General features: G+C 35.8%; 2 protein-coding genes and 1 long non-coding RNA gene across 3 annotated transcripts; 2 read left to right on the plus strand and 1 right to left on the minus strand.

The window, feature by feature from the left end:
* Positions 1-22,618: 22,618 nt before the first annotated feature.
* On the plus strand, positions 22,619-26,107 carry LOC122293273. Its single transcript, XR_006237226.1, has 4 exons — positions 22,619-22,820; positions 23,667-23,796; positions 24,453-24,609; positions 25,381-26,107. It is a non-coding gene; the product is annotated as an uncharacterized LOC122293273 (long non-coding RNA).
* Positions 26,108-27,280: 1,173 nt separating this feature from the next.
* On the plus strand, positions 27,281-31,979 carry LOC122293759. The gene is made up of 5 exons (XM_043102243.1): positions 27,281-27,421; positions 29,237-29,313; positions 30,845-30,907; positions 30,995-31,077; positions 31,423-31,979. Exons 1-5 carry the CDS (start codon positions 27,281-27,283, stop codon positions 31,836-31,838), a joined length of 780 nt encoding a protein of 259 aa, XP_042958177.1. The 3' UTR covers positions 31,839-31,979.
* A 33,388-nt stretch (positions 31,980-65,367) lies between these two features.
* On the minus strand, positions 65,368-66,693 carry LOC122293761. Its single transcript, XM_043102244.1, has one exon. It carries the CDS (start codon positions 66,691-66,693, stop codon positions 65,368-65,370), a length of 1,326 nt encoding a protein of 441 aa, XP_042958178.1.
* Positions 66,694-67,804: the final 1,111 nt, after the last annotated feature.

Raw genomic sequence — 67,804 nt, forward strand, 5'->3', positions numbered from 1 at the left:
GAATGGCTTCGACAAGACTAAGAAATTATCCCTGCCCCTCAACTCCCTACATATCACAAACTAGAACCCATCCCTAGGCAACCATGTGCATTTTTCCTTTCCTGGAACAAAAGATGAAGTAGGTGCTTTTTGTATCAAAGTGAAATAAGAATGGCTTCGACAATACTAAGAAATTATCACTGCCCCTCAACTTTGCTCAAGAATGGAGGAACCAAGCCTTTTATGAAATCTGCAGCGATAAAGCCCATAATAACCTCCCCCTTCTCTCTTACCAAAGAACATCGTTTGTGAAGTGCACACACAGTATAATTTAGCAGAGTTCCTGGATTGTACCAAATCCAGGTCAAGTCTACAACAAAGAATTGCTACTTTTAAACCATCTAAAAGTTCTGTAGATTCAGATTGATGTAATCCTTTCTTAAATTCGCTAGCATATGGGTTTACTGCTACCATAAAATTAATTAATGAAATCAAGGGGAAGTCTTTCCAACTCAGACCAATAGTGAAACAGAAAAGGTTTTCCACAAGCAGAACCTAAAAGACATATAAGACCAGTTCAGAGAAGAGGAACAGAAATGACAGTCCACTGAAATTCAGCAGTAGGAAAGATGTCACAAACTAGACTTTCTCTGTATTGAGTCAACTATAGAAAGGAACTCGGATGCAATGAATCTATGCAAAGCTGAGAAGCGATAGTACACAATTCTCATGTTAACTTAAAACTTCCTTGGTCACTTATAAAACCAGAGTTTCACCTAGTAAGTAGCCAACATAGAATGTAGCACTCGTGACTACCTTATTAGCCTACCCACTCTACGTGGGTTAATTCATATTCTCAATACATGAATGTGGCCTAGTGTTGGAAAGGTGACAGAGAAGTGTGGAACCGAGAATCTGCATGGGACATTTCACATGGCAGTAGAAAGATCACGTGGTTGGGAATAAGTCCTGGCTAGAAGTATTTTATTTTAGAAGTCGTTATTGCAATCATTTATCTTTAAGTTCTTTTAATTTTACATGTATTTTTATCCTTTCGGATAAACACTAGTACTTGAGAATTATTCTTTGTAGTTATCATTTCGTTAAGCCAGCAGTATTCTATATAAGATTACATGCTATCACATAAAAAGCAGTAAGTTTTATCCTTGACACTAGGTGTTTTGAGGCCTAGGTTTCCTCCAAAACCTACCGATTACCTTCCCTTTTTCACCCTAATTCTCTCCACCATAGGGAATGAGAGGAAAAAGGATCCCCTTTCATTCCCTGCCCAAAGGCCAATAACTAGATCGATCACAAGGGTGTGCAACAACAAGGATAGTGAATTTCGAGAGCAAGAAACAATAGGAGTTTTGAGGATTGTGAACAGCCTCTCAAGCAGCTCAAAACTTTATTACTTTAAAATATATGTTTTCCTCAGACAGCCTCTAACCTACTGGAGGTTTGCAACAGGGAGATCCACTATCCCCATTCCTCTTCATTCTGGGCACTGAAGTTCCATCCAGGCTGATCCTAAGACAAGAGAAACCATTCCATTCATGGAATCAAAATCAGTCAGTCAGCTTCTCCTAACTCTACTTTACTCTTTGCAGATGATTTAATTCATTTTAGCAGGGAAAACAGAGCTGAAGCGGAAACCCTCAAAGAATGTTTACAAACATGCTGCTCCTGGTCGGGCCAAGCCTTAAAGGAAAGGAAGTCAGCAACTTCTTTTAGCAAGAATGCACCCCAGGATCAGAAAAGAGAGATAAGAGCAAGTCTTAACCTCCACAACTTGGCTCAGACAGGGAACATCTAGGACTCCCCATGTTTTTTCTGCAAGTCTAAAACGTCATCATTCAGATAGATAAAAGAAAAAATTGTTCAAAAAAATATCTGGCTTAAAGGCAAAAATCCTATCTCAAGATGGCCCAATTTCATGACTTTCCTTTATCTGCTTTTAATCCTACATTAGTGACTCTCTTGTTATACATCTTGCAAACTAGGCTGCATCTTTTGTGTTGATTGAGAATTTATATTACTTACAAACAAATGGAAAACCCAATACTCTTTGGATGCCTGAAATGAAACCAAGAATGAGGTTAAGCAAACCTGAGCCAAGAATATATATAGCAAGCTCAGATCATAAGCAACTTAAGATTTTTATTCTCTCAGATATGTGAGATGCTGCAGACCAGCACAGATGCTGCACGGAAGAACCCTCAGCAACACGTAACATTTCAACTTAACTGTTCCATGAATATAAGCCCGTGGCCATCTCTCAAAGATCATAAAGTACATTTTACGAGCATTTGATCCCTGAAATAAACTCATATAAAAAATGAGGAAAAATTAGATAACACTACTTAAAAGTTCATGGGTAACCTACACTATCAGTTGGGATACATATATAATTTACTAATCTCCCTAGATTGCCAAAACTGCAAATTCTTATGGACGTTATGCAAACTGAAAAGCGCATGCTCTAAAATATCTTCCTAAACACCATAAACTCTAGATGGCTTCCTCAAAAAATTTAACCAATAGTTTAATTTTTTTCCCAAAAAGAAAAATTATTTTTATCAAACGTGGCATGCTTTGTAAGCAAGCGAATCCATTTTCTGAGTAAATAAGTTATATCACATTGTTGAAGAGCTAAAGACAACAGTTTCACAAATTTTACCTTCAGTCAAAATGCCGCCCACGTAAAGACAGTTCAGCATTTCATAGGAATCAAAATAAAAATTCCAACTATTTCTTCTTTTTTTATATATATATATATAAAAAAAAAAAAAAAAAAAAAAAAGGAAGAAACAAAGGGCACATAGAACACTCATCACACACTGGAAGAAAAGAAATCTCGAAGGCGCTGACGATTAAAATTGAAACCCATCAGTACCTTACATAATCATTCTTAACACAGAAGTTTAAGCATGAGTTAAATACATACAACCACTGAAAGGGTACAACAATTCAATTATTAAAACCTGACACAAAATTGACAGAGAATGAACACTTACAGCAATTAACCGTAAAAGAAAATTCAAAACAAGAACTTTACGAAAAGGAAGCGTATATAGCGAGAAGTATTGAACTCAATTTAGTAGAGTTTTTCATTACCCCTGGAAACAGGATAAAATGCCAACTCCGAAATACTTTTCATCCACTTCTTGGCAACCAAACAAGATATGTGCAAAACATAAATGTAAAACAAGTGGGAAAAATAATGAACAGATAGCATACAAATAAGAGTCTAGCAAGTCAGAAGGCAAAGGGAGGGGAAGACATTCTCTGCGCCTCCGGAACCAGGCACGAGTTGCTTGGCCTCAGAGATATGAGATTTTCCCGAGAAAATTAGAGGCCGAAGTGGGCAAGAAACCTACCACTCGGTTCGGTAGCTAGCTGGAATAGAATGAGAACAGCTTTTTGAAGTTGTTCGATTCATCGTTCTCCACAGGTACGACCTCCATGAGCTGTGGTAACTTCGCCGCTTTCAATCACCGCGCGCAAGAAAGAACAGAGAATACCCACCCAATCAATGATCCCATATATGCGTTTACAAATGGGTGTGTTGCGTGCGTGCGTGCGTACAAAGAAAAAAAGAACTTTTTCATCTTTAAAGATGATTAGTTATGAGCTTCGTTTTCCATGATCAAAAGAAAAAGGAAGAAAATGCAACGGGAGATCAAAATCACTTTCACAAAGCTCAAAAAAACTCACAGAAAGTTCTCTTTCTAGACGTATAAGAATCCTCTTAGTTCCTCAAATACCAAAAAAGATTCATTCAAATATTTTTCCATATTTCACCACTTTCACAAATATAAGTAGATATTATCTCAAAAATATTTTTTTACCCAAATATGTTAGTTTTAGAGATTGTATATTAGACTCCAAATATAAGTAAAAAGTAATGTTATACGGTTATAAAGTCTGTAAATATAATATTATTATTTTAAAAAAGAGTTAGATTTATTATTAAAAAATTAATTTTTTTTATATAAAATTTATATTTATTTATTTTTAAATAATTATATAACTCTTGTATACTCATATCTGTAAATATCATTTATAAATAAAATAAAAAGATTCAAAATTGGAAAGCATCAAAATTTACTGACCCGAAGTAAACATCAATCAGTCTATACAAAGCTACTAAAAGGAATTAACTAAAATACACTTACAATTATGGAAAGCTCATGCGGGTTCTTTATTTTTGGACGCACCACCTCCATAATTTTGACATGACACGAATTAACTTTATACATTTCTTAACAAATGAAAACCCCTATATTTTACCAAGAGCTTCATGGCCTATGGTATATGATTCATTCACTTTCAATGATTATTTTTAATGATTATATTTTTTGTTTTTGTGAAATTCTTTTGTAAACTTAGTACTTAATTTTTTATTTTATTTTTATAAAGGGTTTGAGAAAATTTCTTCTGTCTCTAACTTTTCGTTTGTTTTCACAGTCATTTTCAACTCATTTTATTTAATCATTATAATTTTTCTAAATTTTCATGAAAGAAAAAACAATTCAATTTTTACAATTCTTAAAACAAAAATAATATTAAAAACATATATTCTAACAATACTTTATTCAATTTTTTACTTTAATCTCAATTCATCTCATTTGTAAAAATAAACGTAGCTTAATTTTGGAGAAAATCAGAAAACACTCATTTATATGTATATATATATATATAGAAAAATACTCCTTGGTTAAAAACAAAGACATAATGGTTTACCAGTTGTGGATAAAACACTCACCTAGTAAAAAAAAAAACACATAATTTATCTCAAAATCTAATGAAAAATGAATGACATTTTTATAAAACAATGTTAAAAGCAAGGTGTAAGATACACTATTTTACAAAGATTCTTCCTAGTAATAAACATAGTTGGAAGAAAAGGACATATCTTCTTTTTTGGTTAAAAATAATTAACAGAATCTCCATCAACAAAATCTTCATAAGTGGAATCTCCATCAAGTGAACCTCCACCAAATGAATCTCCACAAACAAAAACTAACACTAACAATGCAGGAAGGAGCAAAGCAAAAAGAAAGCTAAGGAAATAAGGGGTCGGCAGGTTCAAGTAGTAGGAGCAAAAGGAACGAAACTAAGGAAATAAGAACGACAAGAACTGATGGAACACAACTAAGGGAAATGGGAAAGGAAATGAAGGTTAAAGGAAATTAGAAGAATAAAGAGACAACAAGAAGGCTCGGCTGGATAGAACCCCACCTAAAGATTGACAAGTGGGAATACTAATAGCTCGACAGAATGAGACGAAACAAATGAAAAATAGGCTAATAAAATTCCCATCGAAAAGGTCTGATAGGAATTAGCGGGATAATTATGAGGGAATTTTCCCCCGACCCATGGGATTTCTCAGGCCCAATCCATTGGGGGGACCCACTAGGAGAAAGAGATTAATGAGAGAGAGAGAGAGAGAGAGAGAGAGAGAGAGAGAGAGAGAGAGAGAGAGAGAGAGAGAGAGAGAGAGAGAGAGAGAGAGAGAGAGAGAGAGAGAGAGAGAGAGAGAGAGAGACAAGGGCAGGAGTGCAATGTAAGTAGAGGAAAAATCGATGATTTAACATAAAGCAATGTATAACATGTCAGGAGAGAAGTGACTTAAAATAAAGGGAGAGGAGATAAAAGGGGGGAGATCTACGGATTCAGGGACTTTTGGCGACGGTTTGAAAGACTTCATCTTCTTCAACTCAACCAGGGAAAAGATCTAGTGAGAGGAGAAAAACTAGAGGAAAGAGCTGATATCTTCATTGTATAGTGATGATAAGAGGCTATGATAGACTGTAAACAAACTTATTATAGTAAATTTTTCCCTCCTCAAGCTCCCATGGACGAAGGCATAGTATCGAACCACATAAATCTGTGTGTCATTTCTCTTTATTTTATCTGCATTAAAATACAGTTCACCACCATGGATGCATACACCGACACCATACAGCAGCACCGGATTACTGTCGGGGGCCCAACTCAAAAGATCCGAGTTGTTGAAACCAGGCCTAAAGGCATGTGAAACACAACATTAACACTATTACTATTTATTATTTTCATTATTAATGTTCACATTTTACTATTTTGTATTACTATTCACTACTATTTAATATTTTATTTTATTTATTTTTTTCATTAATTTTTAATTAATATTCACAAAATATCTGACATCACCTTACTATTCAAATGTAATCTTATTTGTGCAACTATCACTCAACTTGAAATAGCATATTTTGTGCATGTGCTTGTGGATAAACTCAGACAATGACATTTATGTCTTCTTTATAGCAGTAATATTGTCAATAAAAGTAATTAAGACAATCAATTAGGGATGTAATTAGTTCGGTTCAATCCAATTTTGAATAAAATCTAGGATCGAATCGGTACGTACCGTTTTTATATTTTTAAAAATTGATTAAGCACCTGTACGTCCGGTTTTACCGGTTCCGGTCCGGTCCGATCCGGTTTTCCAGTTTTAATATATTAAGTATATTAGTATTACTAATGCATTTATCAAAAGAAATATAGAGAATTTATTAGGTAGTAAAATGTATTTAATATATATTTTATATTTAAAATATATGATCAAATAAATATTTATGTTTAAGATTAAAATGTTATGTTATAAATTATAATATATCATTTCATACATAATTATATATATTATATATAATATTAAAAATTAATAAAATATAAAATCAATTCTGGACCAGATTTGACCGGTTTTTAAAATGAAATAACCGATTATAAACCGAATCGGTTGAAAATCGGACCGATCGGTCCAGATCGATTTTTTGATTTGTCGGTTTATTCTTACATCCCTACAATCAATCAAGAATAGTCTAGCCCCACCAACGAGTCCATCTTATTTTGTTGAATTATAAGTAAAATTATTATACGTCTCAAGATAATAAGTAAAATTATTCATTTAAAAAAAAAAAAAAAAAAAAAGGGAGCGTTGGCTATACAATGTATACATACCAAGGTCAGTCGTTGAAACCCAAAGTAAAAAGTCTTCGATGGGGCCGGATGGGGGAGGCCCGAGGGCGTAGTTGACTTGTTGGTTGTATTCGAAGAGTCTGATTGGAATAAAACCGCGTGAATACCTTCCAAATTTAGACACTGTAATTTTGTATTTCCCAAGTAACGTTGGATGAGAATTTTTTATTTTAGATAAAAGTTTAAAATATTATTTTTTAATATTATTATTATTTTAAAATTTAAATTATTTATTATATTTTATATAAAAATTTAAAAAAATTATAATAATAGAATAAAATGAGATGAAAATTTTACGTTTTATCTTATTGTCAAACTTAAGGATGTAAGTGCATACATAATAAAAAAAGATACTTCGTATTCCTATTTCCTACTCCTGAGTGTTTGAGTGTTGAAAATACCTTAACACTTTTTAATATATTTCATTATTATTTATTATTTTATTATTATTTTTTATCTATTTTTTATTACTATTTATTATTTTTTAATACTATTTAATATTATATTATTATTTTTTACTTACTTTTTTATTACTATTCAGATTATACCTTACTATTCAGATTATACCTTAATACCTTAAAAAAAGGTAGCCGATTTCATTAGCTTACGCATCCTAACTGTCGGTAGAAGAATTGTTTGTTTAGCCCGTTTTGGAAACGACACATTTTACATATTCTGGCTGGTCCTTATCTGACATGGAAAAAATGGCCATTGATCTTATTCAACTCACCAACTTAAGTAGAAAAATAAATGAGGATGAAGAAAATTATGATGAAGAGGGTTGAATGATCATGTATCAGTATTGTTGTTTGTAGTAGTTACTTATCCCAAATAGATTGGCAGTTGTTAGTTTTAGATAAGGTAATAATACATTTATTACTCTCTTATTATCTCTCTACTACTTTATAGTAGATTTGAAATTTTTGTTTTTTTATAATTTTCTTTCGGGTCTTTTTTCAACATCTCTAATCATTAAGAAAAAATTAAAAATATATATATAACTTTATTAATAGTCCTGGTGCGTTGAGTTTGGTGGTTAGGTGTTGAGTTTCAATGCCTATAACGAGTAAATTAGATAAAGATAACGAAATAATATTATTATATTAAACCCATGGATTCAAAAGATGCAGACCAATTTATTGAACTAGTTCATTTGATTGATTCAAACCCATTCTTTATATAAAATAGGTTCCTTTTTCTTTTTGTTGGATTTTGCTTATGAAATATTAATTTTGAAATAATATGATAGAAATAAACATATCTTTAACTTTTTCATACTCATATGAATGCTAGAAAAATTAAATGATAAAATATGGATTTTTTTATTTAATTAAAATGTATTTATAGTTTTAGATATGTAAGTCTTAAACACTTCTTTTAAAAAGGTGGATAAATCTAAAGAGCACTGCTACATCGTCCGAAGATATAGCCTGAGAAGTCACCGAACATGGCAAAAAAAAATTTTAAAATTTTTTTCATTCACTTTTTTATATTATTAAATATTTTTTAAAAAATATAAAAATTCACAACATCATTAAAAAATATTTTCTTAATCATTAAGTAAAAAAAATAAAGATTCGGGAGAAATCATCGGAAGCACTATTAGGGTGAAATAGCATTTTTCTAAATCTAAAATCTATCTAAAAAAATTATTTTTTAATAATTAATTTTACTTTTTCTTTTCTTTTTTTAATTTTTTATTAAAAAAGAGTGCACATTAAAATTATATCTATCATTATTTAAGAAAAGCAGAGATTTTTTCTTTTTGGAAACATATAGGAAATATTACGATCCGTCTTTGATAATTGATTGATTTCTGACATAAGTTAATCTGTTGTGGAGAGAGAGAGAGAGAGAGAGAGAGAGAGAGAGAGAGAGAGAGAGAGAGAGAGAGAGAGAGAGGAGAGGGGGGAGGCGGGCGGGCGGGCGGTTGTGTAGTAGGTACGAGGGAAGCGGGGAGGAAGGCAAACGAGCAGAAAAATTTAATATTATATTTTTCTATTTTCTGTCCTCCCTTCGAATTTGGCGTCAGAACTTAGAACGTGTCCAAACTTTTGGGGTCAAAGTCCTTCTGGCCAGGGATCCAATGCCTTAAAACCACAGATTTTATTATTATTATTATTATTACTATTCCGATCAGACTTTTTCTTCGAAGACACGACCCACCTTAACATCTTCGAGACCCTTAACGTGACAACTTTGACAAGTGAAGCTAATTGCATGGTTTCACTTCTAATAATAATTAGGATCCGTTTAAATGCTAAATTGAATTGCAATGAGTTAAGTTTTTTTTATAAATAATAATAAGTTAAGATAATAAAATAAATTTTTTTGATAATATCTAAAGATGTGTTTTTTCTTAAGTATCAAGCCTAAAAATGAATAAAGAAAACTGGCTCGATGAATTTAAGTGAAAGATGCTAAGATGAATTTAGATATATTTATAAAAAGTTGAAAAAGACTCTGGGTCTCGTGTATAAAAAAATATTGAATTAAACATAATTATAGGTCTTAGGTGGAAAGAGACTTTAAGTTGAGATGAATTTAATAATGTGAGAATTTTAATATTTGGATGTTATAACTTAGACTTAACTTAAAATTAGATAGTTCAGATTTCAAACGGGTAGGGGTGAAAACCGATCATTCGGTTTCGGTTTTGGACCAAAACTGAAACTGAACCGATATATTTAAAAGAGGAGAAATCTCGACCGAAATCGGCTGTTTAAAGGGGAGAAAACCGTCTACATCGGTTTCGGCGTCACTCCGGTTGGTTCGTCGACGTCTTCGGTGGCGACGGGGCTTATTTTCAGGCGATGATGCCGCACTGCTAACTGGGTGAGAGAGGACGCCGAGAGCCGAGAGGTGCGAGTCGCGACACTGCGATTTGAGAGTGAGAGAGAGAGAGGCCCTCTGACCTGCCATGCTGCGCCGTGAGAGAGAGAGAGAGAGAGAGAGAGAGAGAGAGAGAGAGAGAGAGAGAGAGAGAGAGAGAGAGAAGAAGGAGAAGAAAATCGAGGAAGAAGATGGAGTTTAGTTTAAACCCTAAAATGAAACTGCACCGTTTGGCTTAAGCCAAACGACACCGTTTCATTAATTTTTTTTTTTAACTGCAGATCTTAAACGACGCCGTTTCACTTAAGTGAAACGGCGTCGTTTAAGTAAGATATAAATCAAAATAATAAACCTTATTAAGTCGGCCGGTTCAGCGGTTTGAACCAGGGTCAAACCGCTGCCGAACCGATATTGGTTGGTTTTGAAGAATATCTGCCGTCCGCCGACCGGTTCATCGGCGGTTCCGGTCGGTTCCTGACGCGGCTGGTCGGTTCCCGTCGGAGGCGGCCGGTGGCGTCGGTTCCTGTACACCCCTACAAACGGGGCCTTAATTATTTACTTATGGATATGATTTTGTTATAACCATATATGCGTGAATAAACGAGTACTCATTGATTGTGGAAGTGGAACCATATTCCCTTTGTTATCTTTTTGTTAATAAAGGAAAATACTATAATCATAAAAGAATTACATAAAAATAATTATACAAACTGACATGGCATGATATAGTTCGTCAGATTATAAAACTATTTTTATTATAAAGTAGATCTAACGAATTATAAAATTACTTGATATAATTGATCAGATGAAATCATACCAATTCGTAAGATTATTTTATATAATTTTTTTTTATAAATGTATCAGCACTCTTTCCATCAGTTACGTCCATAAAGAAATCCCATATTATTGTAAATTCAAACAAATCAGGAGGCACAATTTTGAGTTTTGATGTTGTAAATTCCAGGCAAATGCCACTTATTATAGTGATATATCGTTTAGCAAAGCATTTATTGATAGTTAAATAAAGATGATAAAGGCCGCTCATATGTTCTTATAATCTATAGATAGTTAAATACCATTCTTCTCTATGCACCTATGCAATAACACAGTTCCTGTAAAACAGAGAGAGGATGCATTTTTTCGTAGATTTGAGATATGTAATATTGGTCGTTGATCTTTGTAACAGGAGATGTCCTATTGCCGAATCCGTTTAAAAATAGATGAAATGGAATCTCATAAAACTTAAAAAAAAAAAATGTCAACTTTGTTTATATAGAAGAGAAAAGCTTCTGACCGGTTGGGCTGATAACCCATTAAAATCAACCCGCCAATACACTTCTGCCACGTATGCATTTCATCTTTACGATGGTGTGACCGCATCTCACCTGATATGGGTTTTTGGGTGGGCAACAACCAGACCGATAGCTGTGAGGAAAAAGAGCGTTGGGGTTGCTCTGGTGGTGAGACTCATGGCGGCGTTGCTGTGAGAAGTGCGACGGGGCTAGGCGAAAATGCACAAAAAAAAAAAAAAATCAGAAAAATACTCTCTTCTTCAAAAGCAACGAGAGAGAGATGGGAAAAAAAAAAAACTTGCTTAAGGGGTGGTTAGGCGGAAATCAGTGGCTGGTGGTGGTGGTTCTCACCGTTGGGGCTGCTCTGGTGGGGAGGTTCACGGTGGCATTGCCGTGAGAAGTGCGACGCGGCTGGGCGTGAGTTTTGATGGAGGAACCGAAGGGCCCAAACGGTGGCCAATCGACTTGGTGGTGTTGTTCACCGCGCGACAGCCGTGCTTGGGTCGGTGTGACGGCGGCGAGGGGTTGTCGCAGCTAAGGTGTTTATGAGGGGGTTGCGTTGGTCGTGCAGGACACGATGGAGCAAAACAAAACAAAAGGGCAAACGACGATGCAGATAAAGGAGGGTGAGAGTCGGCGTTGTGCTGAGATGGGATGCGTCCGAGACAAGTGCTATGCGAGAAGGGGAGAAGGGCTTGCAGACGGAAAGACGAAAATGGGGTTAACGAATTGATGATTCCCTGTGGTTGACCCCATTTGTCTAACACTGATTTTTCTTACGTGGCATTACATGAATGGAGGGTTGTTTTTATCTAATTTACAGCCCGACCGGCGTGAAGCGCCTTTGTATATAGAATGCATGTGCCATTTGGATGCCCTGTATAAAAATTTTCAGTTGAAACTGTTGGAGGCTTGAGAACCTCCAGACAGTTTAGTCCCTCTCTCTACTTGATGGTAAGGGAGAAGAGATTCGAGATTGTTCTTTTAATAAAGATAAGAATGCGTATTGAAAAGGCTACTAGTGTTAAGAGAAAATTGAATATGGAGGGATGTGTAGTTGTTGAACCTAGGGGGTTGAGTGGTGGATTGATTGGTTTATGGAAAATAAAAGATCAGGTTGAGTTGCTGAATTATTCTCAATGACATATCAACCTATGGGTTTAGGGAAGTAATGGGGAGGAGGATTGGCTGCTTGGTTTTATGGGAACCTAAAGCTAGTAAAAGGGGGAAATCCTGGGAACTTCTAAAGGAGTTAAAGCTTCATGATGGCGTGGTGTATTGTTGTGGGGTAGGAGGGAAAGAGGTGAGGATGACACAATTTAGAGAGATTTCGGAATGGTTGGACCGTATGAGTGGTGGACAGGAAATAAATTTTGACTTCCACCAAAGAAAGACTTTGTCGGTATAATTTATAAAATTTTCATTTATCTTTAAAACAAGCTAATAATCCTAGCCTTCCGATCGTTGCCTGATATCGCTAACAAGCATTTATTGTTAATTTGGTGAGGGTGAAGCGGACACTTCTGCACTTTCCCGTCGAGGATATTGTCAGAGCAGTCGCATTGTTTCCTCGTGTCAATTTTTAAAATATGTAATTTTTTAAAATTTTCAAAATATATAACTTTTTAGTTTTTAATTAATTATTTAACAATTAAAATCTGAAAAAAATATGTAACTTTTTAGTTTTTAATTAATTATTTAACAATTAAAATCTACATTAGATTAATTATTACATTCTCAATAATAAAAAAAAAATTATTTTTTATTATTTATATTTCTTTCATTAATTTTTATTATCTTCAATAACCTCCAATAGTCATTTTCATTTTCATTTTCATTTTCACAATTCAATAATCTATAATATGATAATCTCATATATATATATAGATGGTGAAATCTCATATGTAAATAAAAATCTCATATATATAATCCATTAAAATCTCATATCTATAATAAAAAAATCTCAAATGTGGGATAAAAAATAATAAAATATTAGTTTAAAGAAGCTACAATTCTTTTCATATATAGAATGTGAGATAGATTTACTGTAACTAATATTTCATATAAAAGTGTTTAACTAATTCAATGTGGACTTAATTTTATCAATATTCTAATTTACTGGAACCATATTCCATTTGTTATCATTTTGTTAACAAAGAAAAATACTCTTAACTATATAGGAATTACCTAAAAACAATCATACAAACAATCAGATCAGTCCTCATATATTAAATTCTATATATTAAATTCTATTTGCATTTCTCATATATTAAAGGGCTTTGCTAGATACAGTCGGAAAATGCAGTCAGCGTGTAGTCGACTGTACGGAATGAATAAAAAAAAATTATAAAAAAATTATTTTATATTGAGGGAGACCTACATGAATAAAAAAAATTTATAAAAATAATTTTTTTTCATGTAGGTCTCGTATTAATTCACTTTTTTTTCCACGACTGCACGCCGACTGTATTTTCCGACTGCAAAAAATATTTCTCTATATTAAATTCTATCTGCAGTCTCCATATATTAAATTCTATAGTATATTAATATCTATATACTACATATTTAATAAGAAAAAAATTAAAAAAAAAAAAGCAAAAAAATGATGCAAAGTGTACGAGGGTCCAAAGCTTTTAAGCGTAACAAAGATTCAAAGACCGCTCTTGCGTCACCACATGCTCTATAAATACTCGATGGAGTCCGTCTTCTCTCTGCACCTATGCAATAACACAATTTCTGCCGATCAAGAGAGGATGCGTTTTTTCGTGGATCTGAGATATGTCTTCCTCCCAACCATTGGCCTGGCCCTGAGGTTTCTAATATCCCAAGACAAGTCTCGGCCTCTGTTAATTAGAGAGCCGCCCACTTGGGGCAAACACTCTCAAGTGCTCTCACTATTTCACCTAACATTCCACTAACACATGTTGTGTAGGGGGCTATAAATAGCCCCCCCCTCTTTGATGCAAAATACACGGAAGAAGCAAGAAAAACTCTCTCTCTCTCTTGTGCTCTCTTAAAGAGTATTTAGGCTGTGGATTGTTAAAGCGTTACTCTAGTTTTATACTACGTGGTACGCTTTACTACCAAGTGAGAACTCTTGTCAATCTGGAAGAAACTTGTGGAGCAACTTTACGAGCTGGCTTTGAGGTACTTTCCGCTGTGCATTTCTAACAATTGGTATCAGAGACATTTAGTAATTGCTTCCAGTTTCTTTCATGTAAACTGTGTTTTTTTTTTTATTTGCGCATATGTGATGCTGCATTTTTTTTAAAAAAAAATATATATATATATATATATATATGGCCGAAGCCGCTACAGTGGTGCAGCGCGCACCACCTGAGCCTGGTGGTGCAGCGCGCACCGTAGGGTGCTGCGCGGCACCACTACAGTGGTGCTGCGCGCACCACGGTGCCGCAAGCACCCATGGAGCCCACGGTGCATGGTGCACCGTGGAGGCACCCAGTGGTGCTGCGAGCACTGCCTGGGTGCTGAGCAGCACCGTGCGCGCACCTGTGGAGGCACCAGCCGCTCCACCTCGGTGCTGGGCGCACCAGTGAGGTGCTGCCAGCACCGGCTCGATGCTGCGCACCGTGAGGTGCTGCGCGCACCAGAGCAGCGCCGGCTCGGTGCTGCTGCGCACCATGAGGTGCTGCGCGCACCAGAGCAGCGCCGGCTCGGTGCTGCGCTCACCGTGGTGCTGCCAGCACCAACGTGGTGCTGCGCGCACCAGTGAGGTGCTGCGCGCACCACCCAGGTGCTGCAAGCACCTCCCTAGGTGCTGCGGCAGCACCCAGCCTCCTCCGGAGGTTCTTTCCGGCGATCGGGGGCGCCGGTGATGTCCAGAAGCAGCAGCTGGGATTTTTTTTTCGGCGTTACTGTTCACGTGAACAGTAACTCGCGGGAGGAAGAAGATGACTTGAGTCATCTATCCTCTATGGGCCGGGCTGGGCTTGGGCCCTTTGGGCCATTTTTGGTTTTGGGTTTAAACAGAATAAAAAAAAAGGGGCTGGGCTTTTTAAGCCCAGTATTTTTTTCTGTGTTTTTTTTTAAACCCGAAAATATAATAATTATAAAAAAAAAAAAAAAAAAAAAAAAAATTTTTTTTTGCATGATTCAATATATGTTTAGATATATTGTTATATTACATGTGATCCTTTATTTAATTATGAGATTAAATGTGATAACATGTGAATATTTGTTTTCATGCTATTTTTTTTCCATAATGTTATATTACATGTGATCTTTTATTTAATTTTGAGATTAAATGTGATAACATGTATGTGTGTATTGAACATGTGGAAATATGATTATTTTATCATCTATGAAAGCTGGGTTTGAGACTTGAATGTTTGGACATTAGTCTCTATTTCTTTCAGTGATAAAATAGAAAATCCCATTGAGTAGTCTTAGTTAGAATTGTCAGTGTGAATGATAGGCTGAAAGAATTGCAGTGACCCCAGTAAGAACTGTAAATGCACTGTATAGCCAAAAGACCATGGTGACCCCAGTAAGAACTGTAAATGCACTGATGGAACAAGAAAAATGGACTGTAATGGTCTCATATGAACCATCTTTGTAGACTGGCCCAACAGGTTGCCATGATCTGAGTAGCTGTCCTTGTAGACTGGCCCAAAAGGTTACTGCAGATTTTAGTAAGTTGTGTCTTTACATGTGACTAGGTCTAAATGACTACTTAAGATAGTGGGAGTATGGTTGAGATTTATGATGATAAATTCTCCCATATTCGTTTTTTAAAATTTGCACGGGAATTGGGCTAGAAGTCTAATAATTGGATATTGTGGCACAAGAGATGATTCTAAAGCTTAGCGATTTTTCGATCTTGCGACATGTCTAAATTATTCTTTTTCTAACTTGAAAGGACGCGGCAGATTTCTAAGGTGTGTGAGTAATATCCCGTCTTTGCGCATTGTAGTGAAATGGCATCCAAGAGTATTGTTGTCGATTTAAACAAAGGGGAGAAATTAGATGGGGAAAACTATGACATATGGCATCGCAAGATCCAGTATGTCTTAGATGAGCAAGAGGTCTTGGAGGCCTTATCTCACACTCTTACTAAGCCCGAGGAAGGGAACTCGGAACAACACAAGATAGATCAACAAGCCTATACCCAATGGGCTAAGAAAAGTCGGTGCGCGCGCATAATTATGTTAAGCAGCATGCACAATGATCTAATGTGTGAGTTCGAGGTCTATGACACTGCCCAAAGCATGTGGGATGCTTTGAAATTGAAGTTTGGTGGAACTTCAGCCACTAGGTTGCGTGGATTAACCATGAGGTTTGACTCCTATAAGATGCGCTCTGACCACACGATGAAGCAGCATCTTAGGGATATGTCAACTATGATCCGCGAACTTAGGTCGGCAGGAAACAACCTGACAGATGAACAGCAAGTGCAGGCAGTGATAAGATCACTACCGAATTCTTGGGACAATATGAGCCAGAACCTGACGCATAACGAGAATATCAAAGACTTTGATGATGTCTCGCGTCACTTGGAATTGGAGGCTGAGCGCCTAGAGGCTGCTAAGCCCAATCATACGGCCTATGTGGCTAATGCTGGTTCGCGCAAGGCATCAAGGCCTAAGCGCAAGAAGTCCAAGAATGGAGTAGCTGTTGGACATATTAAAAAGGTGTCAGGGACTTCTCAGCGCACCAAAAGGGGCAAGCGCGGGAAAAACAAGTCAAAATTAGAGTGTTTCAACTGCGGAAAGATTGGCCACTTCGCTCGTGATTGCACTGAGCCGAAGAAGGTACACTCTGACTTTTCTCGCATTGTTTTTGTAACAAGCCATGTGATGGTTGCTGAATCCTATCCTTTGTGGACTGTTGATTCAGGAGCGACCGAGCACATAGCGCGAGATAGAGTCGGATTTGTGGAGTATCGCCGGATTCCAACTGGGAGCCGTGATATCAAGGTGGGGAATGGAGCTAGCGTGGAGGTACTGGGACTTGGTACCTACAAGCTGGACTTGCGGGGTGGCCGCACTCTTTTCCTCCACAATGTGCTATATGCTCCCGAGATCCGACGAAACTTACTTTCAGTTGTTACTCTATTGAAACTTGGTTTTCGAATTGTATTTGAAAACAATTTTGTTTCCTTTCATTTGGGGCATGTGTTTTATGGCAAAGCTTTTCTTCGAGACGGTTTTATGATATTGGATTTGGTTTATTCTAATATAAATGAATCCATTGCTTTTCTTTCTTCATCAATTGATAATTTGGATTCATACACATGGCATGCTAGGCTTGGCCATATAGGGCAAGATAGAATGACTCGATTAGCTAGAGAAGGCTTGATGGGCAATCTCGCTAAAGTCATCTTGCCCACGTGTGAACATTGTCTAATGGGAAAAGCTAAGAGAAAACCGTTTGGAAAAGCTACAAGGGCATCTTTTCCACTGCAATTAGTCCACTCAGACATCTGTGGTCCAATGAGTGTGAGGGCAAGACACGGAGGTGTCTACTTCATCACCTTTATAGATGATTTTTCACGTTACGGTCATGTCTACTTAATCTCCCATAAGTCTGAAGCATTGGAATGTTTTAGGCGATATCTAAGAATGGTCGAGAATCAGTTAGATAAGAGTTTAAAAACTCTAAGAACTGACCGAGGACGAGAATATCTCTCTGAGCATTTTAAAAGGCTCTGTGATGAAAAAGGAATCAAAAGACAGTTAACGATGCCAAGTACGCCACAGCAAAATGGCGTGGCGGAAAGGAGAAATCGAACACTGCTTGAGATGGTTAGGTCAATGATGGCGCAAGCAAACCTACCAATTTCTTTTTGGGGGGATGCACTTTTGACTGCTGCCTACATTCTTAACCGAGTGCCCTCCAAATCAGTAACTTCCACCCCATATGAACTATGGACCGGCGAGAAACCCATTTTGAGTAGCTTGCGGCCATGGGGTTCAACGGGTTTTGTTCATGATCTTTCTCATAAGTATGGGAAATTAGGCCCTAGAGGGAAGAAGTGTATCTTTATAAGGTACTCGGAACACTCTAAAGGGTATGTGTTAATAGGTGAACAAACTGATGGAAGTGTAACTGAGATTGAATCACGAGATGTGGACTTCATTGAGAATGAATTTCTAAGTAGAGGTGAGGTTGATAGGAGTTTGGAACTTCATGAGATTGTGGAACAAGAGGAAAGTGCTCCAAGGAATTTAGTTGAGAATGAGGAAGAAATTCTTCGAGCTCCTACAAATGATAAAAGAATCTTAAATCCGAGTGGGAGCACACCGCTTGTCAATCAATCACAACAACCTCAGCCGCGTAGAAGCACACGTGAAAGTATTCCCCGTCGTCGTTTTGAGATTGAAGGGGAAGCTTTTATGGTAGCTCCGCATGATGATGATGAGCCTAGGTCAATTCATGAGGCTCTCTCATCTTCTACTAAAGATGAGTGGATGAAAGCTTTTAATGATGAAATTGAGTCTATGAAGACAAACCAGGTCTGGGATCTGGTTGATCTACCGAGAGGGCGTAAGACTATTGGGAACAAATGGGTTCTAAAAGTCAAACGCAAGTCGGATGGATCAATAGATAAGTACAAAGCTCGCTTAGTGGCGAAAGGATATACCCAGCAAGAGGGTATAGACTATGAGGAAACTTTTTCACCAGTGGTGAGGTTTGCTTCAATTCGCCTGATTCTAGCTATAGTAGCAAACATGGATTTGGAACTCTACCAAATGGATGTTAAGACAGCATTTCTCAATGGAGAACTAGATGAGGAGATCTATATGGATCAACCAACGGGTTTTGTGGTCAAAGGTCAAGAGCGCAAAGTGTGCAAGCTCAAACGATCTATATATGGCCTAAAACAATCATCTAGGCAATGGTACCTCAGATTCCATCGAGCCGTTCTTTCGAATGGGTTTACGATGATCACAGAGGACCATTGTGTCTATGTCAAAAGGTCCAAGAAGAGTTTCATTATGTTGTCATTATACGTTGACGACATACTACTAGCTGGAAATGATAAAGGGTTGATAGTCGCCACAAAAGAGTGGTTATCCTTCAATTTTGAGATGAAGGATATGGGTAAAGCAGAATACATTCTGGGAGTTAAGATCTACAGAGATCGCTCAAAGAGACTTTTGTGTTTGTCCCAACAGACTTAAATAAATAAAGTCCTCGAGCGTTTCCTAATGAATGAATGTAAACCCATTGACATCCCTGTTGCAAAAAGCGAGAACTTATCTAAAGAGTTATGTCCTAAGACTCAAATAGAAAAGGAAAAGATGGCCCGTGTCCCTTATGCTAATGCTGTGGGTAGTCTGATGTATGCAATGATGTGTACTCGACCTGACATATGCTATGCAGTTGGCTTAGTGAGTAGATTCCAATCTAACCCCGGACTGGCTCACTGGAAAGCAGTCAAGAGAATTATGCGATATCTCAAGGGAACTGCAGATTATGTGCTGTGCTATCAAGGTTCAGATTTGCAGCTAAAAGGTTACAGCGATGCCGACTGGGGCAGTGACCTAGATGAGCGCAAATCAACCACTGGGTATGTCTTTCTGCTCAATAATGGCGCCATTACATGGAGCAGCAAGAAACAACCTTGTATAGCTTTATCCACTATGGAGGCAGAATACATAGCTTGTTCTGCAGCAGTTCAAGAAGCTGTTTGGTTACGAAGATTCCTCAAGCATTTAGACATTGGCACGGATTATTCGGATTCGGTGACAATATTCTGCGATAGCACGGCTGCTCTCGCATATGCTAAGGACTCTAAGTACCATGGAAGAACCAAACACATAGATATCAGATATCACTACATCAGAGACATGGTAGCGCAAAAGGAAGTGGTTCTGAAACATCTCTCTACGAGTCGCATGGTTGCTGATCCCTTAACAAAGCCTATAGCAAGAGATGTCTTTGAGGCTCATGTTAGGAATCTAGGACTGCGTAGATTGTAAAATGTTTTTTTGTGTTTCAAATGACATTGAGATGTAACCTTTCCTTTGGGATATTAATACAATATGATTCAGTAAATTGTCTTTATCGTATTGTCTTCACATACAAGATATGTCAACAGGCTTAGATCGGCTCACTCACACGAGCGATCGCCTCTAGCGCTTGAGAAGCGAGTAGAGATGAGACATTGTGTTCTAAGATACTTGTCCAAATGGATAAGTTAGTTGACACAAAGATATGTCGTTTTAGCGGGAGCTAAAATAAGGTCCAATGAGAGGACTATGCATGGGTTACCCCACAACCTATGTAGCCTGTGGTTAGCCAGATGTGAGATCCTCTTTGACGCCTTGGAGGCGGGCAAATGGAGGAACTCAGGTTAGACGCTTGAGAAGCGGCTAGACTAAGATCTGTACGGTGTTGATATAGACATATGCTCTTTGAGAAAGAGAAATCCACCGTAGCATGTGTTTCATACTACATGTGCTTGTTCGACCAAATGAGTAAGTGAGTAAATTGTTCCCCTCTTTCTCACTGTGTGAGTCTCATTTCATTTTTGTGTCCTTTACTTTTGACTATGTCACAAGATGGAGGTTATGATGTCTGCTACTTTGGCATGTTGTCTATGGCCATGATCAATACGGTCTAAAGAGGCATTGCTGGGAAAGCGGTTTGACCAAAGTTGAATGATATGAGTGCAAAGGGAAGATTCTTTGATATCGCATCTTCAATAGTGTTTGCTGACGTCAACTATGACGCTACATATTGGTAGCGACTAAGGTTGTGAACATATTGAAATGATTTAGAGAGTCGAGCATTGTTCTGAGTTTTTCTAAAACTCAAGAGGGTTTCGAAAATGCTTGAACTGATGCGATCAAATGAGTCTAGGACATAACCAAACATTTTGGGGATGTTGCTATGCTAGTCTTCTCTGGGAGAGATTTAGTGTATGTACTCCCACCTTTCTATAGATTTGCTTGGTGGTCGCACGGCCTATTTACTTGTATGAATAAGATTGAGAACATTAGAGAGATGCTGACCTAGGGTCATGCCCACTGTGTGCGAGTGGGAGATGTTAATTAGAGAGCCGCCCACTTGGGGCAAACACTCTCAAGTGCTCTCACTATTTCACCTAACATTCCACTAACACATGTTGTGTAGGGGGCTATAAATAGCCCCCCCCCTCTTTGATGCAAAATACACGGAAGAAGCAAGAAAAACTCTCTCTCTCTCTTGTGCTCTCTTAAAGAGTATTTAGGCTGTGGATTGTTAAAGCGTTACTCTAGTTTTATACTACGTGGTACGCTTTACTACCAAGTGAGAACTCTTGTCAATCTGGAAGAAACTTGTGGAGCAACTTTACGAGCTGGCTTTGAGGTACTTTCCGCTGTGCATTTCTAACAGCCTCAAAATGACAACCTCGTACTTGAATTCCTTGGCTTTCCCATGTTTCTCCTGACACTCCTGATCATCATCGGTGTCATCCTCTTCTGCCTTGTGACCTCGGTCAAGTTCGATCTAACAATGGAGAGTCTCAGGTTGCAGACGGGGGATATGTCCGGTCCATTGGCTATTTTACTGCTGGCCTCTCTAATTTTGCCACTCTCACTCTTCTGGTTTGCCTATTTGATGCTCTTGATCTTGTCGCCCTGTTCTGGGCTCATTTTTAATTAGCTCGACCACTTTGTAAAGTGGCTTTGTCGCTCTTTGGGAGCCACTTTCTTTTGCATTATCCGGCACCAAGAAGAACCAGAACTACCCCAACCTCAAGCTGGGATTCCAGTGACTGAAGTAGAAGGGACGAATAATGTTTAGGAAAGAACTGAAGTCAACGCATTACTTCTTTTTATTCAAGTAGTTGTTTTAAAGAGTGCTTCTACTTGTAGTCGAGATTGGGGAGTATGCAGTTTGGAATCATATAAATCATTAGGCCATCAGACAAAATTATGGAGGTTGATCGTCTAAAAATAAAGAACACGTGTAAGCTTTCTTTAATTGTAAGATTTTCTAAGTTGAGTCCTTTTAGCGGCTTTGTTTAGACTGATTGATGTTTATTGGGGGTTCAGTAAATTTTGATGCTTTCCATTTTACTTTATATATATTGGCCATTTAGTACAAAACAATTATCTGATTAATTGAGTTATTTTTTTAAACAATTATCTGATGCAACCAAGTCATGTGTCCTGCAATGCAATATACAATCACTAAAACTAACATCTTTGGATAAAAAAATATTTTTCAGATAACATCTACTTATACTATATCGACTATATATAAAAGTGGGAATCGGCTCGACTAATTTTTTTTTCTAATTTTGCCCTTAGTTTTATTCCAAAATTACAATCCGTTTGCCTCTATTTTTGTTTTGCCGACAAATATTTTAGTCTTTTTACCTTCCTTTTCTTTTAAACCAACGAGAATGGCAACTCATCCATTTTTATTCATTCTCATTACCCCCCTGAAACTCACTCTCTCACACCTCTCTCTCTTTCCGATTCTCTCTCTGAACACCCCCACCCCCCCCCCCCCCCCACCCTCTCGTCTGATCACTCTCTCTCTCTCTCTCTCTCTCTCTCTCTCTCTCTCTCGGGTTTTTTTTTTTTTTGAGGAAAGAGAATAAAAAAGACAAACACAGGAAGCAGAGACAAGGAGAAATGTCGGAAGCAAAAGACCCTGCGATCAAGCTCTTGGGGAAGACGATCCCGGTGCCCTGAGATCTCAAACAACAGAGTTGGAGAAGAGCGAGCGGCTGGCAAGGTTAGGGATACAGTTAGCTGCTTTTGATTCTGAGAGCGACCCATTAGTTGTTGTTGATGAGCTTTTGAATGGGTTTGGGTTTTATTTTATCTATATTATTTTTTGCATCGGCATTCAAAGGAGATTTTTGGACATGTTATTTGAGTGGGGCGCATATTATGATTGGTTTGCTTGAGGTAGTTTAGGTAAATTTTGATCGGTTTGGAGATTGCTGGTCTACTATTTGTATGGATTAGTATAATTCACGAAGTGATTTCTGCTGAACTACGTTTGGTCTTCAGGTTCTGGATTTTGGATATTGGCTTCTTACAAGATTTGATCTATGCTTTTATTTCTTTTGTCGAAGGCATCAGATTTGAAATTTTTGGTTTTTCGCTCCAACAAAAATTCTTGGATTTTTTTTTTCTTAATATTTATTTTAGCAACATAGTGTCAAAGGTTTATACAATTTTTTTATTTTGATCGTTTTCTCTGGTTAAAATCTGGACGTGAAAAATGCTATTTCCAACTGACATCCTAAATTTTGCAAAAAGTTTCCAATTCTAAGATTCTGTAGTCTAAATTTTACTTCCGAGTACCTCGAAAGGGAAGGGTACTCTCCGTACTCTCATTTAAGAAGACACAAAGATACACATGCACGAAAGTGGAAAAGATGGGCCTGACATAATCTCGGAAATTGTTATTTTTTTTAATTCCAAGAGATGATTGCAGATGGACCCGATATTAAAATTCATGGCGTACAGTTCCTGCTCTGTTTCTTCTTTAGTTTGCCATATTGGTATAGTTTCAACAAATGGTGTCACTTGACCCACACTTATCTTTTATCTGCATTTGCTTAAATTTCAGTGGCTAGAAACCATCCTTTCCACTGCCTTGAGAAAAAAAATATGGTGAAGAAAGACAACTCAGTTCAAAAGTGGGTCTTCAGAGTTCCCAACCCATTACTCTTTGTACTGGAACCTTTTCTGATCCTGTGGTAACTTCTCACTTCTGTTTCTCTAAAATTAGTTGGTTTTTTTTCACCTTTAACTGTTTTTTTGTTCTATAGTTGACTTAATACAAAGAAAGTCTAGTTTGTGATATCTTTCCTACTGAATTTCAGTAAACTGTCATTTCTGTTCCTCTCTAAACTGGTGTTATATGTCTTTTAGGTTCTGCTTGTGGAAAACCTTTTCTATTTCACTACTGGTCTGAGTTGGAAAGACTTCCGCTTGATTTCATTAATTAATTTTATGGTAGCAGTAAACCCACATGCAGGCAAATTTAATCAAGGATTACATCAATCTGAATCTATAGAACTTTTAGACGGTTTAAAAGTAGCAATTGTATGTTGTAGACTTGAGATGGATTTGGTACAATCCAGGAACTCTGCTAAATTATACTTGTGTGTGCACTTCACAAAAGATATTCTTTGGTAAGAGAGAAGGGGGAGGGTATTATGGACTTTATCGCTGCAGATTTACTTTTTTTGTTTAGTTTGATCATGCCACTTTTTGCTGACAAGTGGCCTTGGACTTGGTCCTCTAATATATTATACTCACGATTGCTTTGCTGTTTCACTTTTTATGAATTTTTATTCCTTATTTTTCTTCATTTTTGATGCTTCAGTAATTGAGTATGTGCTGTCTGTAGATTGTGTTACGCATTGGCATTCCTCCAATCCGGTGGATTTTTGTACCTGATTATTTTTTCTGGTTTAATATAATTCTTTTATGGGCTCGTATTAAGAAGATTATGCAAGCTGATGAGGATGTTGGGAAGATTTCCATGGCTGTGTCTCTTCTAGTCTGTGAGTAATTTGTTCAACTCTTAGCACTTTTTTTCCGATTATATATTTCTTATTTCTAATTATTTTTTTAATTAGTCAGTAGTTCACAGATCTTTTTTCACCTTCAACATTTATCTTTTTCTTTGGGCTTTTATTCTTCATTTCGTGAAAATATGTTCTGGTTTTCTTATTGTATATGATATTTATGACCTGTTGTCGTGTAATATGCAGCTAAAGCTTTGTAGCTATTTCTGCAAGATCTATGTGATCGCCCATATGAAATAAAAGTAGAAGAGAGGAGCAAAGACCTTGAATTCTTTGCATTTGTGAGCGAAATTAATTAACATTTAGTTTGTAAATATCTTCTTTGGGACAGGAATGATTTAAGTTTTTACGGTTCATTGAGTACCAAACTCTGTCCCAATCTTTCAAATACTACTCCTGCACCTCTATGCTTTTACTTCTTATTATTTGAGACGGGCCTTTTTTACGTTGTTTTTAGAATGATATGGTGGTTTGTACTGTTCCAAATACCTAGAGAGAAAATAGTTTTAGATAGGATTTAACTTCAAACTGGATGTGGTGAATAAGGGGGTTTTACACCTTCCAATCACATTTCAACACGTATGCATTTCAAGTGAGGTAGAATGGAACTGCACATAGGAAAGCAAATCGCATTCAATCCCTCGTTGCTGCTCTTTCTCCCTCCCCCCCCCCCCCCCCCTTGATTGGAGACGCCATGGAAAATATTGCAGATGACTAGGTCGTGCACTGACATTTTTTTATCGACAGACACGATCAAGTCATCATCCTCCTGAAGAACCACAGCAGTTGCTGGTACTACAACAGCGAGAAGAACAGCTGCAAGGGAATGAAGACTTTGATCAGGAACTGGAACGGCTACCATCAGAACCATACTGTCAAGGGCATCTGTAGGAGCTTCATAAAAGCTTGGTTCCTCCATTCTTGAGCAAAATTGATGGGCAGGGATAATTTCTTAGTATTGTCAAAGCCATTCTTATTTCACTTTGATACAAAAAGCACCTACTTCTACTTTTGTTCCAGGAAAGGAAGAATGTACATGGTTGCCTAGGGATGGGTTCTAGTTTGTGATATGGAGGGGAGAGAGCAGCGACCCCCCCTCCCACGCGGGTTCTAGTGTGTGGTTGAGATTTGAGATTTACTTCCGTGTGGGGTTCCACAACTGCAAGGGGATGAAGACTTTGATCATGAACTGGAACGGCTACTATCAGAACCATAATGTCAAGGGCATCTGTAGGAGATTCATAAAAGCTTGGTTCCTCCATGAGCAAAGTTGAGGGGCAGGGATAATTTCTTAGGATTGTCCAAACCATTCTTAGGATGGTTTCAATCTGCTTTCTTCCGCTTTTTCATTCGTTTTTTGGTATTTTTTTTTTTAATAAATAGCGACTGACGTGATGCCATGTCAGCCGACTCCATCCCATTTACATTTACCGACTGTGTATAGAACTATTGATTTGATGCTCTTGATCTTGTTGCCTTGTTCTGGGCTCATTTTTAATCAGCTCAACCACTTTGTAAAGTGGGTTTGTCGCTCTTTGGGAGCCACCTTCTTTTGCATTATCCGGCACCAAGAAGAACCAGAACTACACCAACCTCAAGTTGGGATTCGAGTGACTGAAGTTGAAAACTTGAAGGGATGCATAATGTTTTGGAAAGAACTGAAGCCAACGCATTAATTCTTTTTATTTAAGTAGTTGTTTTAAAGAGTGCTTCTAGTAGTGGAGATTGTGGACTTTTTTTTTTTTAATTTTTTAACAAGGGAGTAGGGGATTTGGAATCATATAAATCATATACCAAAGGCTATCAGACAAAATTATGGAGGTTGTGCATCTAAAAATAAAGAACACGTGTAAGCTTTCCTTAATTGTAAGCTTTTCTAAGTTAATTCCTTTTAGCAGCTTTGTTTAGACTGATTGAGGTTTATTGGCGGTTCAGTAAATTTTGATGCTTTCCATTTTACTTTATATATGGACTGCATAATGCCTTGTTCATTTTTATTAAACATCTCATCTTATCTCATTTAATTATTATAATTTTTAAAATTTATATATAAAATAAAATAAACAACTCAATCTTTTCAAATTCTAATATAAAAATAATATTAAAATACGATATTATAATAATATTTTATTTAATTTTTAACTTTAGTCTCAATTTATCTCATTTTTAAAAACAAACGAGGACAAAATAATTTTCTGATTAATTGTAGTTTAGACTTTAGAGGCAATATATTTGAGTTATTTTCTTTTTAAAATTTGAAAAAAAAAAAAAAAAGGGTGCAACCAGGCCATGTGTCCTGCAATGCAATATACAATCACTAAAACTAACATCTTTGGATAAAAAAATATGCAATATACTTCTAGGACCTATTCCCAACCAGGTGATCTATCTACTGCCATGTGAAATGTCCCATGCAGATTCTCGGTTCCTCACTTCTCTTTGTCACCTTCCCAACACTAGGCCACATTTTCATGTTACACCTATGGTCATATATTGAGAGTATGAATTAACCCATGTAGAGTGGGTAGGCTAATAAAGGTAGTCATGAGTGCTAAATTCTATGTTGGCTACTTACTAGGTGAAACTGGGTTTCATAAGTGACCAAGGAAGTTTTAAATTGACTAGTCTTTTTGGGATTATAGCATAAATGTGGCTGGCGCTTTCCCCAGGTCGTCGCATATTTGCATCAGAGTCATGTTTTGATTTGGAACCTGTGTTATGGGCCTACTGTGCTTTGGCCGCGGTGGTCATATCTGCATTATACCCCCAAAAGACTACTCAGTTTGAAGTGTTTCTAGAATCACATATATAGCCCAGTTTTTTTTTTTTAAACACTTATATAGCCCAGTTTCACTAGGTAAATAACCAATGTGGGACTTCACACTTATAACTAACTTTATAACCTATCTCCACTATGTGGGCTAATCGTATTTCCTATATGGGGCTGGGATGTTACAAGACAACACCAATCACACCCACACTGTCTCTTTCTTAGATTACCCAGGGTTAGTTTCAAGTACTGGATGATAGGCCACCATCCAGTGCTAGGTGGTAATGTGGTATCATACGTCATGTATGTTTTATGGTACTTTTTCCACAACTAAAAAATATTCTTTTGTTGGTAGATAACAATATTGAAAAGAAAAAAAAAACATTAAATTCAGTCTTGTGTACTTGGGCCATACCTTCTTTTCTTATGAACAAAACTTCTTTATTATCTGTGATAAAGAAAAAAAAAACATTAAATTCAAGGTCAAGCTTAGAAGTGACAAAAACCCAGCTAGAGTATATTATTCAATATTCTACGTATTTAGAAGAGTATTGTTGGATTAGCAAGCCATTTGTTTGTGTCCAGAATTCTTTTTGGCTGGTGTTATGGGCATTCTCCTTAAAACACATCACCATAAAAAAACTTACCAAAATGGAAAGGAAAAAAAAAAAAAAACCTCTATGAAAAATATGACAAACACATCATTATTGTATGCGGGTATAAATGTAGTTGATTTTTTCTGTCAACGAATAATGAGCCTTCACATATACCACTCAAATTACATCAAACTGAAAATTGATCTTTTTTCATCACTTTTGGAGCTGGCTTCTCATTTGTGCTCTCCATATATAGCCCAACCACCCTTTTGATTTTGGGAAAATAGAAGAAGATCAATATATGTTTTTATGAATACTACAAATTCACTCTTTTTTAATATTATCTTTGTTTTATATATATATTTTTTGTTAATGAGATAGATACAATAGATTAGTAGCTTCCGAGCATTGCATTTGTTCTTGATTTCATGGCCATGACATATTTATAGATTTTTAGGTTCTTACGGCATGCCAACATGAGAAATTTCTGGACTAACATGAGAACTGTGTACTATCGCTTCTCTGCTTTGCATAGATTCATTGCATCCGAGTTCCTTTCTATAGTTGACTTAATACAAAGAAAGTCTAGTTTGTGATATCTTTCCTACTGAATTTCAGTGGACTGTCATTTCTGTTCCTCGTCTGAACTGGTCTTTTATGTCTTTTAGGTTCTGCTTGTGGAAAACCTTTTCTGTTTCACTATTGGTCTGAGTTGGAAAGACTTCCACTTGATTTCATTAATTAATTTTATGTTAGCAGTAAACCCACATGCAAGCAAATTTAATCAAGGATTACATCAATCTGAGTCTATAGAACTTTTAGATGTTTTAAAGGTAGCAATTCTATGTTGTAGACTTGAGATGGATTTGGTACAATCCAGGAACTCTGCTAAATTATACTTGTGTGTGCACTTCACAAAAGATATTCTTTGGTAAGAGAGAAGGGGGAGGTTATTATGGGCTTTATCACTGCAGATTTACTCTCTTTGTTTAGTTTGATCATGCCACTTTTTGCTGACAAGTGGCCTTTCACTTGGTCCTCTAATATGTTATACTCATGATTGTTTTGCTGTTTCACTTTTTATGAAGTTTTATCCCTTATTTTTCTTCATTTTTGATGCTTCGATAATTGAGTATGTGCTCTCTGTCTGTAGATTGTGTAACGCATTGGCATTCCTCCAATCCGGTGGATTTTTGTACCTGATTATTTTATCTGGTTTAATATAATTCTTTTACAGGCTCGTATGAAGAAGATTATGCAAGCTGATGAGGATGTTGGGAAGATTTCCATGGCTGTGCCTCTTCTAGTCTCTGAGTAATTCGTTCAACTCTTAGCACCTTTTTTTCCGATTATATATTTCTTATTATTTTTTTTAATAATTAGTCAGTAGTTCACAGATCTTTTTTCGCCTTCAACATTTATCTTTTTTTTTGAGCTTATATTCTTCATTTCATGAAAATATGTTCTGGTTTTCTTATTGTATATGATATTTATGACCTGTTGTCGTGTAATATGCAGCTAAAGCTTTATAGCTATTTCTGCAAGATCTATGTGATCGCACATATGAAATAAAAGTAGAAGAGAGGAGCAAAGACCTTGAATTCTTTGCATTTGTGAGTGAATTGCCATTAATTAACATTTAGTTTGTAAATATCTTCTTTGGGACAGGAATGATTTAAGTTTTTACGGTTCATTGAGTACCAAACTCTTTCCCAATCTTTCAAATACTATTCCTGCACCTCTATGCTTTTACTTGTAATTATTTGAGACGGGCCTTTTGTAAGTTGTTTTTCGAATGATACGGTGGTTTGTACCGTTCCAAATACCTAGAGAGAAAATAGTTTTAGATAGGATTTAACTTCAAACTGGATGTGTTGAATAAGGGTTTACACCTTCCAATCACATTTTGACACGTATGCATTTCAAGAGAGGTAGAATGGAACTGCACACAGGAAAGCAAATCTCATTCAATCCCTTGTTGCTGCTCTCTTCCCCCCCCCCCTCTCTCTCTCCCCCCACAAGCCATCACACATGGCAGAAGATAAAATTTGATTGGAGATGCCATGGAAGATATCGCAGATGGCGGGGTCGTACAGAGACATTTTTTGTTGACAGACACGATCAAGTCATCATCCTCCTGAAGAACCATAGCAGTTTCTGGTACTACAACAGCGAGAAGAACAACTGCAAGGGGATGAAAATTTTGATCAGGAACTGGAACGGCTGATATGGAGGGAAGAGAGCAGCGACCATTTTCTTTTTTTGGTTTTTTTTTTGGGGGGGGAAGGGGGGGGGGTTGAATGAGATTTACTTCCCTGTGTGGGGTTCCACAACTGCAAGGGGATGAAGACTTCGATCAGGAACTGGAATGGCTACTATCGGAACCATAATGTCAAGGGAATTTGTAGGAGATTCATAAAAGCTTGGTTCCTCCATGAGAAACTTGAGGGGCAGGGATAATTTTTTAGGATTGTCCAAGCCATTCTTATTTCACTTTGATACAAAAAGCATCTACTCTGCTTTTCTTCCAGGAAAGGAAGAATGTTCATGGTTGTACATGTTGAAATGTGGTTGGAGGGTGTAAAACTCCCTTAGTCACCGCATCCAGTCCCTAGCTTCTCCCTTTTAGATATGTCAACTCTTTCTCTCCCCTCCTTTTGTCTTCCACGTATGCACAAGTATGACATACAGGTTAGGATGTAGGGTTCATTTTTTGTTTGGGGAAAGATCGTACTGTTTGTTACTTCTTTTAGATGGTAAATCTTAGCTGCTCTAATGTGATTGATGTATTTACCGGAAACAAAATGTACATTTAATGTTTTGGATTTTTGAGGGATATCGTCAGCAAGGTTCCTGATCTAGGTGGTTCTGATGCTGCTGGTGAAGATTGTTCTGCTGCCAAAAGAAGGTTTGGAAAAATGTTATTTTGTGACTTTAGGATAGTGAAGAAAAATGAGGTATTTTATGAGGAATATTTAATACTTTGATTCATCAGGAAAGTTAGTGATGATGATGAAAATGACAGTGATGATGAGGCCAAGAGAAGTAAGATGGTAAGATATACTTCACAAGACTCTGGTGCTCCATTTATCATCATCACTTTTGTTAACACTCTGTCAAACTTGTTCTTGGTATTTAAGGAGGTGTTTAACATCTTCTTATTCTATATTTGTTACATGAATTATGCATGTTTCCTTTGTTATGGTGTTCAGGCGAGCTTCAATTTGGATGTTTGATGGTGTAGAATCTTTTTGAATTGGTAAACAAATGATACGACTGGATGAGTTTTTTGAAATTTGTTTTGAAATGTAATGTAACATTATACCCATGTATGTAACTTGTTAGATTCCTTTCAAGACAATGTCTAATCAGCTTCTGTTTTGATATAGAAGATTTTTTGATGAATTATTTCCTTTATTGCAGGAGGAGGCTGGCCACACAACCAGCAGTGGCGAAGAAAGGGCACGGTCAGAGGTAGAGATTGTGGGCAAGGTAGTCGAACAGTTGAGTCTGTGGTGGCCGCTCACTCTGAGAAGTTTGAAGATGATTCTGAAATTTCCAAGCACAATCAAGAGGTACAAATTCTAGCTGGTAAAGGTGAAGATGCACCAATTCAAAATTTTGACTTGAATGTGGTCTTGGATGAGAATGGGGACTCGACAACTGTAGCTGCTGGCTCTGGCGGTTCATCTGCTGAGCCTGTTCCAGAAATGAAACATGACGAATACCTTGGCTGGTCCTTATCTGACTTGGAAAAGATGGCCATTGATCCCATTCAACTTGCCAACTTAAGTAGAAGAATAGATGAGGATGAGGAAGATTACGATGAAGAGGGTTGAATGATCATGTGTCAGTACTGGTGTTTGTAGTTACTTACCCCAAATAGGACGGCAGTTGTTATTTTCAGATATAAAAGTAGATTTCAGGTTAATGTTGCTCTGACAGAGGGTTAGGGAGTAGGAAATGGCAAGATGAACAAAACCGCAAACACCATTGTAGGGTACGTACGTATGATGCATGAAACCTTAGTTATTTTAGGCATCTTTAGACGTTTGTATTATGTGCTTCTGTATTGTTTACGGACAGTTTCTGTAGCAATGGAATTTGTAAAATTTGTGCCAGTTTCCATGTTTCGGCAAGCAATAATTGTAATGTTCCTGGTGTGGAAAATTTGGTGGTTGGATGTAAAGTTTCAATGCCTAAAGCAGCAAAGCAAGTGGAACTCATGTGGATGGATACCTTAAAAAGTTTGTTAGAGAAAGATAACAAAATTATATGACGGCTGGAAAAGATGGCACGATTCAATTTAAACCGATTCAATCGGTTATCATATGAATCTATGATAGATCAGAATATATATATATATATATATGATAGAACTAAATATCTATTAACTGAAGGCTAAAAAAAATTGAAAAATAAAATATGTAATTTTTTTATTTGTTTAGTTGAATATTAGTGACATTCATATCTTTAGAGGATCTATCTTCTTTATAAACAGAAATATTGTCGTTAAAAATAAATAAAACACTTGAGGTTAAATAAATAAATTATATTCTTATTAAAAAATAAATTACATGCATTTGCAAAGTCAGTTCTAGAACTTAACTGCTATCAGAATTTTTTAAACTATTTCATTATTATTTATAAATTATTTCATTATTATTATTATTATTATTTAAATGAGTGGGGGTTTCAAACTCAAATTTTATACCATCAAGCTCTTAGCATAAATTATTTCATTATTATTCAATAATGAACTAAGATATTCTTAACATCTAAACAGAGTTTTGTTAATGACTGTTATTTGTGTAATAGTTTTAACACCGCAATTGCCCAATTTTCACAACCAAGGAAAGTTCGGCATGCTGCTGTTGTGTACGTGCTGGTCCGCCACCAATCATGTCCATAGCTAGAAAGCAAGCGTGTCCTTAGAGCATTCTCATTGGTTTGACTAAATGCATCTTTAAAATTTAGTTAATATCATACTTTTTTGTATTTATCTATTTCATTTAAATTCAATCACCACATTAGATTAGCCATTTACTCTCTATATTATAATAAAATATTATTAAATTAATAATTTTTTATTGAATTTATTTTTATCACATTTTGTAATTCTACCAATTTAATATTTATAATAATTATATTCTAATTAAATTAATATTAATAAATCATATTTTCAAATGTCATTTAATGCTAATAACCAAAAATTGTTATTAAACTCATAAAATTCTATATAAATTTCTTAATTACCAACCAAATATCTAGCAACATACTCTTCATAAAACTTTTATTAAAAAAAATGATAAAAGTTTGCAACACAAGTGGAGAGCACTATTTGAAGTTATAAAAGGAAACAGAGGAATATCACTAGTTCATTGCGACCATTGTTCTACTTCCACCATCTCTTGTCAGAAATCTCCTCGAAGAAATTTGCTTCTTCACTGATTAATTCTTGGCAATATGAAAATGAAAAGATGTCCTACAAGTATACATGCAAAAGGCCAAAGAAACAAACGATATGGCTTTTGTAGGATGGTTCTATCCTAAAGCAAAATATTAGTATTTTAATATTTGGTGAATCAACTATAATTTTCTATCTTTGACTAATCACTTAGTAGAAATCTAAAATATTTTAGATATGTCCAATTTATTATGGGGCATTTTTGACATAAATTATATAAAATTTGGCCAAGCATCCTCATTGGCCAAAATGATGCTCAAGCCAATGAAGATGCTCAAAGAGAAACTAGTATTTTCAGAAGTAAAGTTGTAAGATAGACTATTTTACAAAGATTCTCCCTATTGATAAACATAGTGGGAAGAAAAGGACGTACTTCTAATTATTTTAAACCAGAGAAAATATGCTTCTTGAAAAAATCTTGCTTTCTTGGATCTAATTTTCTAAGAGTACTTCTACAGTTACCGAGCTTTTGTCACCAACTATCGTCCCGATTGACATGTCTGCATGCCACGCACTTTATCGACAGTCACAATATTACTGCTTACGAAGATCAAGTTGCCCGGATTGGTTACACAAAATCAAAAAATTCATTTATCTCATCTCCACTCATCATTACAATTTTTTCAATTCCCCATACAAAATATAATAAATAACTTTACTTTTTCAAATCCCAATACAAAATTAATATTACAAAATTATATTATAATAATATTTTATTCATTACTATTTAAAATATCTAATCTCATCTCATCTCATCTGTGTAACTAAACAGGGCCTTAAGAATATTGTTAATGGATTATCTATATCCAAAATAAAGTGTACTTTTTAACTATTAGACAAAAAATTTTCTTGCAACAGATTAGGCAATATTAGATTTGGTAGCTTTTAGCTACAGTATTTATAAAAAGAATATCAAATTTGATATCTATTGTACAAAGAGCAAATTCTTATTTTGTTATTTATTTGTAACTCTTCGGCCACTCTCCTCTTGATATTTTCTCAACACAACTAAATCCGTTTCACTTCTCTTGACATTTATATAGAATAGATGGATTTAATTAGACATTTGTAGTTATTAGCATTAAAAGACAATTACAAAATATAATTTTTTAACTTATAATTTAATTAGAATATGATTACTAATTAACATATAAATATGTAGAATAGTAAAATATGATAAAATAAAATAAAATAATAATTAAAATAATTAAATATTTTTTATTTATTAATTACTCATTATTATATAATAAATAAATGAATAATCTAATGTAAAGATTGATGTGAATAGTTAAAGTCAAATTTATCTTATATTATTTGATTATTATATAAAAAATACTAATTATTTCAATGTAAAAATTTTTGTAAATAAAATAATTTAAATTTAAATTCATGTCATATTCATTCGTAGAAATAGTAATCTATAATGATGAATACTAAATCTAATCACGATGTTTCTCTTATCGCAGCTTTTATGTCTACTGATTTAGTTGTTCACTATCTTTTAAGAGCTAGAAACCGCGCACATGGCCGGAGAAGGACCACTGACAAAAAGTTACAAACTGGTTTCCGTACGGATGAGAAGGAAAATTAGACCAGAAAAAGCACAAAAGCAAAGGATCTCTTGGAAGCAGAGAAGCACCACCGAGTTTTTCTTCTCTGATCGATCGATCCACATGGTGTGTCTGAAAAAAGGGACGCAAGAGCAGATAGATAAGTGGGAACAGCGATTGGTGATATTTTCTCTGGTGGGGGGTGCGCGGGGGGGTTTAGCAAGTTCAATACAACTGACTTAATAAAAAATTAGTCATATTTTTTATAAGGCATTTGGCTTACTTTTTGTACGTAGTTCATAATCTCACCTCATGAAGGGGTTTGGCAATTCCAATACTGTCAAAGAACTGAAACCAATGCGTACGTTGGTCCTTTTTAAGTGGTTGTTTTAAAGAGTGTTTCTGCTTGTAGTCTGGGTATAGGATTTAATTTGTAAGAAATGTTTAGAATTAAAGAACAAGTTTAGAATAATTGATGGATGTTTATTATGGGTTCAGGTTCACTATAATTGAGGAACAAAACCAGTGTGAGTCCTTTCGCTTTAGATCAATCTGGTGCTGATGTGCATGACATGATGTTTGGATTTGGTCCGCTGTGGATGGCCCACAGCAATAAATTGATTTGTCCTTCAAGTGATATTTGACAGTTTTTGTCCGAATCTGGCCTCTTATGGTTCTCTTATTGAAGGGAGCAATGATGCTTAGGAAAGAACTGAAACCAATGCGTTGGTCCTTTTTAAGTAGTTGTTTTAAAGAGTGTTTCTGCTTGTAGTCTGGGTATAGGATTTAATTTGTAAGAAATGTTTAGAATTAAAGAACAAGTTTAGAATAATTGATGGATGTTTATTATGGGTTCAGGTTCACTATAATTGAGGAATAAAACCAGTGTGAGTCCTTTCGCTTTAGATCAATCTGGTGCTGATGTGCATGACATGATGTTTGGATTTGGTCCGCTGTAGATGCTTTAGATCAATCTGGTGCTGATGTGCATGACATGATGTTTGGATTTGGTCCGCTGTAGATGGCCCAGAGCAATAGATTGATTTGTCCTTCAAGTGATATTTGACAGTTTTTGTCCGAATCTGGCCTCTTATGGTTCTCTTATTGAAGGGAGCAATGATGCTTAGGAAAGAACTGAAACCAATGCGTTGGTCCTTTTCAAGTAGTTGTTTTAAAGAGTGTTTCTGCTTGTAGTCTGGGTATAGGATTTAATTTGTAAGAAATGTTTAGAATTAAATCCTGCCATATCTGAGCTTTGATGGTTAATGTAATGAAGTTGTGAGGATAATTGTCCAAAAATAAAGAACAAGTTTAGAATGATGATGGATGTTTATTATGGGTTCAGGTTCACTTTGATGCTTTCCAATTTTGGATCCTCTCCATTTTTCTCGTGTATGGGGTCCATTTAATAGTTTATTATAAGAGGCTGTCGAAGTAAAACATTTTACAAAGTTTTAAAGTAAAACCTTCCACTAGTGATTGATAGGACGATGATAATATAATGAGGTGTAATGCTATCGTTATTTGTGATTGATATAAATGGTAAGTTTAAATTTACAGATTCCATTGTAGGGTACAATGTACGTAGGATGAAACCGTAGTTTCTCTACTTTTTTTTTTTTTTTAATCTTTTCGCTTAATAAGAAGGGTAGAAAAATTGAAAAATAAATTATATAGTTGCTTATTTTATTTAGTTAAATAGTAAAATACTAAGAGTTGAATAAGTATCAGATAAAAGTAGATTTCAGGTTTCTGACTGAGGCTTAGGGAGTAGGAAATAGGAAATAGGAATATCACGAACAAAACTGCAAACACCATTCTAGGGTACGTACGATGAAACTTTAGTTGTTTGAAAAATAATATTTACAATCGTAATTATGTAAGTGATGCGTAATCTTTTTAAAAAAAATAAATTAATACGAAACTTATGTGTTCATAGACTCGACTCTTCTTCACGAGCATCTTTTAATTAGACGTTTGTATTATATATATATGCTTCTGTATTGTTTACTGACAGTTTTAAAAACATGTTTCGTCCTGTAGCATTAATGGATGTCGTAAAATTTGGTGGTTGGATGTTGATTTTCAATGGCTAAAGGAGAAAAGCTAGTGGACGGATACCTATCGCTAGTAAACTAGCTAGATAAAAGATAACGAAATAATAATATGAAACCCATCGCTTGAAAAGATGCAGACCAAGGAGAGGGAAGAGGGGGACGAAGGTCCAAGGAGAGGTAAGAGGGGAGGAAGGAGAAGGCGTACAAAAATTTGATATTGTATTTTTATTTTTCCTCCCTTTGAACTTGGCGTTAGACTGTGTCGTCGCACGACTCGGATGCGAGTGCACCTTTGGACGTAACGGGGAATTGCATGGGACACCTTGGGCAAATGGAACTGCAATATGCCTCGATCACATATGTCATAAACGCTACAGAGAAATTACTTATTTGATCAAAGTTGATATCTGGGTTACAGTTCCGGCCTGTAAGTATCACATATGTCATAAACGCTACAGAGAAATTAATGATTTGTTCAAAGTTGATATCTGGGTTACAGTTATCTTACAGTTGATATCTGGGTCGGTTCCTGCCTGTAAGTATCACATATGTCATAAACGCTACAGATAAATTAATTATTTGTTCGAAGTTGATATCTGGGTTACAGTTCCTGTGAGGATCCGTGCACGCGTACTCATGCATTGAGGCGGCCGGCTGGTGGAAGTATATATAGAACAGTTCATGAAGTGCCACTACCGACCGTATAAGTGATAATACTATAAGAAAATGCTACGTACTTCCCGCTAAGAGTTATCGTTGAGACTTTTTATTTTTTTATTATTATTATTTTTACTTAACGATTAAGTAAATATTTTTTTAATAGTATTTTGAATTTTAAAAAAAAATATTTAAAAAAATATATGTAAAAAAAATAAAAATATAAAAGCAACTAACAGAAATCTCCAACCGGAGTTCCAGCAACAGAGCCACCCCAATGCTATATACAATATATACTGCTTTCTAATTAATTAGTACTTTACGGAAACGCTACAAAAGTTAAAATCATATGGGCAATTGGAAATATCAACGAAATATCAAAGAAAAGTATAACTAATCGAAGAAAAAATATCAACGAAATGATTTGGTTGTGTTTTTGTAACTCAATATAGGCATTTGGACATGAGCTGTACGTATATATTCAAAACTTGAAATTCACGCTGGATTAGTCATCATCTCACTCTATATAATAAAAAAATTATTATTATTTTTTATTTACTATTTTAATGCATTTTTTTAATACTCTTTTTTATTTTCATAATCTCCGACAAGGGGATTTTCATGTTCTCATAAAAGTAGTAAATTGAGAATTTATTTTATGAAAATAATACTCTTTTAATACTAATCATCTTTTTAATATTGATCTCTCATAATGTGCGTAAAAGATGATAATGCGCGTAAAAGATCATTTTTTTACTACTCTTTTATAAATTATAAATTTAATTTTCATTTTCTTTTATTTTCCATGGAGTACCAAACTGATGAAAGATGATCAAGATCCTAAGTTTTTAATGCTTTGTGCTTTTCTTTGAGAGATGTCTAGGTTGTGGGAAAGGAAAAGAAATAGAAGAGAAAGGTTCATTTGGTTGTTAGAGTGCACTGAGATCAACTTAGTTCAGAAATGGAAGAGAAAGGTTCATTTGGTTGTTAGAGTGTACTGAGATTAACTTAGTTCAGTTTAATTTTAAATTGAGCCTAACATCCAAAAACACAATTTTCAAATCACTAAACTTATTTTAATTCAAAATCTTTTTACACGTGAGATCTACAATTTTTTTTAACTCAATACCTCTTTATAAGTGAGACCCACAATCTTTTTAATTTTTTCATAAATAAATCTAAACTCATATTAATATCTAAATACATCTAAACTTATTTTAGATGAATCTTACAAAAATTACTTTATCATCTCAACTTATTATTATTTATAAAGAATCAACTTATCTCAACTCAATTTAATATCCGAAACAGTGCAAAACGTAAAAAATGGAAACTCATTAAGTATCTTGACTCTAATTACAAAACAGAACTTATGTCGTTTTGGAATAAATCCAAACATTAGAAACTCACTCTGGCGCAATGGAGCATTTCCCTTTTAGATTTTTGGTACGCACGCAACCATCTACGTGTCAGTTTCTTATTGGCTGGTGTCACACCGATCCGGTCCAAGTTTTTCTCTATTTGTATCCTTTTATCTCCATAAAACAACCTTGTATACCAGCTTACTGCCCTGGATCTCTCCATTTCTACTACTTCAAAATAGCGCAAGAGTTTTTGAAAGGATGCAGCTTTCCGTGGACTTGAGATTTATATTCCTGCCACCCATAGGCCTCGCCCGTAGGTTTCTAATATCCCAATTATACATCTATTGGCCTCAAAATGGCAACTTCCAACTTGAATACCTTCGCCTTCACATCATTACCCTTCTTATCATCGTCGTTGTCATCCTACTCTGCCTTGTGATCTCGGTGAAGTTTGATCTGACTGTGGAGAGACCCAGGTTGCAGACAGCTGGAGATATATCGGGTCTGTTGACTATTTTACTTCTGGCCTCATTCATTTTGCCGCTCTCCCTCTTCTGGTTTGTTTATTTGATGCTCTTGATCTTATGTCCTTGTTCTAAGCACATTTTTAATCAGCTCAAGAGCTTTGTGTACTGGCTTCGTCACACTTTCAGAGCCACTTTCTTCTGCAATATCCGACCCCAAGAAGAATCAGAAACAATCGTACCTCAAGTTGAGATTCAAGTACCGACTCAAGTTGAAGGGAGCATTTATAATGTTTAGGAAAGAACTGAAACAAACGCTTTGGTCCTTTTAAATAGTAGTTTTCACTAGTGTTTCAGGCTTTCATCATTATTACAGGCTTTCAGCTTGTAAGAAATGTCAGAATTAAATCCTTCCATATCTTAGCTTTGGGGGTTAATGTACTGAAGTTGTGAGTTTCTAAAAATAAATTAGAACAAGTTTCTAATAATGATGGATGTTTTTGGGCATTCAGATTCAGTTTGATGCTTTCCAATTTTGGATCCTCTCCATTTTACTTATGTATGAGGTTCATTTAGTACAAAACAGCTTAATTTTTGTTTTGTAGTTTAGATTCAAGATATCTGTGCGAGTTTTTAAACAAAAGACCTTTTAGCTTTTTGGTACGCACGCACCGATCTATAAACACATATATATGATCATTGTATAAGGGAAGCATGTGTGGATTCCATTCAAACCAAAACAGAGCATATATAGCCGAAAATCATGCTCAATATTCTGTCATTAATTCTATATTTGGAGAATGATTCTAAGGCTGATTTCTAGGATTGTATATTGTAACAGTAGCTTAGTTTTAGCCTTACGGTTTACATGTTTCCTAAATTAGCTTTCCAATACTTTGTATATATTTTTGAACTTCTATCAATGGAATGTGAGGGAAAATTATTCATTGAAAATCACAGTAATTCTTACCTCTCTACATGGTATCAGAAGAGCCGATCTCTACCGAGTCATCGATCCCAGTTTCCCCCATGTCTACCCCATCCGATCAAAACCCAACTTTTTCTCTCAACACCCAACCTCCTTCCGCAGCCGATAAACCACTCATTGTTCTCAACATCACTGCCCAAATCAATGAAAAGTTAACTCCCTCCACCTTTCCTCAATGGCGTGCTCAATTTGAAGCACTTCTTATTGGTTACGATTTACTCGACTTTGTCGAAGGCACCCTTCGGTGTCCCTCTTCTGCTGGTACCGACGCTGATGAGCTGCACAAAACCCACTGGGTTCGACAGGATAAATTAATCCTGAGTGCTATTTTAGCTTCCACATCCCCTTCAATCACCCCCCTCATTGCTACGGCAAAGACCTCCCATGAAGCTTGGAAAAAGCTTAAAAATTTATATGCTAGCCGATCCCGAACTCGTGCTATGCAATTAAAGGAAGAACTCACTCTAATCCAGCGTGGCAATCGGTCTATCACCGAATATCTTCATGCTGTGAAGGCCTTGGCTGATGAAATAGCCATCATTGATCATTCAATTTCGGATGATGACCTAACTCTTTATGTGTTGAATGGTTTAGGTCCAGATTTTCGAGAGATAGCAGCGCCTATTCGAGCCCGAGAATCCTCACTGGCCTTTGAGGAGTTGCACGATCTTCTGGTTGGACATGAAGCTTATCTACGGCGCTTGGAAGCTGCAACGCAGCAACTGGTTGCTTCTGCAAATTTCACCAAGACGAAGCAGTCTTCGCACGGGGGCAATAGCTCGTGGTCCTTCAGGAAAAATGACACTGCACGTGGAAATCACAATTTTAGCCCAGGCCGAAATAACAATGGAGCACAACGTGATGGGCGTCGCTCCAACAACAACTCTGGCAAGCCCAATAATTCCAATCGGCGCTACCAGCCCAAATGCCAACTTTGTGATCAGCTGGGCCATATTGCAAAGTCCTGTCCGAAAATTCATTCCCAGAATGTTTCTATCAATTGTGCCACATCTTCCAATGGACAGGATAAAACTTGGTTACTTGATTCAGCCGCTTCCCATAATATCACGGGTGATCTTTCCAATTTATCTATTCATTCCGAATATGATGGAACTGATGAAGTAATTCTTGGTGATGGTTCAGGTTTGGCAGTCTCACACATTGGTTCTTTGTCTTTGCACTCTCCTCACCGAACTTTTACATTGCGTGATACTCTTTGTGTTCCAAACCTTTGCAAAAATCTAATTTCTGTTCATCACCTTACCAAACAAAATAATGTCATTGTTGAATTTCACCCCTTTTATTTTCTTGTGAAGGACAAGATAACGGGGGCGATTCTACTAAAAGGAGCATGTGACAATGGCATCTATACCTTCCCGGACTCAATGGTGACATCAAAAAAAGTTGCTAATGTGCATGAACGGACTTCTATTGATGGATGGCACAAGCGTCTTGGGCATCCCTCTCTTAAAATTGTTCATCATCTTGTTAAGAAATTTTCTCTTCCTATTTCATCAAATAAAAATTTGTCTTCACTATGTCATTCATGTTCTATTAATAAAGCCCATCAACAACCCTTTCGTGCAAATAGTCTCCAAAGTCATGAGCCCCTTGAACTTATTTACACGGATGTGTGGGGTCCAGCTAGTTATACTGGAATTGATGGATCACGATATTACCTTATCTTTGTTGATCATTATACAAAATATATATGGTTTTATCCAATGATCACTAAATCCGGTGTTTCTAATATTTTTCCGCATTTCAAAAAGTTTGTTGAAACTCGTTTTCAAAAATCAATCAAAACATTATATTCAGACAATGGTGGTGAGTTTATTGCTTTGAAATCATATCTCTCACTTCATGGAATAACTCACTACACCACAGCCCCCCATACCCCGCAACAAAATGGTGTCTCTGAACGTCGTCATCGTCACCTTGTCGAAACGGGCCTTACACTTCTTCATGATGCAAATCTTGATTTTTCTTATTGGCCTCATGCCTTTCAAACAGCCTCTTATCTCATAAATAGACAGCCCACACCTCTTCTTCAAGAAAAATCACCCTTTGAAGCTCTTTTCGGTCAAAAACCAAATTATTTAAAATTAAAAAAATTTGGTTGTCTTTGTTATCCCCTCACACGGCCCTATAACTCAAATAAAATGCAGCCCAAATCGAAAGCCTGTCTCTTTCTCGGATATTCACCCACTCAAAACGCATACAAGTGCCTTGAACCTCAAACAAAAAAAATCTTCTTTTCCCGACACGTGTTGTTTGATGAAAGTCAACAACCTTCCATTCCCTTTCAACCCGTACCTTCCGTCTCCATCTCGAACAGTCCAGAACCTCACACTTTTATTCCTCTTCAATTCGGTGCCCAGCAGGTTGCAGTCCCTTCATCACTCGTGTCCGGCGCAGCAGCATCTTCGCACCTTCTGGAAGGTTCACCTGCTATTGTCACGTTCTCCTCAGGTAATTTCGGATCCCCTGTTGCTTTCCCTCATGATTCTTTTCATGCTGTAAATCCCAATATTTCTAATCCGAATCCATCTTTAGATGAAAATAGGAATATTTCTCCATTAAATCTACCCACATCTTCTCCTATTTTATCTATGGATACAAACCTAGGTTCAGATTCTAATCCCCCCAATTCGAATTTCATAAACCCTCCCCAAACAAATAATCCCTCCCAACGTACTCACAACATGACCACACGTTCAATGAATCAAATTTTCAAACCAAAACAGCTCCATACAGTGTCCAAATATCCTCTTCCCCCGACCATAGAACCAACGAGTGTGAGCCAAGCCATTTCTCAACCTCACTGGCGTGAAGCCATGTCCACTGAGCTTACTGCTCTAATGAAACATGGGACTTGGGACCTAGTTTTACCACCTTCAAACTGTCAACCCGTGGGCTGTAAGTGGGTTTTCCGAGTAAAAAGGAAAGCTGATGGGTCAGTGGACAGATTCAAAGCCCGTCTAGTTGCTAAGGGTTATAATCAACGTCCTGGTGTTGATTACAAGGAAACCTTCAGTCCTGTGGTTAAACCAGCAACTATTAGAGCTGTTTTATCTATTGCAGTCATGAATGGATGGGATTTAAGACAAATGGATGTCAACAACGCATTTCTGAATGGTGAATTGACTGAAACGGTTTTCATGGCCCAACCCCCGGGGTTCAAGGATTTGTCCAAACCTCACCATGTTTGTAGACTGAAAAAGGCAATTTATGGGCTTAAACAAGCCCCACGGGCTTGGTACACAGCACTCAAAAATGCCATTCTTCAACTGGGTTTTCACAATTCCAAGGCTGACTCTTCTCTCTTTATTTACAGCCACGGCTCCAACCTATGTTATTTCCTAGTCTATGTTGATGATCTTGTTATTACTGGAAATAACTCAATTCTTGTGGCCAATATTATAAAGCAACTTGGTGATATGTTCTCTCTCAAGGATATGGGTTCTCTTAATTTTTTCTTGGGGATTGAGGTAATTCCCACTCGGGCTGGGTTATTTCTCTCACAACATAAATATGTTCGTGAACTGTTAGACAACACCAGTATGAGCAGTGCAAAAGATGTTTCAACACCTCTTTCTACAACCCAATCTCTTCAATTAATTGATGGTACAGTTGCTGTAGACAGCTCTGAGTTTCGTCGAGTCATTGGCAACCTTCAATATCTTTCCTTGACACGTCCAGACATCTCCTTTGCAGTCAACAAACTTTCTCAATTTATGCACAAGCCAACTACAAATCACTGGACAGCAACAAAAAGACTTCTCCGCTACTTAAAACAAACCATTTTCTATGGTATTCAGATCCACAAAACTGGTTCTCCTGTCTTAAGGACATACTCCGATGCCGACTGGGCTGGCAATATGGATGACCGTACTTCAACCTCTGCATATATTAGTTTTTTGGGCCCTAATCCCATCTCTTGGAGCTCAAAGAAACAAAGGGCTGTTGCACGCTCCTCAACAGAGGCTGAATACCGGGCTCTAGCTAATGCGGCTTCCGAGACAATGTGGCTGTCCACTCTCTTCAAGGAGCTAGCTTTTTCAGTCCAAGAATCTCCCCAGCTGCTTTGTGATAATCTCGGAGCCACTCATCTCAGCTTTAACCCAGTCAATCATTCGCGTATGAAGCATATTCAGATTGACCTTCATTTTGTGCGTGACTTAGTGCAAAAAGGAAGCCTCCAAGTTAAACATGTGCATACTCAGGATCAATTGGCTGATCTGTTAACCAAGCCACTGTCAAAACAGCGCACAGAATTGCTACGAACCAAGATTGGTCTTGCCGATGGAAGCTCAATCTTGCGGGGGCGTATAAGGGAAGCATGTGTGGATTCCATTCAAACCAAAACAGAGCATATATAGCCGAAAATCATGCTCAATATTCTGTCATTAATTCTATATTTGGAGAATGATTCTAAGGCTGATTTCTAGGATTGTATATTGTAACAGTAGCTTAGTTTTAGCCTTACGGTTTACATGTTTCCTAAATTAGCTTTCCAATACTTTGTATATATTTTTGAACTTCTATCAATGGAATGTGAGGGAAAATTATTCATTGAAAATCACAGTAATTCTTACCTCTCTACACATTGATTCGGTGGGGCTTCTCTCTTCTTGCTTGCGCGCGGTGATTGAAAGCGGTGAAGTTACCAGAGTTCATGGAGGTCGTACGGCCTGTGGAGAACGATGAATCGTAGAACTTCAAAACGCTGTTTTCATTCTACTCCAGCTTCAAAACATTGCTCGTTGCCTTCTGACTCTCTAGACTCTTATATGTATGCTACCTCTTCATTATTTTTCGTACTTGCTTTATATTTATTTTTATCGGAGTTGGCGTTTTATCTTTTTTTCTGGGGTAATGAAAAACTCTACTAAACTGGGTTCAATCTATACTTCTCTCTATGTACGCTGCCTTTTTGTAAAGTTCTTGTTTTGAATTTTCTTTTACATTGAATTGCTGTAAGTGTTCATTCTCTGTCAGGTTTTAATAATTGTTTTGTTGTACATTTGACTGGTTGTATGTGTATAACGGTTTAAACTTCTGGGTTAGGAATGATTATGTAAGGTACTGATTCGTTTTTAATAGTCACTGACTTCGAGATATCTTCGAGTGCATGATGAGTGTTCTATGTGCCTTTTTCTTTAAATAAAAAAAAAAAAAAAATAGTTGGGATTGTTATTTTGATTCCTATGAGTTTTATGAGAAAAGCTAGTATGAACTTTGAAGTCTTTGTGGCTTGTGCAGTAATGGGTGAACTACTTGGCCACAAAAACATACCAATATTTGGGAGACCACGAGCATACTGAGTCACTGACCCTTACCCCAACTTTCTGACCGAATAAGGAAAAATCAGCCTACTGCTCTGGTCATTCACTAGTAGAGAATACTTACAATTCATAGCCAATCATAATATTATCAGAATACTGGTCGACTAACGATCAACATGCAACTTCCTTCTTACAGCTGTTTGGTGGCCCAAGAATCAATATAGTTTTCAGCTAGCAGCATATATACATTTGCAGGTGATCCGCCTTTTCTTTCCTCACTTATAATAAACTCAATCCAAGTTTTTGTCAAAAGTGACGATGTCGGTAACCGTGCTCAAAGTTATTTGTTCATCACTCTTTTTTAGATAAATTTGACGGTTTTTGTCGTGGTTTCCAAGTCCTCCCTCTTTCCGACTCAATGCTTTTAATCACTCCCTTCAGAAGGATGAAGAGAGAAGACCAGTAAACCTGAATAGCAAACAAGATGGTCTTGACCAGCTGGGCCCTACCCGCATAAGCGGAACATCAAGGTATCTGAACGGGAGAGATTGCTCATTGAACCCCAAAATACTCATCAAGAGCTCTCTAGTTCTACTGTCCACACCACACATGAAAATCTTGCTCTTGCTATAGAAATATGGAGATGAAACTATCTCACATGTTGAGATAGAGAGGATGTATATTATTCATATATATAGATGTTGTACAAGCTGTCCCTATACAAGGAAACTATACATAAGGAAAGCAATTAAGAAAATACTATAATAAAGGAGAAAAATATGCTTGACAGCCTTGAACTAATCCTGACTTGATTCTAGGCTTGATACTCTGATTTGTAGATCAAGGCCATGACTCCATAACTAAAAACAAAAAGGGAAAAATATACAAAAGAGAAATATTTAGAATTTTGATAATGGGTGTGCATTTCTCCTAATAGTATATTTATGTTTTTGATTTTTATTTTTTTACTTATTAAAAAAATATTTTTTAATAATATTGTGAATATTTTTTAAAAAAAATTTAAAAACACTTTTTCTTTTTCTTTTTTTAATAAGCACTACTCTAACTAAAAAGGAAGTAACATCATTAACAAGATGACAAGATTGATTCAATTTAAATTGGTTAACAGCTAAACCGATTTTAATTTATTTTTTAAATTGCTAATTGAACCGATTCAATCGGCCGGTTTTCATATGATTGAGAGAGAAAACAAAAAAAAGATGAAAAATGCTCTTCATCATCTTACTTCACGTATTAACATGTAATTTATTATTTATTAATTTTATTTAAATATAAATATTATATATTTACTATAATATATAATATGAATAGTAATGAAACAATTTGAATTAAAATTTTTATGAAATTTTGATAAAGGAGATAAAAAGTTAAATAAAAATATTATAAAGTTAAAATATTATTTGATTATAATTTTTAATTTAATTTTTATTTGTAGATTTGAAAAAGTTGAATTCTTATTTGTATTTTGTTTGAAAGTTTGAAAAATTTGTAATAATTTGATAAAAGAATTAAAAGTTTGAAATTGAAAAGTATTTGTATCTAAATGGTATTTGGATATTAAGATGAGATGAGATAGTCTGTGAAAACGTTTGGTTTTACAGACCATCTCATCTCATCTTATATCATACTATCTAATTATTATAAAATTTTTAAACTTCCATACTAAATATAATAAATAATTCAAATTTTAAAATTTTAAAATAAAAATAATATTAAAAAATTATATTGTAGTAATATTTTGTTCAACTTGTCATTTTTATCTCCTCTCATCTATGTAACCAAACGAGCTCTAAGAGGTTTCACAAAAGTAAAGTTATTTTTATTATAAAGAGATCTAATATATTATATAAAACTATATCAGTTTTTAAATATATTATACCACACCCTCCCCTTTAGTTCCCTTAGGGTGGACGTCATCCCTTTGCCGCAACGAGATGGGGTCATGTTCGGGCCACCTCATGGTGGTCCTGCTCTCCTCCACAGGGGTAGTCGGTCTAACCCGGGATTAGTTCCCCTTGTTGACCCATATGTGGAGGTAGTTTGTTCGGTCAGTTTACGACTAAATCTGCTCCCACCCATTGATGCCACAGGAAAGGGGAGTGATGACCAAGCTGGTGCAGCGTCCACTCTCCGCCGTTGCGGAACGGGGTAATATTCGGGCAACCCTTAGGGATGGACCTGCTCTCATTCACAGGAGAGGTCATTCTAACTTGGGATTAGTCTTGCTTATTGACCCGCACTCAAAGGTAGTCTGTTCGGGAAATTTGCGATTGGACCTGCTTTCGTTAGTCGACGCCCATGAGGAAGGTAATGTGTGTCGACTGTTAAGGATAGACCCACACTTCACCGAGGGAAGGGTAAAGGCTCCTCAAATCACTCTCTCCCTATACATTCCCCCAGGACGGTAGTCGACGGCCCCCAAACTAGATTACACTTTGCCAATGCTGGATGGGATCAAGTTCGGGCCGCCTCAGGGCTGGTCCCGCTCTCCTTCATAGGGGAGGCTGGCCTAACTTGGGTTTAGTTCTGTCTGTTGACCCTTACGTATAGGTAGTCTGTTCGAGCATTTTACGACTGGACCCGCTCTCATTTGTTGATACCATAGGAAAGGTAGGAGAGGGCCAAGCTAGGACTACGCCCACTCTTCGTCGTGGCGGAACTGGGTAATATTTGGGCAACCTCGGCTCTGGACATGCTCTCCAACACAGGGGGTCAATCTAACTCAGGGTTAGTCCTGCCTGTTGACCTATAAGTGGAGGTAGTCTGTTCGAACAGTTTGCAATTGGACCTGCTCCAATTAGTTGACGACCACGAGGAAGGTAATGTGTGTCGATTGTTTTGAGGACAAACCTGCACTCCGTCATGTGAGGGGTAGAACAGCCTTTTGGCATTGCACACATCCCTGTGTTGCCCCATAGGGAGGTAATTTTCATTCCCTCAAGAGGGAAGATTCGTTCATTCCCTCAGGGGAGGTTATTTTGCCGATAGAGATTTGAAGTAATTGTAGTTGGAGATTAATTTTGCGGATGGCCTTCAATTTGTTGAGTGTTGGGCGACCAATGATCGCGTTATAGGAGAAGGGATCTTTCACTATTAATAAGTTGACCATGACCGAGGCAATACAAGGAGGGTTCCCACCAAGACTGATAGGGCCATAGTCCCTACTGGTTGGACCATTTACCCTAAGAAATTCTTTAGTGGCATTGGGGCCGGCTAGAGTCGAGTTGCGTCTATCCCCATGAGGATGAATGCCTTCCAAAACAAAACGCTTAACTCTTGTTTGATAAATTGCAAACTCATAAAGGTAAGACCTTGAGTGTGTGTGTGATATAGTCAATTTAACTCCAAACCACCTGCAAACTTAGATAAAAGTAGAACAACTAAAATCAGAAGAATTCTCTCAAAACTTAACCTCATAAGTCCAATTTTTAGAAATCCTCTCCACTAATGTAGTCAACACCAAAATCAGAGATCAAAAGGTTTTCAATAAGGTTGTAATGACAAGCCACAGGGTGAGGGCTAAGAAAGAAATTGATATGGAGAATCAAACAACTCAAGACTTACAAAACCACAAGTAAATAGAATAATAATTATAATAATAACAATCAAATAGACCAAATGAATATAGGAGTTCACACCCCCAAACTTAAAATAAACAATGTCCTCATTGTAATTCAAAAGTGAGAAAGATTGAAAAAATGAAAGGAACTTCCTTAGTTTCATGGTGAATCAGTCGTAGTTTTTAGTTTTTAGCTCTTTATTCATGCTAAATAAACCTGCATCAAAATCCAAATTATTTAAATAAAAATAAATAAATAAATAAAAGAATAAAAGAAAGTTCTATGGGTTGCCTCCCATAAGCGCTTGTTTTAAAGTCTACAGCCAGACTTTTCAATTTTCATTAATTAGGATCTCCAAGAGGAATAATTGTATAGTTTCTCTCCACTTCATTACTAAGTGATGTATCCTACTGCAAGGCTCATTCTAGGTGATCGGCTGGTGCATCTTCTTTAAAGGCCTCTTCTTCACATTGTTTAATATCATCAACCCGAAAACAAGTGCTTGGCTCTTCTGGAATTCTCATGGCGTGGTAGATGTTGAACAAAACTTCTTCCTTGTTTACTCTTAATGTTAACTCACCCTTTTAAACATCAATTAAAACCCTTCCCGTAGCCCAGAATGCTCGGCCAATAATTAGTGGGACTTCTTCATCTTCCTCTATATCTAACATCACAAAATAGCAGGAAAAATAAATTTATCTACCTTTACCAATACGTCTTCTATGATTCTACATGGATACTTAATAGATCGATTTGCTAGTTGCAAAGAAATGGTTGTTTGTTTCATCTCTTCAAGTTTCAATTTCCTGCAAATAGAAAGTGGCATAAGATTAATGCTAGCACCAAGATCACACAAAATTTTATCAAAAAATGAATTTCCAATAATGCAAGGCAAAGTGAAACTCCCAAATCTTTTAATTTTTGAGGTAATTTCTTTTGAGGAATAGCACTACATTTTTCAGAAACTTTTACTCTTTCAAACTCTTTCAGCCTTATTTTCTTGGAAATGATGTCCTTTAGGAATTTGACATAATTTGGCATTTGTTTCAAGGCTGCTGCAAAATGAATATTTATGTGAATTTTCTTTAAAATATCCAAAAATTTAGAAAATTGCTTATCTAATTTTTGCTCTTGAAAGCATTGAGGATAAGGCAGTGGAGTAGAGAGAATAGGAGGATTGTCACGAAATGAAATTGTTGGAGGCATGTCAGTCTCTCTTAGTGTATCATCAACAATCTCATCCTCTTCTACTTTATTCTTGATTTGGCAATTGTTCGTAGCTGTAAAGGTGGACTTGGTTTCCTTTGATTGTGACCTCTCAATTTTTCTTCCACTCCTAAGTGTGATGGTCTTACATTGTTCATTTGGATTCACTTCTGTATTGCTAGAAAAAGTTCCTTTTTGTTGGACATTGATGGTCATGGCCAGTTTTTCAATTTGTACTTTAAGATTCTTTATAGTAGCTCTCATATTGCTACAATGAGTCTCGATGTTATCCAATCGTTAATCAGTTTTTTTAAACCTTGCATTTGTCTCATCAACAAAAGAAACCATGGCATCCTCAAGTGAGATCTTCTTCTTGCTTGGTTGACTATCAAATCCTAGAAGAGGTTGCAACACATTCTTTTTGTTTGCATAAGACAAATTCTCATAATTTCGAAGTCCTAGATGGTAGTAATTTGGCATAAGATTACCACGATAATTGTATTTCCGACTGTTGATATATTGAATTTGTTCTTGACTCACTTCATTACTCGAAACTGTCATACTTGTAGCAGCAACATATTCTGTACTTTGTGGTACCATTTGGGTTGTCAAGGTTGAAATTTGATGAGATAGAGTAGCAACTTGAGCTGAAAAGGCAGCAAATGACTCTAATTCATGAATTCTAGCAACTTTCTTGGCCATAGTTTTTTCAGTTGGCCATTGATAGTTGTTTGAGGTCATTTCTTCCAAAAGAGAAGTAGCACATTCACCTATTTTTGACATCAGAGTTCCACCAGATTCATGTTGAGGGCAGCGTCAAATCAAATCTTTATACCTCTCTCGTGTTTCATAGAGTGACTCGAAATCATTTTGCTTAACTCAAAATAAAAATGATATTAAAAAAAATTATATTATAACAATATTTTAACTATATAATATTTTTATTTAATTTTTCTTTCTTATTTTCCAAAACCCTATAAAACATTTTAACTGAAACTATTTCATTAATATTCACAAACTATCTCAACTCAACTAATCTCAACTCGTTATCCAAACTAGGCCTTAAACTTCCATTATTATAATTTGAGCAATTCATTATGGATAAATACTAAAGAAAAGAAACAAGAAGAAGCATAATTTCCAAGAAAATGATCACCCTAGTTTTACTATTCAAAATGATAGCCAAATAACAATGGAAACCCAAAACCAAAACTAGGGTGATCATTGCTTGGAAATTATGCTTCTTCTTCTTCCTTTTTCTCTCCCTCTTTTTTTTTTCTTTTTTTTTTTCCTTTTTTTTTTTTTCCATAAAGAACTTGACCATCTACATCATTTTCTTGGTATTGAGGTACACAGATTTGGTCCCAACATGTTTCTCACTTAGCATAGGTATGCACTTGATCTTCTGACTCGGTTTGACATGGCTGATTGCAAGCGTATTTACACTCCTATGCCCTCCAAAGGTCGACATCTAAGCTCCTCGATCCACTAAACCATTTCTTGACCCTCCTAAGTATCGAAGCCTCATAGGTGAGCTGCAATAGCTCACATTCACAAGACCAGACCTCTCTTACATTGTGAATCATGCTTGCCAATTCATGCAATCACCTACTGTGGCCCATTCAGCTTCTCAAACTTATCCTAAAGTACCTTACAGGTACCACCAACATGGGGCTTCACATTCATGCCAATATCAAGCTGGACCTTTATGGTTTTTCTGATGTAGACTAGACAGGATGCCCTCTCACACGTTGATCAACCTCTAGATTCTGCTCTTTCATTGTGGGAACTGCATCTCATGGAGTGTCAAGAAGCAAACCCATAGTGGCTTAATCAAGTGCTGAAGCTAAATACAGTTTCATGGCCTCAACTGCAGGTAAACTTACTTGGCTCTCTCACTTGCTCATGGCCTTGACATTTTTCTGCCAAAACCATCTTCCCTTCACTGTGGCAATATCAATGCTTTATACATGACTGTGAATATAGTTCTCCATGCTCGTGCTAAGCATATCGAGCTAGACTATCACTATGTGTGTGAACGTGTGGCACTTGGTTCACTTGAAACACACTTTGTTTCATCCTCCAATCACCTAGTTGACATACTTACAAAGTCATTTCCCAAAGCTCAGTTTCAGTTTGAAGCTCTTCGACACAAACTTGGCCTTCTACTTGATCTTCGGCCACGTTTGAGGGGGAGTGACAACAATGCTCCTATGATACCAGCTCGTGAATCATGTAATCACAATTCAACTGAAGAATAAAAAATTATCAAGGATGAGAGTTTGCAACATATTCCTCCTCACCGATAGATGCTTTGCCTAGTTTTGGAAAGTCTGGTTGTACATGCTTATATCAGTTGCATTATTTTTGGTAGCTAAGATTAGCTTAGTGATTCTTGTATCAATTGTTGTAAGGAAATGTATACCATATAACAGTATATATATTGAATGGAAATAATCCCATCCACTCATTCCGTGAGTTAGGTTTTTTAGTGAAATTCTTCATAAATATAAGAAGTTTGAAGATGATTCTAAAATTTCCAACCACAATCAAGGCCTTGAGAGACTCAATAATGGGGCAAAAACCGAGGATTTGAAGGAACTAATTCTAGCTAGTAAAGGTGAAGAATCACCAATTCGAAACTTTGACTTGAATGTGGTCTTGGATGAGAACGACAACTCGGCAACTGTAGCTGATGGCTTTAGCAGCTCATTTGTTAAGCCTGTTTTGGAAACAAAATATGACGAATACCCTGGCTGGTTCTTATCTAACATGGAAAAGGTGGCCATTGATCCTTATATTCAACTCGCCGACTTTAGTAGAAGAATAGAAGAGGATGAGGATGATTATGATCATGTGTCACTAGTGTTTGTAGTAGTAACCCGGAATAGGTTGGCAGTTGTTAGTTTCAGATATACAAGTAGATTTCAGGTTAACATTGCTTTGACAGAGCGGAGTAGGAAATAGGAATATGAACAAAACCGCAAATAGCATTGTAGGGTAGGATGAAAGAGAAATTCTATTTGCAGTTCCTACTTGGGGACTGCATGTGCAGACCTTTTATTAAATGAGAAAAATCATCATTTCAGGAGAGATATTTTTATAATTTTAAAAAATTTTAAAAATAAAATTACTTAGGCTTGCATTGCAGTCCCCAAATGAGGATTGTACGTAGTATTGTTCTTAGACAACAAATTTTCTTGCAACAGATTAGGCAATATTAGATTTGGTAGCTTCTTTTAGCTACAGTATTTATAAAAAGAATATCAAATTTGATATCTATTGTACAAAGAGCAAATTCTTATTTTGTTATTTATTTGTAACTCTTCGGCCTCTCTCCTCTTGATATTTTCTCAACACAACAAAATCCGTTTCACTTCTCTTGACATTTATATAGAATAGATGGATTTAATTAGACATTTGTGGTTATTAGCATTAAAAGACAATTACAAAATATAATTTTTTAACTTATAATTTAATTAGAATATGATTACTAATTAACATATAAATATGTAGAATAGTAAAATATGATAAAATAAAATAAAATAAAATAATAATTAAATATTTTTTATTTATTAATTACTCATTATTATATAATAAATAAATGAATAATCTAATATAAAGATTGATGTGAATAGTTAAAGTCAAATTTATCTTATATTATTTTATTATTATATAAAAAATATTAATTATTTCAATGTAAGCATTTTTGTAAATAAAATAATTTAAATTTAAATTCATGTCATATTCATTCGTAGAAATAGTAATCTATAATCATGAATACTAAATCTAATCACGATGTTTCTCTTATCGCAGGTTTTATGTCTACTGATTTAGTTGTTCACTATCTTTTAAGAGCTAGAAACCGCGCACATGGCCGGAGAAGGACCACTGACAAAAAGTTACAAACAGGTTTCCGTACGGATGAGAAGGAAAATTAGACCAGACAAAGCACAAAAGCAAAGGATCTCTTACGGATGAGAAGGAAAATTAGACCAGACAAAGAACAAAAGCAAAGGATCTCTTGGAAGCAGAGAAGCACCACCGAGTTTTTCTTCTCTGATCGATCGATCCACATGGTGTGTCCGAAAAAAGGGACGCAAGAGCAGATAGATAAGTGGGAACAGCGGTTGGTGATATTTTCTCCCGGGGGGGGGGGGGGGGGGGGGGGGGTTTGTGAAAGAAAGGTGGTAGCTATAGCTAGAAAATAATGGGAAGGGGTACTGGAGTTTGGGTTTCTGTGCGTGTCTGAAAAAAATGACGCAAGAGCAGATAGATAAGTGGGAACAGCGGTTGGTGATATTTTCTCAATAAAATATGTCTTTGAAATGCGGTGAACAAAGTCTGATCGCCAGCTACGTATGACTTCACTTTTTGATTTATGTAGTTCTAAATCTCAGCTGAAGGGGTTTAGAAAGTCCAATTCAATTGATTTAACACAAAATTAGTCGTATTTTTTGCTTTATTGGCATTTGGCTTAAATTTTTTTTATTTACTTTGTTGCCAGAAGGGGTTTAGCAAGTTCAATACAACTGACTTAATAAAAACTTAGTCATATTTTTTATAAGGCATTTGGCTTATTTTTTGTACGTAGTTCATAATCTCACCTCATGAAGGGGTTTGGCAATTCCAATACTGTCAAAGAACTGAAACCAATACGTTGGTCCTTTTTAAGTGGTTGTTTTAAAGAGTGTTTCTGCTTGTAGTCTGGGTATAGGATTTAATTTGTAAGAAATGTTTAGAATTAAAGAACAAGTTTAGAATAATTGATGGACGTTTATTATGGGTTCAGGTTCACTATAATTGAGGAATAAAACCAGTGTGAGTCCTTTCGCTTTAGATCAATCTGGTGCTGATGTGCATGACATGATGTTTGGATTTGGTCCGCTGTAGATGGCCCAGAGCAATAGATTGATTTGTCCTTCAAGTGATATTTGACAGTTTTTGTCCGAATCTGGCCTCTTATGGTTCTCTTATTGAAGGGAGCAATGATGCTTAGGAAAGAACTGAAACCAATGCGTTGGTCCTTTTTAAGTAGTTGTTTTAAAGAGTGTTTCTGCTCGTAGTCTGGGTATAGGATTTAATTTGTAAGAAATGTTTAGAATTAAATCCTGCCATATCTGAGCTTTGATGGTTAATGTAATGAAGTTGTGAGGATAATTGTCCAAAAATAAAGAACAAGTTTAGAATAATGATGGATGTTTATTATGGGTTCAGGTTCACTTTGATGCTTTCCAATTTTGGATCCTCTCCATTTTTCTCGTGTATGGGGTCCATTTAATAGTTTATTAGAGGCTGTCGAAGTAAAACAGATATGTTACAAAGTTTTAAAGTAAAACCTTACACTAGCTAGTGATTGATAGGACGATGATAATATAATGAGGTGTAATGCTATCGTTATTTGTGATTGATATAAATGGTAAGTTTAAATTTACAGATTCCATTGTAGGGTACAATGTACGTAGGATGAAACCGTAGTTTCTCTACCTTTTTTTTTTTGTTTGTTTAAATCTTTTCGCTTAATAAGAAAGGTAGAAAAATTGAAAAATAAATTCTAAGAGTTGAATAAGTATCAGATATAAAAGTAGATTTCAGGTTTCTGACTGAGGCTTAGGGAGTAGGACCGGAAATGGGAATATCACGAACAAAACTGCAAACACCATTCTAGGGTATGTTAGATGAAACTTTAGTTGTTTGAAAAATGATATTTGCAGTCGTGGTTATGCAAGTGATGTATAGTTTTTTTAAAAAAAAAGTGAATTAATACAAAACTTACAAAAAAAAAATTAATTTTTTATTCGTAGACTCGACTCTTCTTCACGAGTATCTTTTAATTAGACGTTTGTATTATATGTGCTTCTGTATTGTTTACTGACAGTTTTAAAAACATGTTTCGTCCTGTAGCATTAATGGATGTCGTAAAATTTGGTGGTTGGATGTTGATTTTCAATGGCTAAAGGAGAAAAGCTAGTGGACGGATACCTATCGCTAGTAAACTAGCTAGATAAAAGATAACGAAATAATAATATGAAACCCATCGCTTGAAAAGATGCAGACCAAGGAGAGGGAAGAGGGGGACGAAGGTCCAAGGGGAGGTAAGAGGGGAGGAAGGAGAAGGCGTACAAAAATTTGATATTGTATTTTTATTTTTCCTCCCTTTGAACTTGGCGTTAGACTGTGTCGTCGCACGACTCGGGTGCGAGTGCACCTTTGGACGTAACGGGGAATTGCATGGGACACCTTGGGCAAATGGAACTGCAATATGCCTCTATCACATATGTCATAAACGCTACAGAGAAATTACTTATTTGATCGAAGTTGATATCTGGGTTACAGTTCCGGCCTGTAAGTATCACATATGTCATAAACGCTACAGAGAAATTAATGATTTGTTCAAAGTTGATATCTGGGTTACAGTTATCTTACAGTTGATATCTGGGTCGGTCCCGGCCTGTAAGTATCACATATGTCATAAACGCTACAGATAAATTAATTATTTGTTCGAAGTTGATATCTGGGTTACAGTTCCTGTGAGGATCCGTGCACGCGTACTCATGCATTGGGGCAGCCGGCCGGCTGGTGGAAGTATATATAGAACAGTTCATGAAGTGCCACTACCGACCGTATAAGTGATAATACTATAAGAAAATGCTACGTACTTCCCGCTAAGAGTTATCGTTGAGACTTTTTATTTTTTTATTATTATTATTTTTACTTAAGGATTAAGTAAATATTTTTTTAATAGTATTTTGAATTTTAAAAAAAATATTTAAAAAAATATATGTAAAAAAAATAAAAATATAAAAGCAACTAACGGAAATCTCCAACCGGAGTTCCAGCAACAGAGCCACCCCAATGCTATATACAATATATACTGCTTTCTAATTAATTAGTACTTTACGGAAACGCGACAAAAGTTAAAATCATATGGGCAATTGGAAATATCAACGAAATATCAAAGAAAAGTATAACTAATCGAAGAAAAAATATCAACGAAATGATTTGGTTGTGTTTTTGTAACTCAATATAGGCATTTGGATATGAACTGTACGTATATATTCAAAACTTGAAATTCACGCTGGATTAGTCATAATCTCACTCTATATAATAAAAAAATTATTATTATTTTTTATTTACTATTTTAATGCATTTTTTTAATACTCTTTTTTATTTTCATAATCTCCGACAAGGGGATTTTCATGTTCTCATAAAAGTAGTAAATTGAGAATTTATTTTATGAAAATAATACTCTTTTAATACTGATCATCTTTTTAATATTGATCTCTCATAATGTGCGTAAAAGATGATAATGCGCGTAAAAGATCATTTTTTTACTACTCTTTTATAAATTATAAATTTAATTTTCATTTTCTTTTATTTTCCATGGAGTACCAAACTGATGAAAGATGATCAAGATCCACTACAACAAAATTGAGATTTAGTAACGCTTTAGAATTGGTGGCAGTCCCCAAATTGTCACAAAAAATCAATTTTTGTGACGGTTTATACAAACCGTCACTAAATCTAGATGAGAATTCGTATAACGTTCGAACGTAAGCAAATTTACGTTCGAACGTTACATGCACGTTCGAACGTTAAAGATTTTTACGTGCAAACGTAATATTTTTTGGCGCCAACGTTCGAACGTTAGTGGATGAAGTTCGAACGTTAGATAGGGTATTTGATAAATATGACTATAATTTAAATTTTATGTAATTTTTAAATAAAATAATGCATCATTTGTGAAATTACAAATTTAAAGATTGAAATTTGAAGCGCAATGATTTAATATTAAAATTAGATAAGCTAACTGTAGTATCTTATATACTATATATATAATATATAATACACTATATTATATACTAGTTAAGTATATAATATATATTATATATATAGTCTAGTGCTATATACTATACTCATTATAGTCTAGTATATATTATATAATATATATAGTATATATATACTCATTATATATTATATATATAGTCATTACATATAATCTATAATATATAATATATTAATATTATATATAGTTAATATACTATATATATTATTATATATTATTTATAATAATAGAGTATATTTCTTTCACATACGTTCGAACGTTAGTGGGTGTAATTCTAACGTTAGATAGAGTATTTGGTAAATATGACTATAATTTAAATTTTATGTAATTTTTAAATAAAATAATATATCATTTGTGACTAATTATTACAAATTTAAAAAGATTGAAATTTGAAGCGCAATGATTTAATATTAAAATTGGATAAACTAACTGCAGTATATTATATACTATATATATAATATATAATACACTATATTATATACTAGTTAAGTATATAATATATATTATATATATAGTCTAGTGCTATATACTCATTATATATAATATATATAGTCATTACATATAATCTATAATATATAATATATTATATAGTTAATATATATAGTATATATTATAGTATATAGTTAATATTATATATAGTTAATATACTATATATATATTATTATATATTATTTATAATAATAGAGTATATTTCTTTCACATACGTTCGAACGTTAGTGGGTGTAGTTCTAACGTTAGATAGAGTATTTGGTAAATATGACTATAATTTAAATTTTATGTAATTTTTAAATAAAATAATGCATCATTTGTGAACAATTATTACAAATTTAAAGAGATTGAAATTTGAAGCACAATGATTTAATATTAAAATTGGATAAGCTAACTGCAGTATATTATATACTATATATATATAATATATAATACACTATATTATATACTAGTTAAGTATATAATATATATTATATATATAGTCTAGTGCTATATACTCATTATAGTCTAGTATATATTATATAATATATATAGTATATATATACTCATTATATATTATATATATAGTCATTACATATAATCTATAATATATAATATATTATATAGTTAATATATATAGTATATATTGCAGTATATAGTTAATATTATATATAGTTAATATACTATATATATATTATTATATATTATTTATAATAATAGAGTATATTTCTTTCACATACGTTCGAACGTTATTGGGTATAGTTCTAACGTTAGATAGAGTATTTGGTAAATATGACTATAATTTAAATTTTATGTAATTTTTAAATAAAATAATGCATCATTTGTGAATAATTATTACAAATTTAAAGAGATTGAAATTTGAAGCGCAATTATTTAATATTAAAATTGGATAAGCTAACTGCAGTATATTATATACTATATATATATAATATATAATACATTATATTATATACTAGTTAAGTATATAATATATATTATATATATAGTCTAGTGCTATATACGTTACTTTCTAAACATTCGAACGTTAAAATTTAACGTTCAAACGTTACTTTCTAAACATTCGAACATATATGCATATACGTTCGATAGTGAAAAAATGCGGGAATCTTCCCACACATTTTTAACTAACGTTTGAACGTTAAAATTTCACATTCGAATGTTACTTTTTAAACGTTCGAACGTATTTGCATATACGTTCGAACGTGAAAAAATGTAAAAAATTTCCCACTCATTTTAAATAACGTTCGAACGTTAAAATTTAACGTTCGAACGTTACTTTTTAAACGTTAGAACGTATATGCATATACGTTTGAACGTGAAAAAATGCGGGAATCTTCCCACACATTTTTAACTAACGTTCGAACGTTAAAATTCCACATTCGAACGCCACTTTTTAAACGTTCAAACGTATATGCATATACGTTCGAACGTGAAAAAATGTGGGAATTTTTTCACACATTTTTAACTAACGTTCGAACATTAAAATTTAACTTTCGAACGTTACTTTTTAAACGTTCGAACGTATATGCATATAGGTTCGAACGTGAAAAAATGCGGAAAATTTCCCACACATTTTTAAAATAACGTTCGAACGTTAAAATTGAACTTTCGAACGTTAGTTAAATAACGTTCGAACGTTAATTTTTAAACGTTCGAACGTCATATCAAATCAGAGTAGTTTTAATGAATAAACGTATTGGAGGAAGCAGAATCATTTCTTCTGCTTCTCCCGTGCGTGAAAGAGAGAGTGAGGGTGAGAGAGGATTGTGGGTTAGAGAGAGAGTGTGTGTTAGAGTGAGAGAGGGTTAGAGAGAGAGAGTAGAGTGAGAGATGATTAATATTTTTGCTCTCTCCATTGATTTTGGTAAGGAAAAACTCTTTTTTCCTTTAAATGTTTTGCAATTTTATGACATTGATTTTGTGTCTTTTTATATATATGTCTTTAACTAACTAGAGTTGTGATTTTTTGAAGGATTGGTTGTTGTGACTTGTTCAAAACTTGTGATTTGTAAGAGGATATTGTGAGTGATAGGTATATTTCTAAACTTTATTAATATGTTTATATATTTTGTTGTGCTTTTGTTGTGGATAATGATGAATATTTTGATGTGTATAATGTGAGTTGATTGTGGATTTTGAAGGATTAGATATGGGTATAATATTGTGAATTGAGTAGTGAATTTTAATTGTATATATTGTGAATATGTTTTGAATTGAATATTATTTTTTTTTTTTTGAAATCATCAATCAAGCCTTTATTGAAAGAAGCCTAATACAACTCAGCTATTACAGTATTTTTCCTTTTGTATATCCTGTATGATATCTACTGGACATTCTTCTATCCATACCCTTTCATCAGTAAAAGTAAAAGCTAGTTTAGCTAGCTTGTGTGCTATACCATTTGATTCCCTATACACAAATTTAACCCCCCAATTGGGTCTTTCAAGTAATACCTTTCGGACATCCTCAATAATATTCCTATACTCAGCCCAGACTTCTTCATCACTGTTTACTGCATTAACAATCAACTGAGAGTCCCCTTCAAGTATTACTGAGGAAAAACCCATTTCTACACTTAGGATTGCAGCTCTCCTTAAAGCCAAGGCTTCAGCCACCAACGGATTCTGTACATGATCACAGATGGAGCAGAGGCAAGCCAATAACTCACCCTCTGAATCTCTGATAACCACACCAGCACCCACCCTTCTGTTCTTTGCATCTACAGCCGCATCCCAATTAACCTTAACTGTCCAACCTGCAGGTTTTTCCCATTTTGTTATCCTTCTATCATTCGAACCCTTCACAACTGCCTTCTGTTGATCTCTTTGAGCAGAGACAAACTCCCTTAATCCACAGCTTGCAGCTTTTATAATATTTCTCGGGTCATCAAACTTTTTTTCAAACAGCAATGAGTTTCTTCTAAGCCAAATCTTCCTCATAATGCAAGCCACCAACTCAACCTCCTCCCCTTTCAGCTGTGAATTCAGCTTATCCCAAACAACCATGAAATCAGTTTCATGACAACTCCATTTCTGCACAGGGCTTCCTTCTTCTGCCCAGACATCTGTTGTGGCAGGACAACACCAAATTACATGCATAGCTGTTTCAGGCACCAGTTCACAGATATGACATTTATCATTCTCCACAACATGCTTCTTATACAGATTCTATCTAGTGGGAAGTATGTCATGGCTTACCTTCCACAGGAAATGTTTTACCACACTTGGAACATTCAAACCCCATATCATATTCCATCCATTTCCTGGATTGCATCCTATCGAGGTTTCCCCTATTCTCCTCTTCATTCTTTCATGTTCTAGATGGTAAGCATTCTTCACAGAAAATTTACCATCTTGTGAACTACCCCACACCAGTTTATCTACAGCACCCCACTTACTCAGAGGGATGCTACAAATAGCCTCAGCTTCATCTGCATTGAAAGTGTCGGCAATGAGTTCTTTCTTCCATCCCCTTGTGTCATCATCAATAAGCTGCTGTACTTTCGCATCACTTGACAGGTTTTTAATTTGAGATTGGACACTGTGAGTAATTCTGGTTGGTAACCACTTGTCCTTCCAGATTTTTATACTGCAGCCATCCCCTACTCTCCATAGCATCCCTTCTTTTATTAAATCTAGAGAAGCCCACAAACTTCTCCATACAAGAGAAGGACCATACCCCAACTTTGCTTCTAAGAGGCCCTCATTTTTAAAATACTTCTCTTTCAAAACTTTTGTCACCAAAGCATTTGGATCTGTTAACAATCTCCAACATTGCTTAGCAAGCATAGCCTTATTAAAACCTTCAAGATCTCGGAAACCCAACCCTCCATTCTTTTTTGATTCTCCCATTTTAAACCAACTCCTCCACTGAATTTTCTTATCATCCTGCTTATGTCCCCACCAACATCTAGCCAAAAGAGATGAGATCTCCTTACACAACCTTCTAGGGAGACTGAAGACACTCATGGCAAAGGTAGGAATTGCTTGAGCTACTGCCTTTAACAAGATCTCTTTTCCCGCCTGTGAAAGAAAAGAATTCTTCCAACTATTAATTTTCGACCAGATCCTTTCCTTTAGATTTCTGAATGTAAAGTATCTTGATCTCCCTACAATAGCTGGAAGACCAAGATACTTTTCATAACTCCCACAAACAGGAACTCTAGCAACCCTCTGGATCTGTGTTCTAGTAGCAGCAGCAGTATTTGAGCTAAAGAAAATAGTGGTCTTCTGCAGATTTAGGCATTGACCCGAGGCCTCTTCATATACTGTCAACAAACCCTGAATCTTCAGCCATTCGGTAATCTTTGCCCTTCCAAAAATCACACAATCATCCGCAAAGAGTAAGTGGTTTATCCTTATTCCTCCTCTAACTATAGCCACCCCCCTTATATCCCCTTTTGATTCAGCTGAGTTTATCAAGGCACTAAGACCTTCTGCACAGATAATAAAGAGGTAAGGGGAGATGGGATCCCCTTGCCTAATTCCTCTAGTAGGTTTAATAATCTTTCCAGGTTCCCCATTAACAAGTATTGAGTAAGAAACTGTTGTCACGCATCTCATGATCAAAGAGATCCACTTCTCACCAAACCCCATCCTTCTCATCACAGCCTCCAAATAGGATCACTCTACCCTGTCATATGCCTTTGACATATCAAGTTTAAGAGCCATACTACCCACCTTACTTCTTTGTCTTGTCTTCATTGTGTGCAAGGTTTCATAGGCAATCATAACATTATCAGTTATGAGTCTTCCCGGGATAAATGCACTTTGATTGCTAGAGATAATAGCAGGGAGCACTTTCTTCAGCCTGTTTGCAAGAATCTTTGAAACAAGTTTATAAAGCACGTTACAAAGACTAATAGGTCTAAACTCACTAGCAGCTAGAGGATTTTTTATTTTAGGAATCAAAGCTACATGAGTACAGTTTAAACCCTTTTCTAAAATGCCCTCCCCATTAAGAAAGCTTAAGACAGCCTTACTTACCTCCTCCCCCACAATGCTCCAGTAAGCTTGATAGAAACAAGCTCCATAACCATCCGGACCTGGAGACTTCAATGGGCCCATCTGTTTCAAAGCTTCCTCCACCTCCCTTCTTGTGAACTCTCTTTGAAGATCTGCATTCATCTCGCTGGACACCCTAGGTTCCACCTCACTGATACAGGCTTCTATGGCTGCCCTTGAAGGTTGTGTTGAGCAGAAAAGACCATTAAAATACTCATAAAAAACCTCTTCTATCTCTTCTTTTTTAGTCACCCTGCTTCCCTGGGAGTTCAATACTTCCTTAATCTTTTTTTTTTTCTTCTCTGGCTAGCACAGGAATGAAAGAATTTTGTATTCTTGTCACCTAGCTGGTACCAATTTCTCTTTGCCCGTTGTCTCCATTTTAAGTCTTCTTGCTCTAACAGGAGCCCCATTTCTCCTTGTAGCTGCTTGATCAACTCAATATTATGAGAGCCTTCATTTTCTAGCTCAATCTTTAACCTTTCAGTTTTCTGTTTCATAGCAGCCCCAAAGTCCTTATCTCTTCTTGAACTCCATCGAATCAGGTCCCCTTGACAGCTCAACAGCTTTCCTTGTACTTTTTTTAAGAAGCTATCACCTACTACCCATCTCTTCCATGCTCCATCTACCACAAGCTCTCCTTCTTCATCTCGAATCCACTTTGCTTCAAATCTGAAAACTCTCCTTCTCATCCTTTGCACTGTCAATTCATGCCTCATATTAAGCAGGAGGGCTTTATGGTCAGATTGTGCTACTGGTAAAACCTCAACTTCTCTAAATCTGAAAGATTCAGACCACTGAGGGTTTGCAACTGCTCTGTCCAGCCTTTCTTTTGTAAAAGTATTATCACCATGTTTATTACTCCAAGTATACATACTGCCTTTCCACCCCAAATCAAAAATACTATTTTCTTCCAAAACTTTTCTGAAATCTTCCATTTGGGCTTCTGGTCTAGGTTTCCCTCCCACCTTCTCAGCTTGACAAACAACTTCATTGAAATCTCCAATGATGCACCAAGGTTGCTCTGGTGAAGGCTTTAGTAATGACAAAAGCTTCCACGATCCTCTTCTCTTACTTGCTTCAGGATGCCCATAGAAACCAGTAAAAATCCATGATAGATTCTTTTCCTCACTTTTAACTATAGCATTAATATGGTAGAGGGAGAAATTAAGAATCTCCACTTCTACCTCTTGGTTCCACATCAAAACCAATCCCCCTTTTCTACCCAAAGCCTCTACCACAAAACACCCCTCCATACACAACCTCTTCTTTATACCTTCAAACCTGCTTGCTCCTAACTTAGTCTCCATTAGAAAGACCATTTTGGGTTTATTTTCATTCACCAATAGGTGAAGATTTTGAACTGTCCGAGGATTCCCAAGCCCTCGGCAGTTCCAACTTAGTATTTTCATAATGGTTGGCGGGGCTGGCCAGCAGCCTCCGCCAATCCCAAATCCACACGTTCATCCCCTACATTAGCAGCCCTTCTACTCTTTTTTGAGATGCCCTCACTGCTGTCGTCAGAAAAATCACCTCTCAGACTACGTTTGCCCCCAACTGAGGCCTCCTTTCCATTACTTTTTCCTACAATACGTGCCCTTCTCTTCCACCTCCCCTTTTCTAACACCCCCTTCCCTTCACTCATTCCTTTATCATTCTGAAGAAGCAACTGAGAATTAGGCTCAAGTTCAGCATACAAGAGACCCTCATCAGGAGTTGCCATAAGTCGAGCATCATCCATCCCATCCCTACTTGCATTTCCAATTTTCTCTCTTCTCTCAGTTTTTTCTACAAACACCTTATCCGCCCCTTCCTTCTTTACTACATCCGGCCCCTTACTTCTTTTTAAAACATCCACCATCTCATCCTCAAAATCCTCATCAACTGGTGTGGTAGAAAAACCTGCATTTGGCATCCCACCCTCACCCATACTACCACAATTGAACTCTCTTACTTCCTCAGCATTTTTTTCTTTGGACTTATTTCTATTATTTTCTGTAGTATTCCCTCTATCCGTGTGGTAAGTTCGAAGCCAAGTACCATATTGAGATCCACCACCCCTCCCTTCCAATCCTGCACATCCTTCTGCTCCATGCACTAATCTTCCGCATTTAAAACAAATTTTAGGAAGTTTTTCATAGCTCAAAGGCACCCAAATTCTGGATCCTAGCACATTCGCAGTTCTACCCCGAGCTATTGATTTCCTCAGGTCTAATTCAATCTTCACTCTCAAATACCTTCCCCATCCTATCCCATCTTCACGTACATCTACTTCTTTTACATTTCCAATAGTTTTTCCAATCTGAGTTCCAACTTCTAAATTCATACAGGCCAAAGGTAAATTACTCAGATGCACCCAAAAGGCTTCGTAGTCAAAATTCATCTGCTGCGGAGGGGTAAAACCATCAAATGGTTTCAGTAATAGTAGTTGATTGTCAAACAACCAAGGTTTTCCGTCCAGAACACGCTGTCGATCCTTCTGATTGTCAAAAGTTACTACAAACAGATTTGGAAGAATATCATGAAAAGTGAACGAACCTGCCAATCTCCAAACCTTATTCATCGTAGATCTAATCACTTCCTTATTAACTTTACGATCTGAGATCAGCTTTCCTACAAGACTCTTATCTCCCTCTGCCTTCACTCTCCCCAAGTGTACTGCATTAAGATCAATCACAGCATTCTCCTCCTCCGTAAGTTGCAGTTTATCCCACCTATCCTCTAGATCATCCATCTCTGCCTGAAAGTAGACTCCTCCTCCCCCACTCTAAGAGCAGCTGAGACTATCCCTTCACCCAACCTTTCTCTCCAGAGAAAGCTCAGAGAAGACTCCTAAGTATATATTGAATTGAATATTGTTGATGAATTAGAAGGAATTGAATTGTTTATGTTAATGAATTAGAAGAAAATCTTTGTGATATGGATTATGTAATATGATGAATTAAAATGAAAATTTGTGTTGTGTGTATGCTTATTCTTAAAATGAAAATATAAATATTTGTGTATATTTATAGATTAAAATGAATATGTTTTACAATTGTGTATGGGAATTTGAAGCATATGTTATGGTTATTTTTTTATGACTATGTTTTGGTATTTGTGAATTAGTTATTATTGTGCATATGTATATGTGATTTATGAATTAGTTTATTCTATAGGGAATATGTTTATATATTGTGAATTTGTATATTACAGTATCTATTAAAATTGTTGGGAATATGTAAAATATTGTAAATTTAGTTGTGAATATGTTTATATATTGTGGAAATATATGATATCATTTTGAAAAAATTTGTGAACTTTTATTGAATATGTTGGGAATAATTTATTAAATTATGCAACATGTCATTAATTTAATTTTTATTTGTATTTCTTTTAAAATGTTACTTATTTTGCAACATTTTTTTTTATCAAATGAGTATATGAGATCAAGACAATAAGAGTTGGAGTCTCTCTTGGAACAGTCTGATTTAGAAATGCGTTTGCAGGAGCAACATAGAGACCAGGAGGAAAGAATGTGCAGTGAAGTTTAAGAACAAGTGTAGAGGGAGATGAGAGTCCAGATAGGGCATGTTATGTCACTGTAGTAGAATCGTGGTGGGCGAGGAAAGAAGAAGAAATGAAATCAATTCAGTTTTCTCATTGTATAGAACTTTTAATATCTAATTTTGCAACTATATAACACATTGTTAGTTGCTAATTTGATGGTATAATATGATGATACAATTTGTATATTTTTTAATTTTATGAAAATAGTATTTTTGATCTATACGTTCGAATGTATATAACAAACGTTCGAATGTTGGTTTACATTAGAACTAACGTTCGAATGTAATTACACAAAA

Source organism: Carya illinoinensis, chromosome 14 (genome assembly GCF_018687715.1).
Source record: "Carya illinoinensis cultivar Pawnee chromosome 14, C.illinoinensisPawnee_v1, whole genome shotgun sequence".
Lineage (NCBI taxonomy): Eukaryota > Viridiplantae > Streptophyta > Magnoliopsida > Fagales > Juglandaceae > Carya > Carya illinoinensis.

What these genes read in the sequence shown, in the direction of transcription:
- LOC122293761 (XM_043102244.1), bottom strand. Translation starts at nt 66,693, where the DNA reads ATGGATGATCTAGAGGATAGGTGGGATAAACTGCAACTTACGGAGGAG.
- LOC122293759 (XM_043102243.1), top strand. Translation starts at nt 27,281, where the DNA reads ATGTGGCTGGCGCTTTCCCCAGGTCGTCGCATATTTGCATCAGAGTCA. An exon ending in GTGCCTCTTCTAGTCTCTGA is followed by an intron (nt 29,314 to 30,844) that starts GTAATTCGTTCA and finishes GGATATCGTCAG; the next exon opens with CAAGGTTCCTGATCTAGGTG. An exon ending in TGTTCTGCTGCCAAAAGAAG is followed by an intron (nt 30,908 to 30,994) that starts GTTTGGAAAAAT and finishes TTGATTCATCAG; the next exon opens with GAAAGTTAGTGATGATGATG.